This window comes from Dromiciops gliroides, chromosome 4 (genome assembly GCF_019393635.1).
Source record: "Dromiciops gliroides isolate mDroGli1 chromosome 4, mDroGli1.pri, whole genome shotgun sequence".
Lineage (NCBI taxonomy): Eukaryota > Metazoa > Chordata > Mammalia > Microbiotheria > Microbiotheriidae > Dromiciops > Dromiciops gliroides.
In genome coordinates, this window is record NC_057864.1 from 154,649,338 (window position 1) to 154,721,426 (window position 72,089).

General features: G+C 37.3%; 1 protein-coding gene across 1 annotated transcript; it reads right to left on the reverse strand.

Moving 5' to 3' along the window:
* Window positions 1-9,456: 9,456 nt before the first annotated feature.
* Window positions 9,457-45,001, reverse strand: LOC122756312 (olfactory receptor 10J4-like). Its single transcript, XM_044005538.1, has 2 exons — window positions 44,503-45,001; window positions 9,457-10,394 (listed from the first exon to the last, which is right to left on the reverse strand). Exons 1-2 carry the CDS (start codon window positions 44,999-45,001, stop codon window positions 9,457-9,459), a joined length of 1,437 nt encoding a protein of 478 aa, XP_043861473.1.
* Between the last annotated feature and the right edge of the window lie 27,088 nt (window positions 45,002-72,089).

The following is a 72,089-nucleotide window of genomic DNA, read 5'->3' on the forward strand; positions in this document are numbered from 1 at the left end:
GAACTTCTGCTGCAATAAGATTATAAAATTTACAAATATAAATCATCTCTTTTGTCAGCCAACAAGTATTTACTATGCTATTACTGTTTGCTAGGTAATGTGGAAAACACTGGTCATACAAACAAAGACAAAAACATTGTTCTTGCCCTTGAAGATCTTACATTCTAATGAATCAGATACTGTATAAATAACTGGATACATACAAGATATATAGAATGTAATCCCAAATACAAGTCCTCTAGTAGCTAGGGGGACTAGCACAGGCCACCTAAAAAGGTTGCATTAGAGTTGAGTCTTGTAAGAATCCAGGGAAACTAAGAGGTAGAGGTGAAGGGGAAAGAACATTCCAGATATGGGGCACAAGAGGCATCAAGGCATGGAGACAGGAGATGGAATGTTGTGTTTCAGGAGCTGTAAGTAAGCCAGTGTGACTGTAAAGCAGAGTGTGTGGAGGGGAGTAAAGTATAAGAAGACTGGAAAGGTAGGATGGTGTCAAGGTATGAAGGACTTTTAATACTACATAGAAGAATTTATATTTGATCCTGAAGATAATATGAGGGCCACTAGAGTTTACTGATCAAAGGATGACATGGTCAGAACTATATTTGAGCAAAATCATGCTGGCAGCTGACTTGAGGATGGATTAGGATAGGGAGAGATGTGAGTCAATAAGGCCAGATAGATAACTATATCAGTAGTCTCCTCAGATAACAGTACCTTGGAAACACAGAAAACTTGCAAACCCTCAAAACTAGCTCCAAAAATAGCTCAAAAAACTCTGAAGGTTGGGACAGTACATCTCTACCTCCAGGTGATCAAAGTCCAACTTTATCATAAAGTTCAAAATTAAGAAATAGGCTGGAAAATGAATAAATATAAAAAAGAACTTGATCATAAAAAGAAATTACTGTGGTAGGGAAGAACAAGACCCAAACTCAGATGACAATGTGAAAACAGCCTTAAGAAAAGCTTCAAAGGGGAAAAAATGCAAATTGGACCCAAGTCCAACAAGAATTCCTGGAAGAGTTAGAAAAAAAGTAGAGAAATGAGTGATAGATACAAAATTGGGAAAAGAAATGAGAGTGATGTAAGAAAATTATGAAGAGAATTAACAGCTTAATGAAAAGCAGAATAAAAATACTGAAGAAAATAATACCTAAAAAACCATAATTGGGGGCAGCTAGGTGGCTCAGTGGATAAAGCACCTGCCCTCGATTCAGGACAACCTGAGTTCAAATCTGGCCTCAGACACTTGACACTAGCTGTGTGACCCTGGGCAAGTCACTTAACCCTCATTGCTCTGCAAAAAAAGAAAGAAAGAAAGAAAGAAAGGAAGAAAGAAAGAAAGAAAGAAAGAAAGAAAGAAAGAAAGAAAGAAAGAAAGAAAGAAAGAAAGAAAGGAAGGAAGGAAGAAAGGAAGGAAGGAAGGAAGAAAGAAAGAAGGAAACATAATTGACCAAGCAAAAAAGGAGGCACAAAATTCCACTGAATATGGATAACACACCAGCCCTGGATTCAGGAGGACCTGAGTTTAAATCAGGCCTCAGACACTTGATCCTTACTAGCTGTGTGACCCTGGGCAGGTCACTTAACCCTAATTTCCCTGTAAAAAATCCACTGAATAAAATAATTCATTAAAAATAAGAATTGGGAAAAGAAAAGCTAATGACTTCATGAGACATCAAGAAACAATAAACAGAAAAAAGAATAAAAAAACAGAAGAAAATGTGGAATATCTTTTAGAAAAACAATTGACCTAGAAAATAGATTGAAAATGATAACTTAAGAATTATTGGATTACCTGAGAGGCATGATAAAAATTTAGAAATCATATTTCAATGAATTATAAAGAAAAACTTTCCTTATATCCTAGAACCAGAGGGTAAAATAGAAATGGAAAACATCTACTGATCATCTCCTGAAAAAAAAAAAAGAAAACAATTTCTGGAATGGATCCTTTTAATTACCAATTCTGCTGATTAATGAAATGTAGGTTAAAACAACTCTGAGATACCACTTCACACCTATCAGTTTGGCTAACATGATAGAAAATGAAAATGATAAATGCTAGAAGGAATGTGAACAAATACAGTAGTACATTATTGATAAAATTGTGAACCACTCCAACCATTCAGAAGTATTCTAAAAAGGGCTATAAAACTGTGCATACCTTTTGACTCAGCAATAGCACTATTAGGCCTGTTTGCTAAAAGACCAAAGAATAAGGGAAAAGGGCCTGCATGTGCAAAAATCTTTATAGCAGTTCTTTTTGTGGTGGTGAAAAATTGAAAAATGAAAAGATACGCATCAATTAGGGAATCACTGAACACTTTATGGCATATGTTTGTAATGGAATGCTTTTGTGATATAAGAAATGATGTGGAGATGATTTCAGAACAAGTTGGGAGACATATATAAACTGATGCAAAACAGAAGTGAACAGAACCAGGAGATCCTTGTGCACATTAACAGCAATATTGTAATGATGATCAACTATGAAAGACAGCTTACTCTCATCCAGACAACAATCCAAGAAAATTCTGAAGGACTCATGCTGAAAAATGCTATCTACCTCCAGATAGAGAACTCTGAGTATAAATAGGGTATGTGTGTGTGTGTGTGTGTGTGTGTGTAAACTTTCTCTATTTTTTTTGCTTTTTGTAACATGGCTAAATTGTAAATGTTTTGCATGATTTCACATATACAATTGATTTAATATTACTGTCTTCTCAATGAGTGGGAGAGAGACTGAAGGGAAGGAGAGGATTTGTAATTGGAAATTATTTTTTAAAAGAATGTTAAGGGGGCAGCTGGGTGGTGCAGTGGATAGAGCACCGGCCCTGGAGTCAGGAGTACCTGAGTTCAAATCCGGCCTCAGACACTTAACACTTACTAGCTGTGTGACCCTGGGCAAGTCACTTAACCCCAATTGCCTCACTAAAAAAAAAAAAGAAAGAAAAAAAAAGAATGTTAAAATATATATAATGACAAAAAGAGAGTGGAAGAAAGGGGAGAGATGAAAGAACAGAAAAGAATGATCAAAGAGGAAAATTTTAGAGTTAAGAATCATGGAGGTGGCATAGTTATGGCAGATATTGAGATCAAATGAGAGTGTCCCTCTGGGTAGCAATGGTTGACTGAACATATAGGCGATAAAATTGAAGGAGATTGGTAAACTTAAGGAAGTAAATTTAAGGAGGTCACTTGAGGGAACACCTGCATATATACCTATGTCCCCACTTCATGTGTTAGGTTAAAGAGAGACTCTGAGCTCTTCCAGAAAGGAAAGACAGTGCCCATCACTGCAACAAGTATTTAGATTAGATAACACAGATGAATGGGGTGAGCCTCATGGGGGGAAGATTGCTGAGTCATGGTGGCAGAGATAGCTTCTGAAAGTGACAGTGGGGAGCAAGGATCATGGTAATTGGGTAATTCCCAATATGTCAGGAGACATAAGAGTAAGAGAAATCAATACTGGAGAGAGTGGCCAGGAATGTAGTATCTTTTGGAGAAAGTCAGGTTTCTGGGAATGGAAAGATGGAAAAAATATGAAAAGAAAAGAGGATGAAGGCAAATTTGTCAGTATCACAGAAAGAGTTGTAGAGAGCACAATGGGAAGCAAAGGCAGAGTAAGAAATAGACCAGGGAATGTAAAATTGAGTTGGCTAGGGAAAGGGCATATGAAGCGAGGAAGCAGAGGAAGTTAGTTTCTTCCCTAGGAAATACATGAGTGGAAATGTTGGACAGCTAATGGGCAGATGGAAGAGAAGGCAGAGAAAAGAAAGTTTCTGAGGGGAAATGAAGGTTGCAAAACATTACAGAAATTTTTGAAGCAACCACTTCATCTTTTTTTTTTTTTTAGCTCAGAGCCACAGAGTTAAACATGTTTTGAAGTTTTAGAAATACCTGGCATTATATTAACCTGTTCTTTTAATCAGAGGTTCTTCACCTGTGTATGTGTATTTGTGTGTTTGTGAGATGGACTCCTTTGGCAAAGTCTAAGGAGCTTTTCTCAGAATGAATGTTTTTAAAAGGTTACAATAAGAAGCAAAGATTTCAAAGGAAGTGGACTATATTAACTTCTTTTGCTGAACTAAATTGATATGTATTGAGGAATTTGTTCTTTAGGTTTTTTTAAATAATTTGTTCTTTGGGGATTAGTGGGAGGGACAGATTGATGAAAAATACTGGTTATACTTGAAAATAAAAATAATTAACAAAAATACAATCATCAAAATGTTTAAAAACAAAACAAGGTCATAGATCTCAAGTTAAGAACCCAAAATAAATCATGTCTGGAAAGGTGTCATCAATACATCACCATAGGCATACATAGAGGGAGAACTTGCTTCCTTTCCACCCTGTATTGTGGTGGCCATCTCTCCTGAAACTGTGATAAGTATGTTACTCCTAGTGCTCCCGGTCTGAAATATTGCTCCTCAGATCAGGCAATCTTAGGGGTTTTTGGTCAGCTGGGGATAGATACAAAGGAGTGTAGATAGTCACAAGGTGACTGTCATGATGGCAAGGTCATGATAAAGCCTGCTAGTGGGGTAAGGATAGATAAGTATAGATGTTCCTTAGTCTAAGTAATCTACTATGAAATGACAGAAACAGGACTTCTAGAGAATCATAGCAACCATAAAGGGATCTTTTCACTAGTTGCTTTAACAACTGCTTAAGAGCTTTTTATTCTGGAATAGCTGAGGCTTTATTTCATGGTCCTGTCCTGAAAGGTAACCTGTTTTGCATTTAAAGTCTGTACTTCTCTTTGATCTAAATTAAGCTCTGTTGGCTAAACTACTTTACAGGTAGTAAGAAGATATTCTCGGGATGGTTTGAGATTTTCTAAGGTCAATAAACAGATATTTATTAAACACCTATTATATGACAATTATAGTGCTAAGGGTTCCAATGACAAAAATAAAATAGTTCCTGCTTCAAGAAACTTGCATTCAACTGAAGAAGATAGCATATATTACATATAAGTATAAAATATATAAACAATAAATAGGTCATTTTTTATGGGGAGAAGAATCACTAGTCATTGGGATAAGGGAAGTGGATGTGATAGAAATCAGGAAATATCTTGTCAGAAATGAAACTACACATAGAATTAAAATTTGGGGTCTAGGCGTCCTCTTTATTGGTATTATTTCCTTGTAAATGAACACCCTGACAGAGAGGAGTCCACTTCAGAAAGGGAAATATTCTAGGGTGGAGGATGGACAGTTGTTGAATGGACCACAGAAATAGGAATTGGAGAGTAATAGTGGTAGCAATGGTAGTGAGGGTTATAATGGTGGTGGTAGTAGTGGTGGTAGTGGTGGTGGTAGTAGTAGTAGTAGTAACAGCAGCAGCAGTGGCTGAAGTAATTCACCTTTGTATAGTACTTTAAGTTTTTTAAAGTGTTTTCCTCATAGCAACCCAGTGAGGTAGATAGTACAAATATTATCCCCCATTATATAGATGAGGAAACTGATGCTCAGATTAAATGACTTGTCACATGGTCACAAGAGGCAGTTAGATGGCTCAAGGGGTAGAGCTCTGGGCCTTGAGTCAGCAGTTGAGTCATTCAAGCCTGGTTGCAAGCCATGCTTTCTATTGATGCTACAAGTTCCAGACGGTGAGTTACTCTGCTCTTTTGAATAGACTTAGGCTAGAGCTAGGAGGATTATCTGTGTTTCTTCTCCCCTATTTCCTTGTCTTTGATTTTTATGAAATTCACCTTTGCCATTTATTTTATTCCCAATTAATAAAATCTGATCCATTTGTGGAAAAGAGGCTGCAAGGCTCCTTTCTTATTGACCTGGGAGAATTATCTAAAAAGGCAGTTCAGAGGGGAGTGAGCTTTGAACCTAGAGGTCCCTCATTATTTCTGGGACCCCAATATTTTGGCGAGCCACCCAATTAACTCTCCATACATTGAATTTGGCCCTTATAGTTTGGCAAGCCAGAACTCTCACTGTTTAATTTGATCATTGACAATGCTATGCTAAGGATTAGTGAAAATCCAGCAATCCAACAGTTAAAGAAGTGAGTCCAGAGACAACCAGAGTCCAGACCAGAGTCCAGTTTTCCTGATGACTTCTCACCACTCCAAGAAGACAAGATCCCAAAGACTTTAAATGAACAATTTTGTTTTGTTGTTTTTCTTTTTCCCTTCTGTTATTATATATCCCATTTGTAACATGTATTCTCTGCAGAGGCCCTCCCTCTTCTGGGACTGTCAAAGTGCCGGTTCATGAGGGACTGCCCCTCTGGACAAAATTTCCCCTTTTTCCCTTTTCTATATTGTTATTAACATATTGTTTGTTAGCATAGGGTATTATATTCTGTTATTTTTGATGGTTTCATCAAGGAAATACCCCATGTTCCTTGAAGAAACAAAGGGGGGAATGTGGTGAAATTATTAGAATTTGGCTGACTTCTTTGGGAGGGGCCACATCTGGCTTGCCCTGAAGTTTTGTATGCTACTGAGGTCAGAAGGAGAAACCTCTATCCATAGGCAGTTTTTTAAGTACCTTCCCTTTTGGGGAAAGAAAATGAGATGTTTGCTTATGGGAGTCAGTGTCTCTTCCAGAGCTCTCTCTTCTTAACTCTTCTTGCCTTCAGGTGGCTCAAGCAGGAGCAGTTGAATCATTCAAGCCTGGTTGTAAGCTGGGCTTTCCATTGAAGCTACAAGCTCCAGGTGGTAAGTTACTCTGCTCTTTTGAATAGACTTAGGCTAGAGCTAGGAGGATTATCCATGTTTCTTCTCCCCTATTTCCTTGGCTTTGATTTTTATTAATTTCACCTTTGCTGTTTATTTTATTCCCAATTAATAAAATCTTATCCATTTATGGAAAAGAGGCTGCAAGGCTCCTTTCTTATTGACCTGGGAGAATTATATAAAAAGACAGTTCAGAGGGGAGTGAACTTTGAACCTAGAGGTCCCTCATTATTTCCAGGACCCCAATATTTTGGCAAGCCACCCAATTAACTCTCCATATATTAAATGTGGCCCTTACAGTTCAAATCTTGCTTCAGACAGTGTGGCCCTGGACAAGTCATTTAACCCTGTTTGCCTTAATCTACCAGAGAAGGAAATAGTGAACCATTCAAAATCTTTGCCAAGAAAATTCAATGGGCAGTATTAGAGTGCTATGGTCCACCAGGCTATGAAAAGTCTGACACAATCAATAACAACAACAACACATGGTCACAAAGCAAATAAGGATTCAACCCACATTTGAATGAGTCTCCTGACTTCAGATCTAGAATTCTTTTCACTAAATCTTAATCCCACATATTGAGTGATAATCCTTTCAGAGGTATCTCAGGAAATGTGAGTGGTATTCTCATTCATATTTAGGAAAGGTGGGAAGCTGAGTGTTTCCCCACATGTTTTTTTTTTAATAAAAATATTTTATTATTTTCCAGTTACATTTGGAGATAGTTTTCAACATTTGTTTTTATAAGATTTCTAGTTTCAAATTTTTCTCCCTCTCTCTCCTTCCTTCCCCATCCCAAAGACAGTAAGTAACCTGATATAGATTATATATGTACAATCACATTAAACATATTTCTGCATTATTCTTGCTGTGAAAGAAGAATCAGAGCAAAAAGAAAAAAACCTGAAAAAAGAAAAACAGCACCAAAAACAAAAGAAATAGTATGGTTCAATCTGTATTCACAATTCACAGTTCTTTTTTCTGGATTTGGAGAGTATTTTCCATGATGAGTCCTTTGGAACTATCTTGTAACATTGTATTGATGAAAAGAATCAAGTCTGTCACAGTTGATCAACACATAATGTTGATGATACTGTGTACAATGTTCTCCTGGTTCTGCTCATCTCACTCCTCATCAGTTCATACAAGTCCTTCCAGGTTTCTCTGAATTCCTCCTGCTCATAGTTTCTTACAGCACAATAGAATTCCATTACATTCATATACCACAACTTGTTCAGTCATTCCCCAATTGATGGGCAACCCCTCAAGTTCCAATTCCTTGTCACCACAAAAAGAGCAGCTATAAATATTTTTGTACATGTGGGTCCTTTTCCCTTTTTTATGATCTCTTTGGGAAAAAGACCCAAAAGTGGTATTGCTGCCTCAAAGAGTATGCACAGTCTTATAGCCCTTTGGGCATAATTCCAAATTGCTCTCCAGAATGGTTGGATTAGTTCACAGCTCCACCAACAATGCATTAGTGTTCCAACTTTTCCACAGCTTCTCCAACATTTATTATTTTCCTTTTTTTGTCATATTAGCCAATCTGATAGGTGTCAGGTGGTATCTCAGAGTTGTTTTAATTTGCATCTCTCTAATCAATAGTGATTTAGAGCATTTTTTCATATGGCAATAGATAGCTTTGATTTCTTCATCAGAAAATTGCCTGTTCATATCCTTTGACCATTTCTCAATTGGAGAATGACTTGGATTCTTATAAATTTGATTTAGTTCCCAGTATATTTTAGAAATGAGGCCTTTATCAGAAGTACTGGCTATAAAAATTATTTCCCAGCTTTCTGCCTCCCTTCTAATTTTGGCTGTATTGCTTCTGTTTGTACAAAACTTTTTAATTTAACATAATCAAAATCATCCATTTTGCATTTCATAATATTCTCTATCTTTTGTTTCATCATAAACTATTCTCCTTTCCAAAGATATGTGAGCTTAAACTATCCCTCCCTCTCCTAATTTACCCATGGTATCACCTTTTATGTCTAAATCATGTGCCCATTTTGACTTTATTTTAGTATAAGGTGTAAGATGTTGGTCTATGCCTAATTCCTGCCATACTATCTTCCAGTTTTCCCATCAGTTTTTGTCAAGTACTGAGTTCCTATCCCAGAACCTGGAGTCTTTGGGTTTATCAAACAGTACATTACTAAAGTAATTTACTACTTTGTCTCCTCTGCCTAATCTATTCCATTGATCTTCCACTCTATTTCTTAACCAGTACCAAATAATTTTGATGATGGCAGCTTTATAGTAAAGCTTCAGATTTGGTACAACTAGCCCACCTTCCTGTGCATTTTGATATTCTTGACCTTTTGTTTTTCCAGATGAATTTTGTTATTATTTTTCTAGCTCTATAAAATAATTTTAGGTAGCCTGATCGGTTTGCCACTGAATAAATAAATTTAGGTAGAATTATCATTATTATTATATTAGCTTGGCCTATTCATGAGCAATTAATATTTTTCCAATTATTTAGATCTTATTTAATTTGTGTGAAAAGTGTTTTGTAATTGTGTTCATAGAATTCCTGGGTTTGTCTTGGCAAGTAGACTCCCAAGTTTTTTATATTGTCAACTGTTACTTGTGTTTCCCCATTTGTGACTAATCACATCCAACATTCTGGAGTAGCTAGAGAAATGTCTATTTTTAATGCACCACATGGTGAAAAGAAGAACTAGACTCATTCAACTGGACTTATAATCTTACACTCACTTGTAATGAACTCCTAGGAGAGAAGTTTCCAGCCTAGGGCTTTGCGTAAGGCATCTTTGATCTCCTTGTTCCTCAGACTATACACAACAGGGTTTAGCAAGGGTGTGATGACAGTGTAAGTCACTGAGATAAGTCTATCTTCCAAGGAATTCTGGGATTTGGGCTTGAGGTAGACAAAAGAAGTACAGCCATAGTGAACAATGACCACAGTGAGGTGAGAGGCACAGGTAGCAAAAGCCTTCCGTCGCCCCTCAACAGAAGCAATCTTGAGGATAGTGGAAAAAATGAGGACATAGGAGATGAAGACCAGGACCATAGGCAGAACAATAACACCCAAACTGATGAGCAAGGTGACAAGCTCTTTAATAGTTGTGTCTGCACAGGCAAGTTTCAGCAGTGGACGGATATCACAGAAGAAATGGGAAATGGTGCTAACATCACAGAAAGGCAGGCTGAACACAGATGGCACTTGAATGATGGCTGTGCCAAGGCCCATGCTCCATGACCCACATGCTAACTGAGCACATGTTGTCTTTCCCATGATGACTGTGTACCTTAGTGGGTTACAGATGGCCACATAGCGGTCATAGCCCATGGCTGTGAGAAGGAAGCAGTTGTTGACACCAAAGGTAAGGTAGAAGAAGAGCTGTGTGGCACAAGCTGGGATGGTAATAGGATGGTATGGGAATAAGAGTCCAGTCAGCATGCGAGGTATTATAGCCACAGTATAGCAGGTCTCTGAGATAGATAACACACTCAAGAAGAAGTACATAGGTGTATGGAGTTGTCGATTGAGATAGATAAGTGTCAAGATGAGAGCATTGCTGGCCAAGGTCAGTAGGTATAGGGTGAGGAAAATCACAAAGAGGAGGAACCGGTGCTTCCATCCAAAGCTAGAGAAACCATCTAGGGTAAACTCACTTACAGTGGTGAAGTTTGCCCTTGGCATTGATGAAATCTTGCAGCTGAAAAAAAGGATTGGAAGTGGAGAGGAATGAAGGTCTGATCATGAGGTAATCTACTTATAAAGTGACCATCACTGGGCAGGGGGAACTAACTCACCAGGATGAGATTATATTCAGATTTGTTATGTAATAATCATTCTCCTAAGATCTATTATTATTATTTTTACCATTGGCCAAGTGTTTTACTGTGGGAATTGACTATCTTTGATTTCCCCTTTATGACATGCACATAATGATTCCTAGGACCTCCATGATGGATTGGAGAAGACTCACAGGATCACAGACTTAGAGCTGGGAGGGACCTTAGAAGTCATCTAGTCTGAACTCTCACTATACATTTGAGAAAATGGAAAATCAGAGATAAAGTGACTTGCCCAAGGTTACATAGGTAGTGAGTGGCAAAGTCAAGATTCAAACCAAGGTATTCTGAGGCCAAAGCATTCTTCCCACTGCAACACTGAAGAAAAGTAACAAAAAATAGAGATATGGATATTGGTCCAAAAAGTGGAGGGACTGGAAAAATGTGCCTAAATCTCTAATTGCACCCACTCTAAGAGACAAAGATTCACATAGATCCTGGGTTACATGGAACTGATGATATTCTAGAGACCCAGCAAAAACTGACGACCCTGAGATGAGGAAATTTGCAATCCTTATTTCAGGAAACTATAGAAGAAAATTAAATGGAAAGTGGTTTTTTTTTTTTTTTGCTCTTTTTTTTTAACAAGAAAAGTATAAATAGTTAGGGAGGAACCTAAAGCTAACTTACCCAAAAATGTTGTCACCAAATTCCAGAGTTTCAGTTTTATTGAAGGAACCTTGTGAGAATCCAGAAGATATAAGTTTATATATTAAGAAACACCATTTCTTCTGTAGAACTTGTTGATGACAAGAAATGAAACAAAGCACTGAAATATTATATATTAAAAAGAAATATATTTCAGCTTGCAATTTAAAATATTTTACTTCTTCTGCCAAGATGGCAGAAAAAGGAAGTAACCCTCTGAAGCCCTCCCAAATTTCCCTCTAAAAAACTATTAAACTGCCTCAGAATAAATCTAGGGGCAGGAAAGTAGCTTGTCATCCCAGCAGGAAAGGTGGTAGAGGAGTCATTGGAAGCAGCAGACAGCCTTCCAGCAGGGAGCCTGCAATAAGGCTCCAAGCTTGGGACAATCCACCAACAAATCTCTGCCCTCCTGCAAACCAGCAGCCCCATAGTCAAATGAGCAGTCTTTGTAGCTACAGCTAGGTTCCATCCCAGTGACACTCCCTCTAGAACAAACTTCTAGGAAGGCCTTAACCCCACTGCTGACTAGTAGTGAAGCCCCACCCTCTTGCCCTTTGGGCCTACCAGCAAAGAGGCCCTGTTTCCATAGCAACTCAGCAGCAGTGTCCCACCCTTGGCAGAGACAATGCCTAAAGGGTTATAAAAATGTATGTACCTTTCAATCCAGCAATACCACTGCTAGGTCTGTATCCCAAAGACAATCAAAAAAGGGAAAGCAACCTATTTGTCCAAAAATATTTATAGCAGCTCTTTCTGTGGTCACTAAACATTGGAAATCAAAAGGATGCAGATTAATTGGATAATGGCTAAACAAGCTGTGGCATATAATTGTAATGAAATATTGTTGTGCTATAAGAAATGACAAATAGGAATCTTTTTAGAAAAATCTGGAAAGATTTACATTAACTGATGCACAGTGTGGTTATCATAACAAGAAAATCATTGTACACAGTAACAACAATATTGTTTGATAAAGAATTGTAAATGACTCAGATTTTCTCAAAAAGTTTTGTATTACTGAGGCTTTACAATGTTCCAAGATAGCCCCAAAGTACTAATCATGAAGCATATTATCTGCTTCCAGAGAAAGAACTGATATTGATTGAATACAGACTAAAGCATGCTATTTTTCCCTTTCTTTTTTATTTTATTAAAGTATTCATATACAAAATTACTATTATGGAAATATTTTACATAATTGAACATGTATAGCACATCTGATTGCTTACCATCTCAGTGAGGGGAGTGGGGAAGGAGGGAGGGAGGGATAGAATTTGAAACTCAAAACTTTAAATATTTTTTTAAATTGAAAAAATTATTATATAACTTTAAAAATAAAATAGGGTATCTTATGAGATTGAACCTTTTAGTAAAAAGATGGAGCATAACAATATTAACAATTATTATGCAACAATGGCAATCCAAATTCTGGAAATAAATAGGAACTTAGAATAATAAAATCATCAAAGAAACTTAATAAGGGTGAAGTAGTACTTTCTGTTAAGAATCCAAAACCCAAGAAATATATGACATTAATACAAATATATGAAGAACCATTCTCTAAATAGGTGACTTGACAAATGATATTAAGAATTCTCAAACAAAAACTTGCAAACTAGTAACAACTATATGAAAAACTGCAAATGAAAACAATTCTGAGGTTTCACCTTACACCAAAAACTTTACAAAGATGGAAAAAAGTGGAAATAGTAAATATTATAGGGCATATGACAAGCATACTAATATGCTTCTGGTGCAACTATGAATTGGCTCAAACATTCTGGAAAACTTTAATGTCCATATCCTTTAGCAATACTAAACATATTATTCAAGGATGTAAAAAAGAAAATGAAAGATCCTATATAAACTATAATATTTGTAGCAGCATGTTTTGTCGTAGGAAAGGGTTGAAAGCAAAATAGATGCCTGTGAATTGGGAAGTGGTTAAACAAACTATGGTATGTGAATGTAATATAATATTACTGCACAATAAGAAATTACAAATATCAATAATTCAAAGAAGCATGGAAACACTTATTTGAATAAGTGTAAATAATTCAGAATCAGAAAACCAATGTAAAAAGTGACCATGATGATGTAAATTATAAGAACAATAAAAAGAAGCTAAATATTGTGGAATGATAATGACTAAACTTGGTCCCAGAGAACAGTTAAGAAAATGTACCTTACTACCTTCATTGTGGAGATTGGGAAGTATGCATGTAAAATGTTGCAATATTGGCCAAACATACTGTAAAATTATTGGAAACACTGGGATATACATATATTTTTTTTTTTTTAGTGAGGCAATTGGGGTTAAGTGACTTGCCCAGGGTCACACAGCCAGCAAGTGTTAAGTGTCTGAGGCTGGATTCGAACTCAGGTACTCCCGACTCCAAGGCCAGTGCTCTATCCACTGCGCCACCTAGCTGCCCCCTGGGATATACATATTAAATGATTTTGAATGTCTTTTTTGCTGATGAAAATATTTTCCTAGAGCAAGAAAAGGATGGATTAACACTCAAATATTAAAAATTGCATAGAGGTAGGGGCAGCTAGGTGGTGCAGTGGATAGAGCACGAGCCCTGAAGTCAGGACTACCTGAGTTCAAATCCGGCCTCAGATACTTAACACTTACTAGCTGTGTGACCCTGGGCAAGTCACTTAACACCAATTGCCTCACTAAAAAAAATTCCATAGAGGAGGCGAGACTATTGACCCTTAGAAATTCCATCTTGACTAGGGGGTCATTGAAAAAACAAAGAAAGAACACCTATGTGATAATCTCATGGAGAAGGATTGGGCACACAGGAAGGAACTAAAAGAAAATCGGTGAACCAGTATTTTTGAAACTGTGGCCTCATGAGTGATGACTCAAGGAAGGGACAGGATACTGAGCCTCACTCTTGTCTGGATTGGGAAAGGGTATCATGAAAAAAAAAAGTAAAAGTAGAGTTAGCAGATCTGGAATTGTGCTAGACAGAGAAGTAAGATCTGGGATGTGTGAGAGGAGAGACCGGGATCAAATTGTTTCAAAGGAAAAACTATACACATCTACTATTTCTTTTGGTGGGGCAATGGGGGTTAAATGACTTGCCCAGGGTCACACAGCTGGTAAGTGTCAAGTGTCTGAGATTGGATTTGAACTCAGGTCCTCCTGAATCCAGGGCTAGTGCTTTATCCACTGCACTACCTAGCTGCCCCCTACACATCTACTTTTAATTTTTTTTAAAAAGGAAATATTTAGGGATCTGGTTTTGGAGAAGGAGGAATGTGTATGTTTGTGTATAAAGGTCTGAAAAGGAATTAAGCTGTTTCTAGCAAACAAACTGTTGCTGGTCCTAACTTTTTGAAAATTAAAATAACAAATTGATGGAAAGAGAAATAAATAATAATATTAACCCTGAATCTAAACAATGTAACATCATACATAAAATAGAAGAAATTTGCAAATGCATTAGAAAAATGACCTAACAATTCTCTGCATACAAGATTAAAACATGTTTCAAGCAAAAAGACACATAATGTGTTAAAGGAAAGGATTTCAACTGAATAAAAACACTGAGAAGTTGGAATCATGATTTCATATAAGGTAACAGTAAAATTGACACTACCAAGAGAGACAAATATGGAAACCCTATTATATTTAAAGGCATGTTTGTGTGTTTGTATCCATATATATATATATATATATATATATATATATATATGAATACACACACATCTATATCTATATGTCGACATCTACATCTATCTATATCTCTAGCTGTACCTGTATCTGTAATCTGTATCTATATCTATATAACCAGACCTGTGATTTCATAGGTGTAGGGAATGCTTGTGGTGAAATTCTTTTAAAAATGCAGACTAGCATGTTCTTACAACTGATAATCTAACAGGAGTACCTAGAGCACTGGGAAGCTGAATGATTTACTAAGGGGCAAATAGCCAGTAGGTGGCAGAGGCCTTGAATCCAGGTTTTTCTGATTTCAAAGCCAGTTCTATATTCAGTTTACAATGCTACCTCTCTTAAATATACATGCACATATATTTAATATAAATGAAAGCACCTCTAATAACTAAAGGAAAAACTATCTGAAATATAAAAATTCCTAGAGAATATTATAATAATTATAGGTTATTGTAGCATGCTTCAGAACTTGTCATATTTAACATAAAGATAAATAAGAAGGAAATTAAGGTTCTGAGAATATGTTTGGAACACTAAATTTGATCAGTTTTTGATAATTATGGTAAGCTCAGAGAATTCTTATTTGTCAGCATTATATTATACTATTAATAATAGTAATACTAGCTAACATTTATATAGTTCTATAAGGTTTACAATACTCTGATTTATGAATTATTTTGTTTTATGTTGATTTTTTTCTTCTAGGTATATTCCATATTTTATCATGTACAATTTTTAAAAATAGGTCAGTTTGATATCTCAAGAATTAAAATAATTCTTGAGATATCACCTCACATCTATTCAAATGGCAAAGATTCAGTTTTGAAGGGGCTGTGGTAAGTTGTTTTATGTATGTTATACCTTTTAATTTATTATAGTTTTTAACTTATTTAGACCATAGCTCTAAAACATTCTTGCCCTACTTATACACTGCACAAACAATATATTCAAGAATGATATCAATAATATGTTGCTTCCTATTAAAATAATAATAATAATAAAATAATATCTAGAATTTGCTTACTACTTTAAAGTTTTTAAAAAGATTTACAGGGGGTGACTAGGTGGCACAGTGCATAGAGCACTAGCCCTGGAGTCAGGAGGACCTGAATTCAAATCCAGCCTCAGACACTTGACACATACTAGCTGTGTGACCTTGGGCAAGTCACTTAACCCCAATTGCCTCACCAAAAAAAAAATTAAATAAAGAGATTTACAAATACAATCTCATTCAATCCCCACAACAACCTTTGGAGGTAGGTGCCCATCATCCCTATTTTAAATGAGAAGACTGAGACAAATAAAGTTTCAATGACTTGCCCAGAGTCATATAGCTAGTAAATATCTGAGGATGGATTTGAGGTCTTCTTAATTCCAATTTGAACACTCTATCCATTATACCACCTAACTGTTAAAAAAACAAACAAAAAACAGATTACATTTTATTGCCTGAGGAACTCAAATAAATGCTGAAAGTTAAGCTATGAAGAAGAAGAGTACTATAGGATATATAATTAGAAGGCACCTCAGAATCCATTTAGTCCAATCTTTTCACTTTACAAATGAAATAACACACATGTATAAGTTTTTGTATTTGGACCCCTGTCCCTTGACTCTAGAGTAAACATTTTTTCCACTGCATAAACCCAGGAATACAAACTAATTGGTAATAGGTTTTTTTTTTTCCCCAAAAAAACTTCTAGGAAAATTAGAAAGCAGTTTATTCAAAAAAATATTTAGACATAATTTTTTTGGGGGGTGAGGCAATTGGTGTTAAGGGACTTGCCCAGGGTCATACAGCTAGTAAGTGTTTAAGTGTCTGAGGCTGGATTTGAACTCAGGTCCTCCTGAATCCAGGGCCAGTGCTCTATCCACTGCATCACCTAGTTGCCCCCTAGAGATAAATATTTTACTCTATACAATAATAAAATTCAAGTGACTAAACAATCTAAGTACTTAAAAATCACACTATAAAAACAAAAGCAAATGGAAACATGTTTTTAAAAGCTATAGATAGGAAAAAAGTAGTAATCAGGTATAAAATAAATTTTTTTTAGGGAGAGTTTTAAAAAAAATCAATTTTGATTACATAAAATTGAAAAGCATTTGTGGAATTAAAATCAAGGTAATTAAAATAAGAGGTTATGATGGGGGACAAACCTTCACACTTTTATCTTAGATAAAAATATGACATTCAAAATTTATGTAGAATTTATACTACTTTCATATATTAATATATGAAATTAATCTAAGTAAAGTGCTAATATCTTTTTAGGAGTTTTCTTTTTTCATTTTCTTTTCATTCTGAATTTAAAAACACCAATTAAATGAGCAATTTCATATGCAAGAAACAGAGTGTATTATATATGAAACCATAAATTCCTGTTATGTAAAGCTTGCTTTTAAAAAATATTATAATAAATTCAATATATAACTTTCAAAGATTTCTCACTAATTTGTGGTTCTGTTTTCTCTCTTTTTTTATTTTTTAGAGGGGAATCCCAACCCTAGCCTCATTCCGCCTCCTATCTCATCTCCCAAAAGAAAAACAAAGAAAGAAAAACAAAGAAAGAAAAACAAAATTATTTTTAACAAATATGTACAATCAAAGAAAACACATTCCCACATTGGTCATATGTGAGAAAATTTTCAAAAAATACATACAAAGTATAAACAACCATCTCAAATAAATACACATAAGAAATCATTAGAGATCTAAGAAATGCAAATTAAAATAATTCTTGAGATATCACCTCACATCTATCCAAATGTCAAAGATTCAGTTTTGAAGGGGCTGTGGTAAGCCAAGCATACTAATTTACTGCTTCAAGTCAGTAATAATAAAAGTAATATAAAACTACTTTTGAAGTTTCTCTTTATCTCCATTGAATTGACACACATAATAAAAGATGGAAATATTGAATGTTAGAGTAGCTACAGGAAGACAGGTGAAGCTGGGAATTCATGCAACCATTTTGTAAAACCATTTGGAATTAGGCAATCATGTTTCCAAATTGATTCAGGGATATTATTATTATTATTATTATTATGATCCCACAAAGGCCAATCTCAGCAGGAAAGACTCATACAAACAAAAATACTCATAGCAGTATTAATTGTAACAGCAAAAGCTATAAACAAATTGGGTCTTATATATTAAAATTGGTAAACAAATTACATATGAATGTAATTTTATATTATCTTGTTACATAGAATGATGGCTACATAAGATCAAGAGGAATGTGGGAAGATTCCCATGTAGGATACAAATAGAAGAATAAAAAAATATTCAAAATGAGTAAGAAAATGTAAATAAAGAAAATAAGGCAATGGAATTCAGGTCAAATGCAAAAGACAATGCTCAGAGAGGATCATTAAAGCTAAAACATACATCCTTCATTTCTATTAAAAAGTGGGAAAATATGAAGGCATAAATACCAGTTACTATCTGCTGAAATATCTGTGCCAGGCAGTTTTGCTGAACTGTTTTGGGGAGTATAATTTATGGAGTGGTGGTATGAGAAATCTTTTTTGTTTTTTACAGTATCAAAACAAAATATATCCTTTTGCTTTTTAAGGAGTTGCAGAAGGAAAAGACAGTGGGATTTCTCACAGAAAACAACATGAGATATCATATAATTACAGAAACTCCATTTTCTCTCCCCCTTCAATGTCACTTACACCTTGCTGAACAGGAATGACACTCAACCAGAAGGCCAGAGAGAAAGGTTAGGAAGATGCTTAAAAAGGAAGATAGATGCAGTAGCCACTCCCCTTGTTCATCTTTAGATGTAGCCAGAGTGTCAGTATCTAAAGCAAACCTGTGTGAAGGAAAGGAAATTCAGAATTGAGAGAACACACAGCCTGCCAGGACTGGAAGGGTGAATCACAGCAGGCTTTCCATCCACTTATAGCCCCATCCTCTGGAAGAATGTACTTTTAAATTTTGAGAACCAGAAATCCAGCTTTGAAGCTCTCAGGGAGGAGTCTTTCTGTCTAGCCCAGGACCCTGGAGTCACTTTCCCTGAAGGTGTCTGGTCCATCCCTGCGGGATGGATATGAAGAATCAAGATCCAAACAGCAGGGTGCCTTGGGACTTTGTTGCAGATGGGCCTCATTTACTTGATCTCAAAGAGAATGCTTTGGGAACTTGGGGTTGGCTTTGATTCCAGGCTAGAATTCTGAGGGCAATGGGAGTTGCATGATGGGTGAGAGCTATTTTCCCCTTAAAAACAAAGCTATTGACTTCAGGCCATGGTCTGGCAAACAGCTTTGATATGTTGCCTGTCTATCTGCTTTTTTTTGCACTAATAACAGAGATCACCTGAACACAGAGATGGGTTCTTTGCAGAGCAGAAGAGGGAGAACTTCAAATCCCAAACAAATGTTTAGTATGAAGCATATTGGTCTACAGCCAAAGCATTGAACAGACTAGTGATGACCTACTCATGGTACTAGGAACATCAGCACCATTAACTGATGGAAAACTAAATGCTCTGCACTTTTAAGTTTTTGGGTTACTTAGGGGGCTTGATGAAGGAGGATTTCAGTGGAATTTTGAAGTGAATTTGATGGTCTCATCATTATCAATGTGTATCATGTTCTTGGCATACTGGCAATTGCTTGTATCAAAACTGACATAATATACACATAACTCAGCATCAGACCAGTGAGTCCCTGATCACATGTACCTGTTGAGGGTACTTGTGACCTGGATTGGGGTGCTAGCTCACCAAAAGAATGGGAGGCTCATCAAAAATCTTGCAAAATTAAAAAAATATTAGGAAAAAGAAATATATGGCTGGGACACAGAATCACTATGGAGACTGTTTCACTTGAGTAAGAGAAGACCTTGTCTTTTGTATGTTTATAAACAAAAGCTGTATGCAAAGCAACTGGGAGGAGCAAAACAATTGGAAGGGAAACGACTAGGAAGGAGTGCCTGGCTATAAATAGCACCCATCCATATCAATATTTCATCTTTGTTCCTTGTAGACCAGTGTCCTGAAATAGGAGGCAGGAATGCTTTTCCCTTGGGAAAGTTTAAGGATTCCTTGTGGAGTTGGGATCCCTTGTCCCACAACAACCTGTGTATGTGGAAGAACAAATCCAGATAGATGACAGTGAACATTATTGATTGACTTGGGGTAGAACAGGGATTATTAAAAGACTAATTGGCCAAAGGCCTGAAGTCAAATATCAGGTAGAGACAAGCCAATGAAGAGAGTCATGGGGATGAGGGAAATGTAGTGGGAATGCTATGGTTCCAGTTTTCATCAGGAATATCTGACCTCCCTTTGAGATATGAAAAAGGCATGCGAGCCTAGTAAGCATGTCTGGGAACTAGCTGGGCAGATTTTGTAAACTTGTGAGCTATTCTGCTCTTTTACTGAGCAAATTAAATTATTTTAGCTGAGTTTACTCATATATGTATATCAACACAATATATATATATGTATATATATTATATATATTTATAAATATGTCCATATTTATAACTACAAACTGGAAAAAATGACTATGGATGCACACTGAGACATGTACATATATGAATATATGAAACAACTATTTATACAGTGCCTAGGATGTGGAAAGACAAAAATGAAACAGTATCTACCCACTTACATTATACTGAGAAAATGCAACACATATACTTATAAGTAAATGCAAAGTAATCGAGGGAGGAAGAAAATAGCAACAAGTGGGGGTGGGAAGAAGTCAGGAAAGACTGTCCTGGAGTCTGTGCCTAAACTGAACCTTGAAGCAAAGTGGAAGGAAGAAAGGAAGAAAAGAAGGTATTTAAAGTGTAGAGGACATTGCCCATATGATTCTTTACCTCCTGGCTCCCTCAGTGGAGGAAAGGTTTTGTTAAGGGGAAAATAAGTGAGGGTTTGGGATAGGGGTTCTTAGGAATTCCTTTTTAAAGAATTATACCCTCTTGCACACAAATCCAATTAGAATAAAATAATAGTTTGTTTAGGGTGCTAGGGAAGGAAAACAAAAGAGAAATCCTTGGACTTCTCATGGGGAGAAGGCATGGAACAGTGGCTCTGAGATACCTATCTCCTCGAGCAGGAGACAGGCAGATACTTTTATATAGGACTGATGGGGGTGATCATCTGACTGTGGAAAGTTCATTTATTGGGGGAGGACCATCCCCCACTGGTGGTGGCTTGGGGAGTTGGGTGAGGGGTGGCTGCGGATCTCTCAAGCCATTTCTCTCCCTCTCACACCACAAAGGCAGCAGCCACACCTAATCTTATCTCCCTAAGTGGTGGGGGAGACTAGAATGAAGGGTGGTGGTCCTGGAGCTAACTCAGTCCAGATCCAGTGCAACTTATCTCTTTAAGTCTGTCTGTCCTTTGGTTTAGGTTTCAAGGAGAAGGTTCTTTTGATTTGCCCCACGAAACTTGTGGGGTACCCAGGGCCATTCAAATGAGGTACCCCGGCCCATAACAGGGTTCCTTTGAAATCCTTATACTCAGAATTCGTAAAAAGATTACTTTCTCACCAAAACAGGTACAGAATAAGGATCCCCCATTTTGCACTTTTAGGAGACTTATTAGAGTATTCTCAGTCACAAGGAGACAGGAAAAAAGAAATTAGAATGATTAACATAGAAAAGAAAAAGCCCAAATGTCTATTAATTGAATATGATATAGTTAATATTCTAGTAGATTAGACATGCTTAAAGAAGATTAGAAACCTAGCAGAGATATATGATATGCCAGTGACTGATATACCAGTGATAGCAAACTTCAATAATCTGAAAATCTGCTAAAGCTCTTGTCTCTACAAAAATAAGAATCCTTAATAATTCTTGTATTTCCATAATGATAATTTCTTCCTTAAAAAAGAAGGAACAACAAGGAGAAATCATATTATAGATATAGGAGCACACATTTATAACTCATTGTGTGGATAAAGAAACTTGGGCTGAGAAAGATTTCATAGCTAGTAAGCATGATGTAAGATTTGAACTTAGGTCTTTCCAACCCCAAGCTTCATGCACTATCCAATATGACATCTAGCTTTTGGTGGAGTAAAAACAAAGTAGTGACAAATCTAATTTGCTAAGAACTGACTGATCCTCACCCATTTTCCATTCCCAGGCCAATGAATTGCCTGAGGCTGACCAGACTTTGTCAATTCCAGCTTCTGATTATTTGCAGGTCTCCCAAACTCTTCTCTCCAGAAATTCGTAAGTTTTCTTTATGTACTTTTGTTTGTTTTGTAAAACCTTTTGAAACTGTGAGAAACTTATTCTTCTCAAGGGCAGTCTCACACCTCTCTGGGTTCTTTTACCCTACATAAACCCTGTCCCCAGTCCCCATCTTTGGGTATTCCTAGCAATCTTCTTTGTGATACTCTGATACTCTTCTGCCCCTATTAAAGACTTTAATTCTGTTACATTAATTGTTTCATTAATTTTCAGGTTGACAATAGTCACTCCAACAAAGAATTAAAGATAGATGAAAGGAACAAACTAAGAATAGACTGATATTCATTCAAAAAGTGTCATGGTTTTTCTCTCTTGTTCTCTCTGTTATTTGGTTAGCTTTTCCTTTAAGTACTTAGATGTTATGCCATCTGGTGCATATATATTTAATAATGATATTTCATTATTTATGGTGCCTTTAAGCATAATGCAGTTTTTCTTCTTATCTCTCTTAACCAACTATAGTTTTACTGTTGCCTGGCCTGAGATTATAATCACCACCCCTGCATTTTTTTTCTGTTTCTATTTGTTTTTTCTATTTTTATAAACAATCCCTGTGGAAAAGCCCACCTTCCTCATTACTACCACCAACAATTGCTGACCAACTGCTGATGGGTAAAGTCAGCCTAAGAGCTTGGGAATGGCAAGACCACAAATCTTGTTTCCAATTCTGTCCAGCTCCCTAGTCATTATGCCAGGAAGCAACCCCTGGGGAGATGTAGCTTGGCAACTGCTTCTGCAGACTCTGAAGCCCATGACTCCTTAACAACAATAGCTAATGTAGACCCATAAAAGAAAGATCTCAACACCAAAATCCTTGTCATCATTAAATGGTTCAACATCAGGAACAGATAAAAAGTTATTAGTGGAAATGACATTAAGGAAGGACATTTGTCACTATACCTAAAGACCATGGTACTTTTCCAGATTATAGCTGAAGTACCCTCTATATGTCATCTATCCCATTATAATGTGAGCTCCTTGAGAGTAGGGGCTGTTTTCACTTTTGCAACACCAATGCTTTGCATAAATTAAGGGCTGAATACATGTTTTTATTCATTCATATCTTTTGTTTTTGTTTCAAATTCTATTCCTCTTCCATCTTTCTCCAGAAAACCATCCTTTGCCATAATGAATAAAAATTAAAGGAGGAAAAAGCAGTTCAGCAAAATGTACCAACACAACAACTGAATTTGAGGGTGTATTTAATATTCTACATCCATATTTACTTATCTCTGCAAAGAAGAGAAGGAAAACTCCCTTATACCCCTATTGCTTTTTTGAATTAAGCTGAGAGATAATAGATTCTAATCCAACTCTCCAACTCTATGAATCTTTTAGTTATAATTTTTTTTTATAAAACAATGTCTTTTGTATTTTAAGTTGTGATTTATTCTGTGGACCTCCTCCATTTTCAAGGAAAGTTGATCCAAATCAGCCATAAAACTGCTAACTACATACACTTTAAACTGATGTTATCTAATATCAACTAGGTAATCCTTTTTCTCCTCCTTAATTCTATCACATTCATCACAAGCATTGTACCAAAACAGTTTTTTCCTTCCTCAAGACTACTACACCATCTACTCTGCTTACTATCTGTAACGATTGGAATAACGCCACCTGCTGGATACTTACTGTAGAAGAGTTCTGCCCATGAAGCAAAGGTCTTTGAGGGCAAGACCAGGCATCAGGAAGTGACGTGGACGAGTGGGAGGAGGAAGGAAGAGACTGGCGCTCAGTCTCGCTCTTTTTCCTTTGGACGCTGGCGGAGAAGGGAGCTAGAAATGTGCTCTCCCTTTAATAGATAGGAATCTAGGCCTTTCTCTCTCTCTTTACCAAATTCTTATTCTCCTTAATAAATGCTTAAAAACCTAACTCTTGCTAAAGCTTATAATTTATTGGCGACCACTCATTAGATATTTTAGACAGACTAGCTAGAATTTTAGCCCTTAACATATCTATGTTATTGACTTTGCCTCTTACTTTCCAGAGAAAATCAAGCCTATTCACAGAGGCATACATCTTCTTTTCCCCTTGACATCACCTCTTACTATTTTCTTCTTTACTTCTGTCTCTGATAAGTAGATCCAATATGATGGAGAATAGGCAGGGATGGAGTGAAACAATTTTCTAGCTCAAGACAACTTAGAAAGAAAGGAAAAACCTATCTCACTCAGGTAAAAGGGGAATTCAGCCCAGGGCAGGCAGTGTCTGGGCAAACCAGAAGGAGGCATTTAGCTCCAGCACAGGTTAATACCATGGGTGAGCCATGAGGCCTATAACCCCCAGCACAGCAAGCAAGTGGCCAGGCCTGGAAGCCCTGGTATAGCAGTCCAGGCCCAGAGACCCTAACAGCAGGCCAATGGCCAAACCCCTGGACACCTTGTGCAAGAAGCTTGGGAGAATACACTCTATACTTTGGGAGCAGAGCTCAGTTTTAAAAGTTGTAAAATAGGCTGGAAAATGGCAAAAACAAAAACAGAACAAAAAACCCACCTGTCTGTAGAAAACTAATATGGTGACAGGGAGAATCAAAACAAACAGACTAGTACAATAATGTTAAAGTACCTACATTTGAAGCCTCAAAAAGAAATATGAATTGGTCTCAGGCCCAAAAAGAATTCTTCAAATAGCTCAAAGGAGATTATAAAATCAAATAATAGAGGTAGAAGAAAAATTGGGAAAAGAAATGAGAATTATACAAGATAATCATGAAAAAAGAATTAACAGCTTGGTAAAGGAAGCATAAAAATGGGGGAAAAAAAGAAGTACCAAAAGTCACTCAAGAAAACAACTCCTTAAAATGCAGAAATGGAAAAGCAATTATAAAAAAAACACTGAAGAAAACAACACCTTCAAAAGTAGAGTTGGTAAAATGGAAAAGGAGGCACAAAAATCCACTAAAGAAAACACATCCTTAGGAAGTAGAATTTGCCAAATGGCTAAAGAGGTACAAAAGCTCACTGAAGAAAATAATTCTGTAAAAATTAGAATTGGGAAAGTGGAAGCTAATTTCCATGAGACATAAAGAAGCAGTAAAACAAAATCAAAGGAATGAAAAATAGAAGAAAATGTGAAATATCTCATTGGAAAAACAATTGATCTGGAAAATAGATTCAGAAGAGATCATTTAAGAATCATTGTACTACCTGAAAGCCATGATGAAAAAAAGAGCCTAGACATCACTTTTCAAGAAATTATCAAGGAAAACTTCCCTGATATTATAGAACTGTGATATCCTAGAGTGAAAAATAGTAATTGAAAGAATCCACTAATAACCTCCTGAAAGAGACCCCAAGACTGTCCATACCCTTTGACCCAGTAATACCACTACCAGGTCTATATCCCAAAGAAATCATAGAAGAGGGAAAAGGACTCACATGTACAAAACTATTTATAGCAGCTCTCTTTGTGGTGGCAAAGAAATGGAAATTGAGGGGATGCCCATAAATTGGGGAATGGCTAAACAAGTTGTGGCATATGAATGTAATGGAATACTATTGTTCTGTAAGAAATGATGAGCAGGAGGATTTCAGAGAAACCTGGAATGACTTACATGAACTGATGCTGAGTGAGATGAACAGACCAGGAGAACATTGTATACGGTATCAACAACATTGTATGGTGCTCAACTGTGATAGACTTAACTCTTCTCAGCAATACAGTGGTTCAAGATAATTCCAAAGAACTCATGATGGAAAATGCTCTCCACATCCAGAAAAAAAGAGCTGTGGAATATAGATGCAGATTGAACCATACTGTTTCTACTTTTTCATTTTAGTTTTTACTTTTTGGAGGTTTTCCCCTTTTGTTCTGATTCTTCTTTCGCAACATGGCTAATGCCGAAATATGTTTAATGTGATTGTACATATATAACCTATATCATATTGCTTTCTATCTTGGGGAGGGGGGAGGGAAGAGAGGGAGGGAGAAAAATTTGTAACTAGAAATCTTATAAAAACAAATATTGAAAACTCAAAGAGGTAATAACATACACATTCAATTGGGTGTAGAAATCTATCTTACCCCAACTATTTAATTCCATTACTCTACCTTTAAGAGGGAAATAGGAAGGGAGGGGACTACTGTCCAGATCCTTTATGTGTATCCTTGATGAAGGGATATGTAGGAGCCAGTTTTTACTGGCTTGAGAGAGCTGATTGTTAAATTTTCATTGTAAGCATTTGGAAAATTAGAAAACAACTCAGGGCTTGATTTATTGTTTTGTTTGTTGTCTGGACCAAAGAAAGTGATAGAGGAGATTTTAATAATGTAGATTAAACTTTAAAGTGTGTGATGCACACAATCCTCCCCCACCCCAAGGGAATTAGTATTAAACATTTATCATCATACTCTTCCTTTTATCCAATCTGTTTCCATCTTCTCCAGGAGATTGCTCCTCCATCATTGCTTTCAGTTGTTTCAGTTGTGTCTGACTCTTCATTACCCCATTTGGAATTTTCATGTCATAGATACCTGGAGTGGTTTTCTATTTTCTTCTCCAGTTCATTTTGCAGATGAGGAATTGAGGCAAATTGTGTTGAGTGACTTCCCCAGGGCCACTTAGCTAATATTTCAGGCAAAAAATTGAACTCATGAAGTTGAGTTTTCCTTCTAAGCCCAAAGCTCCATCTACCACACTACCTAGCTTCCCCTTTATCTCATTACTGCACTCTAATTTACTTCAGTATACAAATATGTCCAGGACCTATTCTCCACCCTCATCTCCATCTTTTAAAAAACCTTACCTAGGTTATACCAATCCCCAATAACTATTGTCATATATTTCTCTCCACTTTCTCAGCCAAATTTCTTGAAAAAGCTGTCTACAATTAATATCTCTACTTCTCTTCTTGGTTTTCTTCTCAATCTTCTGTATTCTGGCTTCTGACCTCAACATTTAAATGAAACTGTTCTCTTTGAAGTTACCAAGATGTACTTGGTATCTTAATTGAAAAATCTAATCCCTATTTCATAATCTTTACCCTTCTTGACCCTCTGAAGCATTTGATACAGCTGGTGGTCACTTTTGTGACATTGCTTTTTCTTCATTCTCCTTCTTCTCTGAATGCTTCTTCTCCATCTTCTTTGCTTTATCATTATGTATGTCATGCTACTAACTGTGGCTATATCCCAAAGATTTATCCTAGAATCACTTTTCTTTTGTTTCAACACTCTTACACTTGGTGACCTCATTAGCTCCCATGAATTCAATTATCATTTCTATGTAGATTACTCTCTGATGTAGGTATTCAGTCTTGATATCTCTCATAAACTCCATTTCCTCATTATAACTTGCTTATTGGACTTTTCCAACTGGATGTCTGATCAGCATCACAAACACAATCTAGCCAAAACAGAATTCAATACCTTTCTTCCCTAAATCCACCTTTCTTCTGAACTTCTTTATTTCTATTGATGGCATCATCATCCTTCCAGCCATCCAGGTGTGTGACCATGATGACATCTTCTACTCCTCTCTCTGTCACCCCACATATTCAATAAGCTTGCATCTTGCCCCTTTTCTCCATTCATACAACCACCACCCTGTTTCAGACACATCACCATTTTCTTGGACTATTTCAGTAGCCTACTTTTTTGACTCCTTGCCTCAAATCTCTCTCTGCACTCTAATTCAGCCAAAACTACTTTTAAAAGTTATTCTCCTAAAGGATAGTCCTTATCACATCACTCAATGAATTACAGTAGCTCTCTATTATCTCTAGGATAAAATTTAATCTCTTCTGGCATTTAAAAGTGTTCACAATCTGGTCCCTTCCTACCATTTCCGGGCTTACTATACATTGCTTCCCTGCACTTTACAGTTTATACATACTGGTTTGCTTTCCCTTACAAAGGACATTGATCCTCTGAGACCTGTGCTTTAGAATTGGTTGCTCACGTACTCCTTCATTTTTTTTTTTTTTTTTTAGTGAGGCAATTGTGGTTAAGTGACTTGCCCAGGGTCACACAGCTAGTAAGTGTCAAGTGTCTGAGGCTGGATTTGAACTCAGGTACTCCTGACTCCAAGGCCCATGCTCTATCCACTGCGCCACCTAGCTGCCCTAATTTTTAACAGTTTGAATCCCTACGTTTCATCCACTCTTGGAGTACTTAGAATCCCCTTTCAGGAGTTTGGCTTATAATTGTTGTTGATTCATTCTTTTAGAAGTCTCTTAACCATACCATTCCTTTATTATATTAGTTTTTTTCTTATATTTGCTCATTTCTCCATTCTCCCCACTAGAGATTTCTGGGAAAGGCCCTTTTCTCTTGCTATCCTCCTCCCCCAAACAAACCCTGCTCCTTGTTACTTCTTCCAAAGTTCTCTTAGCTTTATAATTGCTGGAATTACCAACCTGCCAATTCCTTAGCACTGACTCCTTTATAGGACTGGAGAATCTCTAGTAGTTCCTGAAGAGCTCTCAGTCCTCAGAGTGGATTAGGATAGGCAGCAAGTGTGGGTAATAGTAGTTTCTAGAATTTTCCCCTTCTTCCCAGGCCAAGATGTGGGATGGGTATTGATTTAGGTCATTAGGGCCACCTGAGGTCATAGTCCTGATGGAGTGGGTGCTGACTCAAGCACTGAGTCAGGTGATTCTGGCTTCTGGGTGTCATGGGGGAAATAGGTGGTGGTGGTCCTTAGATATTCCTCTTTAAATAATTATACCCTCTGCCCCATGATCCAATTAGAATAAAATAGTCATTTATTTGGACGCTAGAGCAAACGACAAAGAGGGAAGTCAAAGAATTTCCTCAAGGGGATACGGTTTGGAGACATGATTCTCTGAGATAACTTTCTCTCCTCAATTGGGTGGGAGATCAAAGCCTTTACAGAGAATGGATGGTGGGGGTGACCACCTGAATATGGTAAGTTCCCTTTGGGGGTGAGGTGGGAGAAAGATTCCTGAGAGTCCAGGAAATAGTCCGGACTTCTGAAGTTCTCTCTGTCTCTTAGCTCAGGTAGTAGTCATGCCTAACTGAATTTCTTGCTATAGAATTTCATCTTCCCTTACTTAGGTATGTTCATTCTGTTAGCTAGTTGGCCCAACCCCCATGTCATGGGTAACATTGAACTGAATCTGTCTGGTGCTAAGCCAGAAGCTAGCAGGTGCCCCCTTTCTTCCTCAGCATTAGTTCAGAATGAAGAGGGAATTATTTGGACCAGTAACGTGTTTTGTTGTTATTGTTTTGTCTTTTGTGGGTGGGAGTGAAAGTTACAATACCATGGGTTATTTTAATTTACCTTGCTTGATTGTTGGTCTTTGGCTTCATGTGACACAATTTCTAATTTTTCTTGAAGTGCTTTTAGGAGGACCTTGGTTTAATGAGAATCTTTCAAGTATCAGAAACCTCCCCTTCCCTGATTTGGCACTGTCTGCATACCCCCTCCATGCCCAGAATACTGAGTTGTTTCTTTTATAGGTAAAGGTTGCACTAAATGACACCTGAGGACTCTTCCAACTATTTAATTCTGTTACTCTACCTTTAAAATTCAATAGTTTCAACAAGAAATCTAATTAAGAAAATAAATGAATCCAAAATATTGTAGGATATAAGAAAAATTGAGAAAAATCACTTCATTCTTGTCAAGACAATGGTATAAAAATGAAATCTCATTTGTAGGAGCAAAAACTACTAAATACTTAAGAATAAACTTGCATAACACAATATAACCTATTATTATTTGTTAATTTAATAATAATAATAATAATAATAGCTAGCATTTACATACCACTTTAAGGTTTGTATAACACTCTATGCAAATGATTTCATTTGATCCTCTTAACAATCCTGGTGATGGAGGAGGCAAAAAAAATGTTAACAGATAACCTACCAATAGTAGCTATCAATAATACCTAAAAGGGTTAACAGAGAAACTAAGGTTAGTGTTCTTACAGTAACCAAGAGGGTTGGTCCCATCAACCTTTACCATCAACAGGGACAGTAACCAGGTTCCATTAACCATTAATAGTCATTAATATTCCTAAATGACAGGACACCTAGAAACCAGATCTTAAGTAAAAAGATATCATAAACACAGAGACCCTCTGGGTCTGACAAGTTTAAACATATTTTTATGAACATGTGCAAAGAAGGACAAATGTGTCTTTAGGTTCACCTTATGACATGTAAACCCCCATAACACACCTCTGATGTAGGAGGTGAAAAAAGGGTTAACAGAAAAACCAAGACCCAAGCTTTAACTCAGATATAAGCTCAAAAAGGGAGTCAGACCCCAGTTAATGGATAACTTATAAGCCAGGATGCTGGGTTCTCAAGCCCACATAAATCAGTAGCCATAACAGGAACAGAGGGACCTAGGCAAAGGAGACCTGACTACAATAAAGGAAATTACAGCCTATAGAAATTCAGACCAGAAATTAAAGAAAAATGATTATGTTTTGAAACTAGCCATGGGAACCAGAAAGAGACGTGCGCAGAAAAGGCCAATTTTGTCCCCAGATTCAACTTATGAAGTGTAAACCCCCAAAACACACCTCCAGAGAAAAAGGTACCCATCCCAGGGGTTGGCTTAGGACCCTACGAACTCCAAATTAGGGTAAGCCCTCCCCTGTAACACCCCAGGGTGGAGAATATTATAATGAGTAGAGCAGGCCCTCCTTTGTACCTCCCCAAGGTGGAGATTATTATAATGAAACTGATAAATCAATTTATCTATACTATAAATATAACTGTCTTTTCTTTCACTGTTCAAGAGATACCTTTCCACTATTCTGGTTCTCTCCCTGTGGTCACCCATAGTATTGCAATAAAACTTGGGAAACTGAGTCACTAAGTCTTGTAATTCTTTTGGGACGACCCATGATCAATTTGACCCCAAATTCCAGCCCACATCACCTACAGGGAAAAGGTACCCACCTCATGGCTTGTCTTAAGACCCCAGGAATTCCGAATTAGGATAAGACTTCTCATGAACCTCCCATAAGGAGGAGACTGAGATAATGAGGAGATAACTAACTTTTTCTCACTATAATTATAATTATTCTTCTCACTATTTGAGACACCTCCCTGGTGGTCTCCCTGTGGTCATTTACAATATTGCAATAAAACTTAGGGAACTGAATCACTAAGTCTTGTAATTCTTTGGGATGTCTCACAATCAATCTGATCAATTAAACCCACTCCCCACTACAGTGGCAGGTAGGTGTATTATTATTTCCATTTTATATATGAGGAAGGTAAAGCTGATAAAGGTTAAGTGACCTGATCAGGTCACACAACTAGCAAAACCTGACAACAACTTCAAAATCAGGTCTTTTTGGCTCCAAGACCAACATTTTATTCATTGTACCATGTAGCTATCTATATTAAAAAGAAAATCTAAAAAAAAAAATCCCAGCAATGGCAGAAATAATTGATAGCTTAAATAAATGGATGGGAAATAGAATGTTCATATATGAATTGGACCAATATAATATAGAAAAAATGACTACATCCTAGAAAGCAAAAATTTAGATTTAATGAAATGTCAATGGGTTTATTTATAAAATTGAACAAAACAACAGTAAAATTTATTTGGGAAAAATGGCCAAGAATATCACTAGTTATTTAGGGGAAAAAATGGAGAAGAGTAGATTAGTCAGTCAGTTTGTCAATATTAATTTACTAAGTATTTACTATATGCCAAGCAAGGTGCTAAGCACTGGGTTACAAAGAAGGAGCTCACAATCAAATTTGGGAGACAACAAGCAAAGAGTTTTGTACAAACAAGATATGTATAAAATAAACTAGAGATAATCAACTGAGAGAAGGCACTAGTTTTGAGGGAGTTTGGGAAAGACTTCATAAAGAGAATGGAATTTTAGTCAGGACTTCAGGAGTCCAGGACATGCAGATGAAGAGGAAGAGAAATACATACATTTGGATGGGGTCAGTGAAAATGCACAGTTGAATGATGAATTTTCTTGTGAAAGGAATAGCAAGGAGACCAGTTACTGGATCACAGAGTAGGCAGTGGTGGTGTTGGGAAGTGGTAAGACTTAAGAAGACTGAAAAGGTAAGAGAAGGCCAGGTTGTAAATGTGTTTGTGTTGGGAGAACATGCAACCTGGATCAGGGGGGCAAAGAATTGGAGGCTCATCTCGAATCTTGTAAAATAAAAAGATTTATTAGGAGAAAGGAATACATGGTGTGGGGACATATCACTATGGAAAGCTGTCCCATTAGTCTTTCATATCTTTACAAAGCAAAGGGGAAGGAAGGGCAAGATAATTGGAAGGGGATCTTTGAATAATGGGGTATGAGTAGGATATGCAGCATCCATCCGTATCCTGAATATCATCTTGCAGACCTTGGTATTGCTTATCAGTGTACCATGGTCATACTCGGCCACACCTTATTCCTCAGATGGGAGTCAGAGCTACTTTCCCCTTGAAAAAGTTTTAAGGATTCCTTGTGAGTTGGGATATTTAGGTTTCTTGGGGTCCCACTTCATTCCCACGAAATCTGGATGCTCAAAAGAAGGCTTTATATTTGATCATGGAGATGATAGTGATATGGATATGAGATAAATCTCCTTGAGAAGCTAAACTAAAGACACCTAAGAAGTAAGTTAGATAAGCCCATTAGGCATGGCTGCTGCCTGAGCAGAGCCAGGGAACAGAGATAACTCCAGAAGTCGGGATACCGTCCCTCATTCAAGCCTTTTCCATCCCACCTCTCATTCAAGCTTTCCCCACCCCCCAAAGGAACTTTCCATTGTCAGGTGGTCACCATATCCATCCTCTATAAAAGCTTTGGCCTCCCTTTGTGGGAATTTATTTTGATTTGGGGACCCTGCCTTTGGGTTGAGATTAAAAAGCCTTAGGATCTCAGGGGTTTTTTTCTGTATAAGGGGCTAGTGCCCCTCCCCCTCCACTTCAGCTGAGCCAAAAAACCCCTGTGGGCTTTTCAGGATGCCAGGTCAGATGGCTGCAGGGAAAAAAAAGAGCCCGAGCTCACTATGCCCTGAGGAGAGCTGCCAGGCCCTAGAATAGCCCGTGGGGAGGACCCAGGTGTGCAGCAGGTGGCACGGGCCCCTCAAGCCCTGCTGGGCACAGCCCTAGTGCAGATGGCGGATTAGCTTGGGGTGTGCGGGGGTGCAGAGAGCCCAAGGTTTGAGGGAAGAGAAGGAACGTATATATAGAGGAGCTAGTGAGAGAGGGAATGGGGGACACTGGAGGACTAGGAGGACCCAATGAGGCTGGAAGATTAAGAAGACAGTAAGAGAGGAGACAGACAGAGGAAGGAGCAGTATGGAGTAAGGGGCTTTTCAGGGGTTCATCTATATGGTAATGAGAGAGCAATAAAAGTGAAGCAGGGGAGCCAGAGTGAAGGAGAAAAAGAGTGAAAAGTGGAGAAAACTGGAGCATACCCTAAGGCAAGAGGCTGCAAAGGCCCTTATTGTATTAAAAGCAGACAGGTTAGGGGCAGCTAGGTGGTGCAGTGGATAGAGCACCGGCCCTGGATTCAGGAGTACCTGAGTTCAAATCCAGCCTCAGACACTCAATACTTACTAGCTGTATGACCTTAGGCAAGTCACTTAACCCCAATTGCCTCACTAAAAAACAAAAAACAAAAAACACAGCAGACAGGTTGTATAATTTGCATTTCTTATCCCTTATCTCTTACATTTATTTTTATAAATAAATTCTGCTTTGATTATTTAATTAAGAGGCTTCTTAATCTTTTGCTTATCAATTTGGGAGCAGAACAGTGGGGGAAATTTTATAAATGGCCCATAGGAAATTGCAATTTCAGATAGCCAGTGAGTCAGAAATCCCCAGATTAGTCCTCCAGTCAAATTAGGCCTGCAGTCAGATTAGGCCCCCCAGTCAGGTTAGACCTCAGTAAATTAAAATATTTCCACATTTGAATGGTGATCACAGCAGGACTTATGGCCCAATTATAATTTTTCATATACTTATAATTTTTCATATCAGTCCAGTTATATTTTTTCAAATTAGATATAGTTAATAATTTTTTTGAACACCTTCCTGTTGGGAAGGAAAGAAAGATGTCCATCTTTCATGTACCATCTCTTCCCCGAGAGGGAAGCCTTCTCTCTTGGTCACTTTCTCCAGTGCCCAAATAAAAGACCACCTTTATTCTAATTGTATTGTGTGCAAGAGTTATGATTCTTTACAGAGGAATACCTAAGGACCTACACAATGTATTTCCCCTCATGACAATAGGGAACCCCTGGAGTTTATTTAATAGAAAGGTGATAGGGAGCAACCTCTGCTTTAGGGAAATCAGTTTGATAGCTGAGGAGGATGAACTGGAGTGAGGAGAGACTTGAAGCAGAGAGACCAATCAGAAGGCTATTGCAATAGTTCAGGTGTGAGATGATGAACATCTCTATCGGGGTGATGGCAGTGTTGGAGGAAAGGAATGCATATATAAGAGATGTTATGAACGTAAAATTGACAGAACTGAGTAAGAGAATTCATAAGAGGGTTATGAGTGAAGGGCCAAGGGTGATATCTAGGTTATAAGCCTAGGTGATTGGGAGGATGGTGGTGCCTTCTAAAGTAGTAAAGAATTTAAGAAGAAAGAATTGGGGGTGGGGGAGATAATAAATTCAATTTCAGTTCAAACGACCTTCTAAACTTTAAAACATAAATCAACTATCATTAAAATTATCTGGTAATAGGAAAAAAGTAGAATAACAAAAAAATCAAGAAATAAAACCCAACACATAAAAAACCACTAGTTTTTGATAATCCTATAGGCAAAAACAAAACAACAACTGGAGGAAGGGTTTGGTATTTGACAAATGTTGGGAAAATTGGCTGCCAGCAATATGGTGAAAAATGAATTTAGATTCTTTATGAAATTGAATTCCACCTCTCTCATAGAATTAAATGTAAATGTGAACTATAAAATATTTAGAAAAGGGGAACAGCATATTTGTCTCAATTATGGAGAGCAGATAAATATTAACTGTTTTATCAATAGAAGATATCATGGAGGATAAAGTAAATATATTTAGTGATATAAAAATGAAAGTTTTTCCTGAAAAAAAATGAATACAAGATTAAAAAAATGAAAGTGAGGTTGCACACGTTATGACAAATTACTAGAAAAATGTTAACCAACTCATAAGGAAATGCAAGTTAAAACTAATTTAAGTGGGGCAGCTAGGTGGCGCAGTGGATAAAGCACCGGCCCTGGAGTCAGGAGTACCTGAGTTCAAATCCGGCCTCAGACACTTAACACTTACTAGCTGTGTGACCGTGGGCAAGTCACTTAACCCCAATTGCCTCACTAAAAAAAAAAAACCAAAAAAACAAAAACTAATTTAAGCTACCACCTCATAAACAAAAGAAAATGGGCAAAATCCCCCTCAAAACTATGGGGTAAAATCTCAATGTCAGGGTTGTAGAAAAATAAGTATAAATGCACTTTGCTGGTAGAATTGCAAATGAGTAGAATATCTGGGAGGGGGGACAATATGGCAGCACATAAATTTCACAGGAATCATCATATTTCAATCCAGTAATCTTATGATTAGGAATATATCCTGGATGTTCATGAAGAATAAAAGATACCTATCATATATAGCCACCATATATAGGTCTCTTTATCTAGATCTCATGTATATGCCCTTTTCTCTCCTCTGATACTTCCACCACCTGATGCAAGCCCTTATTACCTCATACCTGGACTACTGTAATAGTCCTTTGATAGGACTCCCTGCCTCAAGTCTCTCCCTACTCCAGTCTATCTGCCAATCAACTGTCAAATTGATTTTCCTAAAAAAATTACATGTAGGGTCAGCTAGATGGTGCAGTGGATAGAGTACCGGCCCTGGAGTCAGGAGTACCTGAGTTCAAATCTGGCCTCAGACACTTAACACTTACTAGCTGTGTGACCCTGGGCAAGTCACTTAACCCAATTGCCTCACTTAAAAAAAAATTACATGTATCATGAATTTGGCACCCTTTACCATCTTCTTTACTCTCTTATTCTTACTCTCTTTTGTCACTTGATTGGCTGACTCACCTCAGCCTTCACTCTCAGGCTAGCAGATGAGGGGATGTCCCAAAGAGGATGGTCACACTGCTACCACTTAGTCTCTTGGCTCAGCTCAATTCATATCTATTTTAACAAGTTCAAAGCTAGGTGTCTTCATTTTTTGTACAGTGCTAAGTGTTAGACAATCCCTCCCAACTGCTCCAACCATTCTGGAGAGCAGGTTGGAGACATGCCCAAAGAGCTATAAAGCTGTGCACACCCTTTGACCCAGCAATACCACTATTAGGGCTTTTTCCCAAAGAGATTATAAAAAAGGGAAAAGGACCCACATATACAAAAATATTTACAACTGCTCTTTTTGTGGCGACAAGGAATTAGAAATTGAGGGGTTGCCCATCAATTGGGGAATGGCTGAACAAATTGTAGTAAATGAATGTAATGGAATTCTATTGTGCTGTAAGAAACAATGAACAGGCAGACTTCAGAGAAACCTGGAAGGACTTGCATGAACTGATGATGAGTGAGATGAGCAGAACCAGGAGAACATTGTACGCAGTATCAACAACATTGTGTGTTGATCAACTGTGATAGACTTGATTCTTCTTAGCAATACAGTGGTCCAAGATAGTTCCAAAGGACTCATGATGGAAAATGCTCTCCAAATCCAGAAAAAAAAGAACTGTTGAATCTGGATACAGATTGAACCATACTATTTCTATTGTTTTTGTTTTTTGAGGTTTTTTTTCTTTTTGCTCTGATTCTTCTTTCACAGCAAGAGTAATGCAGAAATATGGTTAATGTGTTTGTACATATATAATCTATATCATATTACTCTCTATCTTGGGTAAGGGGAGGGAGGGAGAAAATTTTGAAACTAGAAATCTTATAAAAATAAACGGTGAACACTATCTCCAAATGTAACTGGAAAATAATAAAATAAAATGTTTATATGGTAAAAAAAAATCCCTCCCAGCTCCCCCTTGCTCCCAACATCCTGCAAAGTTTCCCTCTCTGCAAGCTCTGTCCATTACTCCCAGCTCCTCCCTCTGTGGCCAATTTGAACAAGTCTGATCACTCTTGCTCTTTTAAGATCCCATATAGAGGTCTTACAGTGGTGAACGGTTGAATAAACTATAATATATTAATGCAATGAAAAATAACAATGACATTAAAATGATAAATATGGGGATTTTGAAAAAAATAAAAAATTACTTAAATGAAGTAATGTGTGAGAATCAGGGTGCCACCCCCCTGCTGAGAAAGACATTGTGAGAACCAGGGCAATGCCCCTCTGAGGGGAGAGCATGTGACTAGAGTACAGAAGTTAGAACTATTCATAGAACCATTACATCTATTCAAAGAACTGCCTGTAAGTCATGTCAATCTATGCTACCAGCCAATTAGCTTGGAGCTGTATGTGGGGACCAACCCTCTTGTGGTCCTGCAGGGACCTGCTTCCACTCTAGGAGAATGGGGGATCTTTTTTCCCGTGGGAGATCTCGAGGGTGGCAGCTGCAGGGGCAGGGTAGCTAGGCTTTTTCTTTCTGAACTCCATGTGTTCTTCCTTTCTCTTTTGCTAACTTTTCATATACTTTAATAAATGCTTAATGTCCAAAGACTGGTGTTATAAGCTTCTAATTTAAGGTGACCACACATTAGATTTTTAGTCATAACAGTTAAATTTTAAGCATAACAAATGTGAAGCAAACAATGTAGACCCAGGAGAACAGTATGATCACTGCCCATGATGATTTGAAAGGAAAAAAAAAATGTGTGTGTGTGTGTGTGTGTATGCCTATACACATACATACATACACACACAAATGTACAGATGGAAAAATAAACATGCTGGAAGGGAGCACAGGAGGAGTTAGTTGATTTTGCTGTATAAGGTAAGTATACAATAAATTATTCAAAAATAAAATATAATGGGAAACCACAAAACCCAGCTCTTTCATCTTCAAGAGGATTCTGTACTCTTTCCCCAAATTTACTATGGCTCTCTCCCCAGATAATTTACATTGAATTGCTTGAGATTATTCTTCAACATTCTTGTAGGCTTTTAAAGAGACTATTCAGATGGGAAAGATGAAACACACATATAAAGTCATATGCAGATTTATGTGTGAATATATATTGTCATTTTGTTCCCTTGTGAATCATCCTTTACACACTGGACTCAGGAGTGCGTATAACAGGTAAATGCTAGAGTCAAGACATGCAGAACTGGTGGAGGCACTGTATGTTTGTAGGGCCAGTGACTACTGCAGTCATCACACAGTTGAGGAATCCTTAAGATTCTGGAAAGATAGCAAGGTTGGTTATGTAGTGGCAAGAGAAAAGGCAGCTTGTGCCTCTCCCACCTCCCCCAGTCTCCATGCTCACTCTGAGGGGATTAATCAAGAATTCCTGCCTCCTCCTGCATTGCATTGCCCTTGGGTTCTCAGAAGGCATTTAAGGAAGCCAGAAAAAAAGTGAGAGAAATGTAAAATAACCTTAGAGTATGTCTGTATCATGTAATCATAGAGTCATGAACTTAGGTTTGGAAGGGACTATAGAGGTTTAAATAATATTTAAAATAATGCTCTTATTTTATAGGAAGAGTTCTTTGAAGAGACCAATGAAGGTACATGGAGACTGCAAAACTAACTCAGAACTTTAAATGAGATGTACAGAAGATGGAAACAAGGGTAGGTAAATGAAGTTGAATATAAAAGCATGTCAGGATTGTTAAATCTCAGAAGTAGTTGAGATTGGCCAGCAAATCTAAGATCTAGTTGGTAGGAAGTCCAAACTTCCTAGCAATTAGAGATGTCTAAAAAAGTTGTTGTTGTTTTTCTGAACTGTATTAGGGAAAGAAAAAGATAAAAGACTATATGAGGGATAGCTAGGTGGCACAGTGGATAAAGCACCAGTCCTGGATTCAGGAGAACCTGAGTTCAAATCCAACCTCAGTCACTTGACACTTACTAGGTGTGTGACTCTGGGCAAGTCACTTAACCCTTATTGCCCTGGGGGTCGGGGGAGACTACATGAGAACAGTATTACTGGGAGGATGAGAAATGGGACTGACAACAGTGAGAAAACAGAAAGGGTGACTTTCCATTTAGTCTCTTTTATTTGCCAAGGAAAATGACCTTTGGCCTAAAATGACAAAAAATAAATAGGTAATAGTGAGTTGACATCTGAAAGAAGTAAGAAAATATTAAGGAAGCACGACTTTTTTGTCTCAAATATGTCCTTGGTTAAATAGATCACCTTTTGGGATACTGAAAGAGTTCATAAATGTGAAGGCTTCACCACATCATTGAGAAACATCATGAAAAACAGAGAAGACATCCTGAGATCAGAGAGGAGCAAATATCATGATTTGCTAAAAGGGGAATAGAGTGAACCCTGTAAGGCATAAAATAGTGAGCTTTATTTTATTTCCTTACAAACTTCTAAAATAGATTTTGAAGAGATGCTAAATGATTACCTAGAAAAGAGATGATCCATCATGGATTCATCAAACAGGTTATTCCAGATCAATCTTATTTCCTTTTTTAAAAAACAGAATTGGATATGGTAGATCAGAGAAATGTTTTAGGCAGAGTTTACTTGGATTTTTTGTTTTGTTTTGTTTTTTTGCAGGGCAATGAGGGTCAAGTGACTTGCCCAGGCTCACACAGCTAGTAAGTGTCAAGTGTCTGAGGCTGGATTTGAACTCAGGTGCTCCTGAATCCAGGGCCATGCTCTATCCACTGCACCACCTAGCTGCCCTCAGAGTTTACTTGGATATAAACAAAGCCTTTGATAAATTGTTTCATACCAGTCTTGTGTAAAGGATGAAGTTATGTGTTCTTGATGATGGTACAATTGCACGATTTGAGAAGTAGTTGAGAATACCTTCTAAACGTAGACTCTATGAATGGACTGACTCAAAGATTCACAATTAATGGTTTAGTGGCAACTTAGAAGGAGATCTTCTGTGGAGTACCCCGGGGATCTGTGATTAGCTTTGTTCTATTTAATATTTTTATTAATGACTTGAATAAAGACACAGATGATATGCTCTTCAGATTTGCAGATGGCTGTCAATGAGTCAATTAACATTTATTAAGCACATGTGCTAAACACTGTGCTAAACATTAGGGATACAAAGAAAGGCAAAAGGCAGTCCCTGCTTTCAAGGAGCTCACACTCTAATGGGAGAGAGAATGTGCAAACAACTCTGTCCAGGCAAACAATACATGGGATAAACCAACAGAAGGAAAACACTGGAACTGAGGGATATCAGGAAAGACTTTTGCAGAAGATTTAAGATTTTATCTGGGATTGAGGGAAACCAATGAAATCAGGAAGTATAGTGAGCAAAATGGATGACAGAGTAATGATCTAAAGTAATCTTAACAGACTAGATTTTTTTGTTTTATCATATTTTCATTAAATATTTCCCAATTACCTTTAAAAATTTTTACATTCCTTTAAAAAATTGAGTTTCAGGTTCTCTCCCTCCCATCCTCCCACCTATTGACAAGGTGAGCAATATGATATCAATTCTACATATAAAATCATGCCAAACATATTTCCATTTTAGCCGTGTTGCAAAAAAATTAAACAAACAACGCCCCCCCCCCAAATAAAGTGAATCAATATGTTTCAATTATTACATAGAGTTCATCAGTTTTCTTTCTGGAGATGGATAGCATTTTTCATCATGGGTCCTTTGGAATTGTCTTGGATCATTGTCTTGATCAGAGTAACTGTCTTTTATAAGTTATCATTGTTACAATACTGTTGTTACTGTATGCAATGTCCTGGTTCTGGTTATCTACTCAACAACAGTTCATATAAATGAGTCTTTCCAGGTTTTTCTGAAACCATCCTGCTTGTCATTTCTTATATGGGCTAGTGCTTTGAACTGAATCTAAGAAATTGGATTGCGATAGTGATAAATGTAAAATCTTCTACTTGAGTCAAAAGATTAATTTCCTAAGTACAAGATAGGAATGGAATGATTAGGTAGCCATTGGTCTGAAAATGATCTGGGTGGTTTAGTGGGCCAATGTGGGTCAGTAGTATAATGTTTCAATCCAAAATCTAATCTTCTACCACATTGAGAGAGGTATTGTATTTCTGGGATTTCAGGAGCAGCTAGGTAGCTCAGTGGAGAGAATGCTAGGCATGGAGTTAGGAAGAACTGAATTCAAATCTGTCCTCAAGACACTTCCTAGCTATGTGACTCTGGGCAAGTCACTTAGTTTCTTTCTGCCTGTTTCCTAGTCTTTAAAATCAAGATAATAATAGCACCTACCTCCCAGTGTTGTTAGGAGGATCAAATAAGGTAAAAACTGCAAAGCTCTTATGATAGGTTACATAAGTGTGTATTCCCTTCCCTTCCCTTGTTGAATATGGAAGTGTTCGAGCCCTATACTCTGTACATTTTGAATCAAATCTGGAATATTTTGTTCAATTCCGGGCAGTACAATTCCAGAAGAATATTGAGAAACTTGAGAGTATCCAGAGGAGGGCAAAAAGGATGAAGAAGATCTTTGCCATGTCATATATGAAGATTCTTTAAAGGAACTAGGAATGTTTAATTTTGAGAAAAGAATACTCAAGCACAGGGGTGTGTGTGTGAGTGAGAATGATAGCTTTGTTCAAGTATTTTAAGAGCTGGTATATGGAAGAAAAATAAGATTTATTCCATATTGTCTCAGAGGACGAATTGAGGTGCAATAGGTGGAAGTGGCAAAAAAGACAAAATTTAGGTTTTATTTCTGAAAAAAATTCACTTCCTAATCATTAGTCGTCCAAAAGTGCAATTGGTGACTTTGGGTGGTAATGGATTCCTCCTCATTGGAGGTTTCCAAGCCTAGATTGGATGATTGCTACTTAGTCTATTAGGAATCATATATTTTAAGTAAGCCAATATGGTTTCAGTTTCAGTTTTTAGGGAAACCGACACCAGAAAACCTTATGAGTGACTACCAGGATTTCAGCAGGCTAAACTACCTCCTTAAGAGATAACTATTTCAAAAGAAAGATGGTGTTTAATGATCTCTTTAGCACTGTGGAGAGCTCTCCTCCCATACAAAGCCATACCATTGACTGATGGCATAGTTTCTTACCAATTTTTCAGATTTTATATCTCCAGCAACAGATGTCAACCACATTTCCATCATCTTTCCATGACTAATCAATCAAGCATGGTTTTTTGTTGTTGTTGTTTTTTTTTTTTGGTGGGGCAATGAGGTTTAAGTGATTTGCTCAGGGTCACACAGTTAGTAAGTGTCAGGTGTCTGAGGTTGGATTTGAACTCAGGTCTTCCTGAATCCAGGGACAGTGCTTTATCCACTGCACCACCTAGCTGCCCCTTAATCAAGCAATTATTAAATGTCCACTATGCACCAAGTAATATGCTAGACCCTCCTGATACAAAGATAAAAATGAAAAATCCTCCTTCCCTTAAAGAGTTTACATTCTGAGAAAATACTTTCTTCTCCATGTATCTTTTGTTTCATATGACTTTATTTGTGTCCAGAAGAATAGAGAGAAGTTACCATATGATATGCTGTGGCTACATGACCCCTACCCTCTTCTAACTACTTTTCCATTCAGTGAATTTATATTCATTTCATTGCTCACTGTCTTAGCTCCCTTTTCCTTTAAAGCTGATATAAATGTTCATTCAAACTGCATTGCTTAAGATGATCTTTTAATAACTCTGTTAGGCATTGCAAATCTGTTTTTTTAATGGCTATAAAATTTTTCAACACAATGAAGTTAGTACTCATCTAGCTTTTAAAAATAAATTTATAAAATGCTTCCTTCCCACCTTCCCCCAATATCCTCGCTTGCTATGAGCACTCTTCAAAATGAGCAATTGTAAATACTAGTGACAAAGGAATTCATTATAGTTCATTTAAATTGGTCATTTAAAAATTAATCTGAAAGCAACATCACTCCTAGATCTATAGCCCAAAGAGATCAGACAGAGAGGAAAAGGGTCCATGTAAAGCTTTTTGTAGTGGCAAAAAACTGTAAACTAAGGGGGTGCCCTTCAATTGAAGAATGGCTAAACAAATTGTAGTATATTAATATAATGGAATCATATTGTGTTGTAAGAAATGATGGAAAATTATTTCAGAGAAAATTTGGAAAATTTATAGAAGCTGATTAATGCAGAGCCAAGTAGGCAGAACCAAGAAAATAATTTCTATAATGCTAATAGCATTGTAAAGACAAAGAACTTTAAAAGGTTTAAGAATGCTGAGCAATGCAGTAACTAATAATAATTCCAAAAGACTAATGATGAAATATCACCCACCTGCTGACAGAATTAATGGATTCAAGATATAAAATAAGACATACATTTTTTTTTGCGATGGCCAACATGTGAATTTGTTTTGCTTGACTATGTATTTTTATTAGAAGAGTTTTTATTGGGGCACAGCTAGGTGGTGCAGTGGTTAAAGCACTGGCCTTGGATTCAAGAGGACCTGAGTTCAAATCTGGTCTCAGACACTTGACACTTAGAAGCTGTGTACCTCAGACACTTGACACTTAGCAGTTGTGTGACCCTGAGCAAATCACTTAACCCTCATTTCCCCACCAAAAACAAACAAACAAAAACAACCACAACCACAACAAAAGAACTGCAGAACTCTAATGGAAGGGTAAACAAAAGGGAAAATAAATAACTGAAAATAAAATTTTAAAAATTAATTGAAAAGCCCATATAAAAACATCTCGTGACATCGTGGGAATCTTGTAACCAACAACAGAGGACAATTACACAACGGCCTATGGGATAATTCTGTGCTTTTGGCATATTTTCAGAGTTTGAGGGTGTGGGGTGAATTTGGCAGCTTTTGGCCCAAGTGATATTAAATTGGATTTCCCCAAGTTTCTAGCTACCTGGATCCTGCAAGCTCTAGCATCATGGGAAGTTGTCAAACTCTTGAGTTAAGATCATCGAGTCCTTTTAATGACACTACAAAAGTGATTTCTTCCCCAGAGCTCGGCTCAGGGCATCCTTGACCTCCTTATTCCTCAGGCTGTACACAACAGGATTTAGCAAGGGGGTGATGACAGTGTATGTCACAGAAATCAGCTGGTCTTGGTCTTTAGTATTTTCAGATTTGGGTTTGAAGTAGGCAATGGAGGCACAGCCATAGTGGATAATGACCACTGTGAGATGGGAGGCACATGTGGCAAAGGCCTTCTGTCGTCCCTCAGCTGAAGCAATGCGCAGGATAGTGGAGATAATGAGAATGTAGGAGACAAGGAGGAAAGTGGCAGGTGCACTAATGGCTAGAAGGCTGATGATCAAGGTCAGAATATCATTGATGAACGTGTTGGCACAGGCCAGATCTAATACAGGCCGGACATCACAGAAAAAATGCTCTATAAGTGCATCACAGAAGGGCAACCGGAAGATGGCCACAGCCTGGACAAGTGACAGGGAGAAGCCTGTAATACCAACTGAGGATGCCAACAGGGTACAGACCCTCCAGTTCATGATAACAGAGTAACGGAGGGGGTTACAGATGGCTACATATCGATCATATCCCATCACTGCCAGCAAGAGGCAGTTAGTAATGGCAAAGCCAAGGAAAAAGAACATCTGGGTAGCACATCCTGTGAAGGAGATGGACTGGCTCAGGCCCACCAGACTAGACAGCATCCGAGGGATAATAACCAGAGAGTAGAAGGTCTCTGAAGTTGACAAGATGCTCAAGAAAAGGTACATAGGAGTGTGGAGGTGACGGTCAATGCGGATGATAGTCACAATAATTACATTGCCAGCCAGAGTCAAGATGTACAGGGCCAGAAACACTACAAAGAGAGTGATCTGGTGCTCCTGAAAGTTTGAGAATCCCTGGAAAACAAATTCACTCACCTCTGAGTGGTTCTTTGTCTTCATTAATTGATCTTCACGACTGAAAGATATCAAAAGTCAGTTAACACCATGGAGGTAACAAACATCCCCTTTTCCCTCCCCCCACATAGGTATCTTTAGTGGAACCATGCTCTGAACCCTGAGTGGAGATAGGAGGAATGCTGCATGGAAGGAAGAGACCTAATCCTTGCCCTTGAGGCTCTTCCTAGGCTAATGGAGGAAGAGAACAAATGCACACATACACCCATGTTAAAAAGATGCAGGGACAGGAACAAAAGGAAATGAGCAAATGATAAATGACTCATGGGAACATAGTGACATTAGTTATGGGAAAAAGGTTAATTCAGGGGAAGAAGACAAAGTCCTTATTTATAGGGAACTTTTTCATCTGGTGGCACAGATGGGACATACTGTTAAGACATATAACCAGAAATAGAGAAGCAGGGGCAAATAACCCAAGGACATAACATTTGAAACATGGTGTGGAGGGGATGCTGGAATAATGAATAAAAGGTGAAGTTAAGGAAAACTACTGAGGTGAAGGGACATTTGAGCTAAATTGGTAAAGTGAACAACCAAAAATGTAACCTATGAGAAAGTGATAATAACTTTGAGATAAGGAGGCTATGGGACAATGGACAAAATTCACATCTTCAAGCTTATGATAGAAGATATATTGAGAGATTATAAGCCACTTTTTTCTTTGAAGATAAAACTGGATGCTTTTTAATTGAAGAATACATTTGTATATTTGAACTTTTTGAAATACATCCATGTATCAATCCACTTAATCTTTATGAAAACTCTGTGAAGCTTGGAAAGGTAAAATATATTATATCCATTTGGAGGTTGTAAAGAATGAGGCACAGAAAAGCTTACTTAAGCTCACACAGATAATTTGTGGCAGGGCCAAGTGTGGAACCTAATTTACCTGACTCTAAGCCCTTTTTTAGTTGTACTAAACAGATTTTTTTTTAACATTAGGAATTATTTCTACACATTGCAAGACACCTGCCTTTATACTATAAAACTTCAGTATATATGTTGAGGTCCATTAAACACTCTGTCCTCCCAGGTCACCAATCTCCTTAAATCCCATGACATGCTCTTTCACTCCATCCATACAAGGAAGATCACACCTTTGATCTTGCCATCATTTACATCCCTGACCAAGAATTCTGAAATAATATATCTTCAATCCCTTCCTTTCGTTTTCCCCCTTGACTTATTCATTATTGCCATTACCTCCAATTTTTCCACCTTTAGTTCTTTTTTCAAGCTTTTGCTTTGACTTCACAAGACTGCCTTCCTAAACTTGATGACATAGATCATCAGTTCAATGTCATCTTACTTTCTACTTTGAATCTTTTGACTTCTTTTCTATTCTCTTTCATCCCTGACCAAACTCCAACACTGGGAAAAATTGAATATAAGAGGGATGTTGTTTGTTGGGGCAATCTAACAGAAGAGACCTGAAAGAACGTGGTCTAATGGTACAAGAAACAGGATTGGTCTTTTTGAGAAGTACCATGTCTTTGTGAGAGATTGGAGTAAAGGAGAAAATAAGGACTGATAATTGAGGATTTTGAAAATGTAGAGAAGAGGGGCAGCTAGGTGGCACAGTGAATAGAGTACTGGCCCTGGAGTCAGGAAGACCTGAGTTCAAATCCAGCCTCAGACACTTAACACTTACAAATCCAGCCTCAGACACTCAGACACTTAACATTTACTAGCTGTGTGACCCTGGGCAAGTCACTTAAACCCAATTGCCTCACCAAAAAAAAAAAAAAAAGAAAAGAAAGAAAAAATAAAATGTAGAGAAGGGGAGCAAAGGGAGTTTATGGTGAAAGCCCTTTATTTTCTCAGTAAAGTATGAGATGAGGTCCTCTTTCAAGAATAAGGGAAGAGTCCTGTAGGAAGCTTGAGGAGAGAAGAAAAAGTTTGGAATAGCTTCTGTTGGGAGTGTGATGGATATTCAATCAGAGAAGAGCAAAAGGATAGCCTTCTGTCTCCCTTATTCTAACCCCCACCCTCAATGACCACCTCTCTTTAGTTAATATTAGTGAACAACAAGAATTTATTAAATAGTAATTATTTTCCATTTACTATGTTTAGCCTTGGGGACTCAAAGAAAGGCAAAAGAAGGTTCCTGCCCTTAAAAGCCTCACTTTTAAATGGGAAAAACAATGTGGAAAAGTGGTACATATAAGATATAAAGAGTACAAATGGTAGTAGCCTTAGGGGGAAGGCACTGGTATTGGGGAGGGGATTATGAGGGGGGGGAGTAGGAGGATGGGGGAAGATCAGGAAGGGCCTCTACATGAAAGTGAGATTTGAACAGAGTCTTGTTTTGTTTGTTTTGTTTGTTTTGTTTTTTGTTTTTTAGTGAGGCAATTGGGGTTAAGTGACTTTTCCTAGGGTCACACAGCTAGTAAGTGTTAAGTGTCTGAGGCCAGATTTGAACTCAGGTCCTCCTGACTCCAGGGCTGGTGCTCTATCCACTGTGCCACCTAGCTGCCCCAAAGTCCAATATGAACAGAGTCTTGAATGAAGTCAAGGGCAGAGATGAGGAGGGAGAGCATTCCAGGAATGGGGAATATCCAATGAAAAGGAACAAAGTTGGAAGATGGCATGTCATGTACAAGGAACACCAAGAATACCTTGTTTGTTGATGTTACTATGATATTGATATGTTGATGAATCATAGACTATGTTGAAGGGAATAAATTGTAAGAAGGCTGGAAAGGAAAGAAGAGGGCAGGTTTTATGATTGATCTTGGAGATAATAGTCATTGGAGTCTATTGAGAATTGGGGGTAGGTGGGCAGGGAATGATATGATTGGATATGGACTTTAGGAAAATCCCTTTGGCAGCTAAGTGAAGGATAGATTGGATTGGGGAGAATGTTGAGGCAGGGACACCAACCAGAAAGCTTTTACAATAGCTTAAGGGTAAGGTGATAAAACTTTGCACCAGGGGCAGCTTTGTGAGTAGAAAGAAGAGGACATATAAAAGAGATATAAAGGTAGAAGGTTGTACAGGTAGAAACAAGACTTGGAAAGAGGGATACTAGGAAGGAAACAAGTATTTATTAAGTGCCTAGTAACTCATTTGATCCTCACAATAATCATGGAAGGTAGGTGCTAATTTGGAAATAAATTAGATATGTGTGGTGAGTGAGAGTGAGAGTCAACAATGACACCAAGGTTTGGGAATCTAGGGGACTGAGAGGATGCTAGAATCCTGAGCAGTAAAAGGAAAGTTTGGAAGTGGTGGGAAAGGTTTGAAGGAAAAGATGATCATCAAAATAACCTTTACGCAAAATAGCAAAAAAAAAAAAAAAAAAGATCTTCAGTTCTATTTTGGATTTGTTCATTTTGAGATGTCTACTGTACATCCTGTTCAAGATGTTCAAAAAGAAGTTGATAATACCAGACTGAAGCTCAGGAGAGACCAGGGCTGGATACATGCATACATAATACATACAAGGACACACACATATGCATACAAACATACAAAATACATGTGTACGTGTGTGTACACATACATATGTACACATAGAAATATATACATCTACATAGATGTATTCATTCATCTTCAGACTGTCTACATAGAGATGATAATTGTTTTCTTATCTCTCCTCTCCTTCATAGACAAAATCCTAGGAAAAGTTCTCTAAATTCATTGTCTCTTATTTCATTTCCTCACACTCATTTCTCAGTGCTTTGAAATCTGGCTTTCAATTTCATTATTCAACTTCTCTCCAAATTTAGGAGACCAGAACTATATATATAGATCTGGGAGTCATTTGCATAGAGATAATTAAAACGATGATAGGAGAAAGACAGAGACAAAAACAGAGGGAGATAGAGACAAAGAGCAATGGATACAGGGAGACAGAGAGAAACAGAGACAGGCACACAGATAGACAGAGACAGAGACAAGAGAGAAAGATAGAGGAACAGGGACACAAACACAGGGACAAAAGAGAGACAGAAACAAAAGAAGGGAAAGAGAAATACAGGTCTCACAATACTCACAAATAAAAGCATGAAATACGCATGGTCATGAAAATTGTAATGTATTCAAACTCTGTAATCCACAATTCAGGAAAACTTTGGAATTTTGGAAAAAATTCAATTCTTATCCATTTCCATCAATAATCACTTACTTTTTACTAACCTTAAGGAATGAATGTGAGAAGGGAAATCCCCTTTGCAAGGCTTTAGGTTGAACGTATTCAAAGTAAATGAGCAAGAAAAGAGTCTTGAGATTACAAGAGAAGGAATTGAAACAGTCAAGCCAAGGACGTGTCAGTTCTCTCTGGGTGACAGAAGAGACCTGTGGCCATCCGTACCTGAGAAATTGATTAGGTGCGTTTGGAGGCGATCATGTCTCTTTAAGCACCCCTTCCCAATAGTTTTGGCAGTTTGGTTCCCAGAAGGGTAATGATCTATCTGACTCATGCCTCCAGGGATTTTTACTCTGAGGTAGATTCAGGGGCATATAGGTACAGTTGAAAACTGAGACAGTTCTTATCTCTGGAGGCCTCATTAGGAATGAATGCCTTTGGGAAAGCATAACTATTTACACTTCATTACTGACCTGCAGGGATAACTTATGCTTAAGAATTGAAGCTACTATGGAAAATTTCTTAATATACACACAAATAGGAAATAAGTATACCAGGTGAATATCAATGACACCAACTTTTAGCCCCTCAGGGATTTGAATTTAGCTCCCTTATTGAATTTATCCAGCCTGTGTCTCTGCAGATAAAATGCTTAATCTGGTCCTTCTCTCTCCCAGTTCTAGCCAGTGACCAATTCCCATGTGTCTTCCCAAACATATCCTTAGTTTGATACTTCTATATATGAAAACTCATGTTACTTGCTCATGAAGTAGAACATGTTCCTAGCCCCCTGCCATATTTTTTGTCTTGGTTCAGGTGTCAAGCAACACTAAAGAGATATGAAACTGCAGGAATCACACCCCTGATGCCATATCAGGGAATGGCCATTCATCCCAGCTTATTGTCAAACGAATATCAAAATTGCTCAAGGAAAAATGAGATCAAAAACATTTCAGGGGGCAGCTAGATGGTGTAGTGGATAGAGCACTGGCCCTGGATTCAGGAGGACCTGAGTTCAAATCTGGCCTTAGACACTTAACACTTACCAGCTGTGTGACCCTGGGCAAGTCACCTAACCCCAATTGGCTCACCAAAAAAAAAAAAAGTATTTCAGAGGAAATCCTCTGGTTACTATACCTAAACTTTTAACACTGGATAATCTAATGGATTCAAGATATTTAATTATCCTAAAATCGATGAAAGCTAGACATCACACAACCATCAAGACCCTGGTAGGACTATCATTTCTGTCTTTTAGCCTATGGAGTATATTTCCTGGATCGATGAGAGTCTCAAAACATGAGAAATTTCCAAGAAAGGTGGTCTCATAATTTTCAGTTGAAATATCTTTAGCCCTCCCTCTAGGACTGATTTTCTCACTCACATTCAAATTGTAAAGCCAGGTCTTCAGAGGTTGGCTGGTATTTACTACTCTTAGTGTTCTATGCAGTAACCATTAGGAGATTTTTAAAAAATATATTTTCCCTCATAAACCCCCATCAAAGTGTTCCCATTGATTATATTCACAGATTATATTTCTCTTAGAAATAGTGTTTACAAAGCAGATACAGTAAGAACAATTGTTACAACACCATTTTCTTAATCCAGGGGCATACTCTTCCTCCCCTGTACACACAAAGCAATTTCAGAGTAGGCTCGAATTAAGAAAACACATCATGGCCAAAGGGTAAACTCACAGATCCTGGTTCTTGAAGTTTTTTTTTTTTAATCCCTTTCTGAAATCCTTATGAAGTCATTTTTTGGATTGGCTCTATGCTGAGTTCAAAGGGTTGTGTCCTTGTAAACATCTTGAACCTCCCTTTCTCTGGTATGTCTACTTTACCTAATGTATGTCTCTCAGCTCCCAATGCAAATGCTACTATCAACTACAGCTATCCTGTGGACTCTGCTTAGATGTGATCTATTGGTTTAGATTCTCTCTCTCTCTCTCTCTCTCTCTCTCTCTCTCTCTCTTCTTGTTTTGTCTCATTGTTTATACTTTGACCTACCAACTCTTTAGGATTGAACTAGTTAGGCTCCAATTAGTTTTTTAGTTTCCTCTTTAAATAATAATGATAGATAATAAATGTAATATTAATTGTATTATAATTGATTAAAGAATGTTTTTTGTATTTTTGCTCCTCTGAAATTTTGTGAGATTTTTATGCCCCAATATATAGTCATTTTTATACATGTACCATGCACAACTGAGAGTGTGTAGACTTCTTTCTGTTCTAATTCAGTAATTGTCAAAGATTAAACAATGCTAATGTCTAAAATTCTATTTAGGTCTTTAATATCCTTCTTGCTTATCTTTTTTATTATATTTGTCTAGGTCAGCATTGATGTCTCTCATTATTATAATTTTATTGTCTATTTCTTCCTATAATTCCATTAGCTTTACCTTAAATTATTTACACTCGGTTTGGTGCATATACACTAAACATTAATATTGATTCATTAACTTTAATGTCTTTAAGCATAATGTGGTTTCCCTATTTATCTCCTTTCTTATATCTCTTTTTCTATGGCCTAATCTGACATTGTGATAATGACTTTTTGAGTTCAGGGAATCGGAATAAATTTTGCTCTACTCCTTTCTAACACTGTGTGAACATTTCAACTGTGTGTTTTGTAAACAAAATGCTATTTTTATTGTCATTTATTTTATGGGTGAGTTTGTTCCATTCACATTCATGGTTGCAGTTCTTAATTTCCTGCCTCTTTCTCCTTTTATATTTTCCTCTTTTTGTTTCTCACTCTACTCTTTACAAAGATAAAGAAGATGATGGTAACAAAAGTTTGCTTAATACTACTGATCTATCATTGAAGAATTTTTTTTTTTACTTCACTATAATCCCTCATCTCTTTCTTGTGCCCCACATCCTCCAAAGTTGTAGTTTGTTTTGCTTGTGACTATTTCCTCCTCTAAACTGCTTTTCCTTTTGTTCTCTATCTCCCTTCTCCCGATCCCTGCAGACTTCCCTATTAAATTTAAATACCAGGGCACCTTGGTGGCATAGGGGATAGAACACTGTCCCTGGGGTCAGGAGGACCTGAGTTCAAGTCTGACCTCAGACGCTTGACACTTACTAGCTGTGTGACCCTGGGCAAGTCACTTAACCCTCATTGCCCTGCAAAAAGAAAAATTAAATACCAATCTCTCTCCCTCTCTCATTCTTCTCTCTCTCTCTCTCCCTTCTCTCTTCCTCTCTCCTCTCCTTTTGTCTGACTATACTTTTCATCCCACATAAAAAACAGAAAAAATCCCCACTTAGCTTCTCTCCATGTTTTATTTAGTTCTCTCTATGACCTTTGAAGATATTAGGGCTCTAAAAGGACATTTATTTAATTTTTCCCTCAGAATATAAATGATTCATCATTATATAGTCCCTCCCAAATGATAAAATATATTTATATTTTAAATAATTTTATTGATATTTTGTTTTTGGTTCACCAAGATTTTCCTCTATGTAATTTCTCCTAAGTCATTTCCAGAAAAACATCCCTTATAACAAATTTGAGAAAAATAAAAGAGGGAGAGAAGAAAAAACTGCAATAAAAATCAATCCATAAAAATTGAAGGCATTCCATGTAATCTTCTATACTTGTGGGTCTCCCACCTCTACAAAGGAATGGATTGAGATGTCTTTTCATGTCTTTTCTTTAGGGACAAGTTTGTTCTTTGTGTTTTTGAAAGATTAATTTTTTTATGGTTTTGTCATTATTGTTCTTTCCATTTGTATTATTGTAGTCATTGTGGATCCATTTTTCCTGACTCAGATTATTTCACTTTACATCAGTTCATGTAAGAATGATATTTTTCCAATTTTATTTGTAATGATGATGATGTTGATACTTAGCATTTTTTTTAGTGTTTTGAGATTTGCAAAGCTCTATACAAACATTATTTAATTTTATCCCTATAATAACCTTGGAGATCTAGTGCTTTATCTTGGGGCACTTAGGTGCTGTAGTGGATAAAGTGGTAGGCTTGGAGTCAGGAAAACCTGAGTGTAAATCTGACCTCACTTATTTGCTATTACTTTAAGCAAGTCATTTAGATTGAACATCTGTTTGCTTCAGTTTCCTTATCTGTAAATTTGAGATAATAATGAAATCTGCTTCAGGGGGTTGTTTTGTGGACCAAATGACATAATAATTAGAAAGCACTTAGCATAGTGCCTAGAACATAGTAAGTACTATATAAATACACAGAGACACCTAGAACAGTAATTATGTTAATTACATTCATGTAGCACAGTTTTTCATAACTATTCTCCAACTGAGAAGCATCTCCTTTGTTATGAGTTTTTTTCTACCACAAAAATGACAAAAACAAAGTGCAATGATAAATCTCTTCCCATAGTTGGATCCTTTCTTTTTCTCAGTAATCTTCTTGGGAAATATGCCTATTATTCAAACTTCTTAAATACTATGGACTTTTTAGCAACTTTGTTTTCCTAATTCCAAATTTCTTTCCAAACAATCATACTAATTCATCTTGGAATAACAATGAATTATTGAACATGTCTTTCTACAACCTCTCTAACATAGAAAATTCCTATCTTTTGTCACCTTTGTCTATTCTGTGGATGTTAGGTAAAACTTTAGGTTTGATATTTCTCTTATTATTAATAACCTAGAATGTTTTTTGCTTCAGTTCAAATTCTACCATAGACATTTCAAGCTGTATGACCACAGGCAAGTCACTTAACTGCTTTCTGCCTCAGTTTCCTCATTTATAAAATGGGGATAATAATAGTTTCAAATCTTTTTAAGGGTGTTGTGAGGATAAAATGAGATAATATTTGTAAAGTACTTTGCAAACCTTAAAGTGCCAAGTATTGTTGCAATTAATTATTAATAGTTTACAATTCTTCTTTTGATAACTGCTCATAATTTTTGATAATGTAAAATAGGAAATACATTTCAACCTTACTTATTTATTAGTTGTCTGTATATTTGGGATGCCAAAACTTTATCTGAGAAATTTGATATAGTTTTTTATTTGATTTCCCCTCTCTTTATCCTTGATGCATTAATTTTGTTTGTGCAAATGCTTTTCATTTTCATATAATCAAAAACACCTCATTTATTTGTTTTGCCCCCCATAGGTTATATCTTTTTATTTTCCAAAATATATGTAAAAACAAATTTTGATATCAGTCTTTTAAATCTTTGTGTTCCAACATCTCTACCTCCCTCTCTTCCCACCCCCAATCACAAGAACTCAAGCAATTCAAAATAAGTTGTACATGAGTAGTAATGGAAAACATTCCCACATTAGCTTCATTGTGAGAGAAAACAGTTAAAAAACAAAACTTCAAATTAAGGTTTTTCTGATAGTATCCTGTTCATCATAACCTATATATAGTACCTTAAATTTGACAAATAATTTTCTTCATAATAGTCCAGCAAAGTAGGTACCATACATTTTGCCATTATAATCAATTATCATAACTATTTCCCTCCATCCTATTCCCTTCCTATGATATCTATTCTATTTTCTATCTTCTTTTACCCTATTCTTCCTCAAAAGTGTTTTACTTCTGACTGTCCCCTCCTCTGCTCTGCATTCCCTTTTTTTCACCCTTTATCCTTATCCTCTTCCCCTTCTACTTTCCTGTAGGGTTAAATAGATTACTCCTCCCAATTGGGTATGAATGTTATTCCCTCCTTGAGGCCACTCTGATAAGATTAAGGTTTTTGAGCTAATTCTGTGTTCTAATTTTTCTTCCTCCCCCCCTCCAACCCTCCCTATGAAATCAAGCAATTTAATGTCATACTTGTCATATGCAGAACATCTTCACCTTCCTCAAAAGTGTTTTGTGTTTTACTGCTCTCTCCCCCAATCTGCCCTTCCCTCCTTCCCCTCTTCTCCCCCTTCGCCCCCCTGCCCTTATCTCCCTCCCCTCCATTTTCCCTCAGGGCAAAAATATATTACTACATGCACTTGAGTATGTATGTTATTCTCTTTGAGCCAAATCTGATGATAGTAAGGTTCACTCACTCCCCCGATCCTCCCCCCTTTCCCTCCATAAGCTTGATTCTTGTTTCCTTCATGTGAAATACCTCTCCCCAGACCATCTCTCCCCTTCTCCCTGTGATGTTTAAAATCTAAATTGTGGTTGCCTTAAATCAGAAGCTTCAGCACCAGTCTAGCCTAGAGTTCCAGCCTGGTTGGGTTCTTCCTAAAGTCCTCCTCCAGGAGCCTGCTTTAATCAGGAACAATCTCGTAAGTTGTTTTTGGAAGCTTTTTATAGGTCTGGAACAGAGGCAGTCCTTACACACTGCTTCAAGCTGATTGGTTGGCATCATCCAAATCCATTGGTTTTGAATGTGTTCTCAAGTTGAGTTAGGGTTAGGGTTAGGTCCTTTCCCCTTTTTTGGATTTCTTTGGAATATAGACATAATAGTGGTATTGCTTGTTAAAGGGTAAGTACACTTTTATAGCCCTTTGGAAATGGTTGCAATTTGCTCTTCAGAATATTTGGATCAGTTTACAACTCCACCAACAGTGCATTATTGTCTTAATTTTCCCATACTCCCTCCAACATTTATACTTTTCATTTTCTATCTTATTAGTTAATCTGATAAGTATGACGTGGTAGCTCAGAGTTGTTTAATTTGCATTTCTCTAATCAATAGTGATTTGGAGCATTTTTTCATATGACTATACATAGTCTTGTTTTCTTCATCTGAAAACTGCCTTTTCAAATCCTTTGATTATTTATCAATTGGGGAATGACTTATATTCTTATAAATTTCACTCACTTCTCTATACAGTTGAGAAATTAGTCCTTTACCAAAGACACTTTCTGTAAATATTTTCCCCAGTTTTCTGCTTTCTTTCTAATTTTGGTTGCATTGGTTTTGTGTGAAACCTTTTAAATTTAAGATGATAAAATTGTCCACTTTGCCTCTAGTAATGCTCTCTATCTCTTGTTTCATACTAAATTCTTCCCTCTCCATAGATCTGTCAGGTAAGCTATTCAATGCTCCTGTAATTTGCTTATGGTGTCATCCTTTATGTCTAAATCACATGTCCATTTTGACCTTATCTTGGCATATACAGTGTGAGATGTTGGTATATGCCTAATTTCTGTCAATCTGCTTTCCAGTTTTCCCATTATTTTTTTGTTAAGTAGTAGATATTTGTCCCTAAAGCTTAGATCTTTGGTTCATCAAATACAAAATTACTATGGTCATTTACTGCAATGCATTTTGTTCCTAATCTGATCCACCATGCTATTTCTTAGCCAGTACCACAATGTTCTCAAGATTACTCCTTTGTAATACAGTTTGTGATCTGATATAGCTTTTCTTCATATTTTTTTTTCCATTGCTTCCCTTGATATTCTTGACCTTTTACTTTTTCAGAAGAACTTTGTTATTATTTTTAGCTCTATAAAATATTTTTGGTAATTTGATTGGTATGGCACTGAATAAATAGATTAATTTGGGTAAAATTGTTATTTTTATTGTATTGACTTGGCCTACTCATGAGCAATTAATATTTTTTTCTAATTGTTTAGATATGAATTTATTTGTGTGAAAAGTGTTTTGTAATTGTGTTCAATAAATTCCTGGGTTTGTCTTGGCAGGTATATTTCCAAGTATTTTATATTGTACAAAGTTATTTTAAATGGGATTTCTCTTTGTATCTCTTCCTGTTGTACTTTGTTCGTAATATATAGATTTCTAATGATGTGGGTTTTTATTAGACCCTGCAACTTTGCTAAAGTTAATTTTTTTCTAATTTCCTTTATCCCTTATTTGCTTAAATATTAATCTCCTACTCATAGATCTAAAAGATATATGATCTGATTATCTTTTATGTTAATGGAATACTATTTAATAGTCAAATTGCATACTGATTTTGAACTTGTGGAATATGGTGTAAGTAGTTGACCTAAGCTGATATCTTCTACCCTGCTTTCCAATTTTCCCAGCAATTATCAAATAGATAGTTCTTTCCTAAGTAATTTATATTTCAGGATTTATACAACATTGGATTATTGAGTTCTATCATTTATTTTACCCTTTTCTTATGAAATGAGAAAAATCAATAATCAATGCCTTGAATGCTTTTGCTCTGTATTGCCTTGCTAATCTTTTATCAGTTATAATCATATTAATAGGATAAGAAGTAATTGTGTGATTTACAGTAAGAGTATAGTTCCAGATGAAAAGCCATGTAACTGAAGCTAAGACATAGACCCAGTAGTATCCCTGTGTTAGTTAACCTTAGAAGTGTGACTATAATCATTAGAAAGTGTGTATTTTAAGTATGTAACCATAATAATTATCTCTACATGGATATATACTGGGATATCCTAGGTAGCCCTGAAGCTGTCCTGACCCATGATGTAAAAGATAGACCTGCCTACAAATGTAATAGACTATTCTGTTGCTAGAGCCATAGGTCAACCCACTTGAGCCATAGGTTGACCTGGCTGAGCCATGAGCTGACCTGCTTACCATTTTATTTCTTCTCAAGGCATTGAAAATGAGAAACAGATAGCTCTATTCCACCAAATAGAACTCTTGGGAAATTGGTAGAAACACGGGGGAAGGGCAAGCATTCTTTTCAGCCTGCCATGCCAAAACAGAGATGCTAAACTTAGTGAGGTGTCATCTAAAATGGCCCACAATTCTTCAAGTGAATTCTTTTGGCCTGTATTAGGAAGCCTAAAAATGAGGTTTGGGAGACCTAAGATTGCTCCTAAAAAATAAGCATACAGGGAAAATGAAGTATGGTGCTGGGTTAACTTAGAAAAATTGTCACACCCTGAAACCACAGACTTGAAACAGGAAACAGCAAGAAAGGAAAAGCAGCCACGCTTGAAGGAACAGAAAGCATCCCCTGCACTTCATTGCCCACCACCTCCTGCTGAATACAATCAGGCCAAAGCACACAAAAGCAAACCATCAGGTTGTTTACACTGTGGAAAAAGGGTCACTTCACTAGAGATTGTAGAAAGAAACAGGCAGATCATAGAGAATCTAAGACCAGGGCAAGTCAGGGTGAATTCTTTTCAGACAATCCTGTGCCAATGAGAGGAAATTTTTGCAACTGTTGAGTTTATGCTAGCCACTATTAAGCAGATTCCATCTATTATCTCTGAATTGCTTTGAACTAATTTCTCTAATGATGTGAGGCTTCTAAAATCAGGCATACCTGGTACTTTGAGGTAGAAGGTGGCCCTACTCCATCCAAACCCCAGTATCTTTCAAACTATAATTTGGATATTTTCTTTTCTTTTCTTTTCTCTTCATTTATTTTCAGGGCAATGAGGGTTAAGTGACTTGCCCAGGGTCACACAGCTAGTAAGTGTCAAGTGTCTGAGGCTGGATTTGAACTCAAGTCCTCCTGAATCCAGGGACAGTGCTTTATCCACTGTGCCACCTAGTTGCCCCATAGATACTTTCAAAAGTATTGTTTAAATTTTTAGCAGTTAATGATCCTTTTATTAAATTATTACCATTAGTAATTATTGTAATTTTTCATCTAAGTAAATCCCAGTTAAATTAGTAAAGTAAGGATTCCTGTTCATTTGGACCATTAGAAAATTAAACTGTAATAATTCTTGCTCTGACTGATTAAAGGATTATAGATCTCCATGTATATCACTTTGTATAAGATCTCCAAGCTGTTCATTAACTGTTATTCCTAGACATCTAATCAGGCTATCATTGTCTCCACTATTCCTTGTACTTCCATATGCTTTATCGTTATTAATTTATATGTAGCCTTTTTAAGGATTCCAATCAGTGAATCTGTCCGGTACATATTCACATTCACCTGGAAGAAGACTCAACACATTGAATACTTAGGCTTTCTTCTATCAGAGAACTATAGACAAGGTTACTGTAGACAATGGATTCCATTCTTTGGTGAAATAAACCATTAACTGCTCTAACTAAAGATTCTGTTCTAGATCCTCTAGCTCTACAGTCTGAACATTGTAATGATTGGAATGATGCCACCTGCTGGAGAGCTACTGTAGGAAAGCTCCACCATGAGGAGAAGGTGTCTGAGGGTAAGCCATGTGGTCAGTTTCTTGGTGTCAGGAAGTAACTTTTGCCCATGGGTAGTCCATCAAAGCTACCAGCCAATCAACTTGTGGAGCCTCCCATTTCTGGGAGGAGGACACAAAGTAGGAAGCAGACGCTGGTGGAGGGCTTCTTCCTCTTTTGGTTCCTGACCTTGCCATGGCGGGTTGGATGATGGGGTCTGTTAGAAATGGATTTTTATGGGGGCAGCTAGGTGGAGCAGTGGATAAAGCACCGGCTCTGGATTCAGGAGGACCTGAGTTCAAATCTGGCCTCAAACACTTGACACTTACTTGCTGTGTGACCCTGGGCAAGTCACTTAATCCCAATTGCCCCGCAAAAAAAAAAATGGATTTTTACCTTTCTCTCTGATCCTAATGCTCTTTAATAAATACTTAAACACTTAAATACTCTTGCTAAAGCTTATAATTTATAAAGCTCATAATTATAACCACTCATTAGATTTTAGATAGTATAGCTAGAATTTTATCCCCTTACAACATCTGACAGCCTCAGACACTTTTAAAAGATTTTTCTTCTTGGCACCAGCTCTGGGCCTTCCAGACTATAATGAGTCTTTTTTCCCTCTTTCTCCATGAGCAGAAGGGTATCACATCTGAGGTACTTGTCCAGAACCTTGGACCATCCCTTTGGCCCATCGCCTATTACACCTGCCTGCTAGATGTGGTTACCTTGGGATCACCTCCATACCTTCAAACCAAAGCATCTGCTGATTTCCTAGTGGACAAGGCTTGTGATCTGGTTCTTTCTTCCCAACTCACTGTGTTGAGTCCTCATGATGTAGAAGATCTATTCTCTGATCAGAGACTTGCTAGACATCAGGTGACTTTATTAGGAAAAGGAAACGTTTTCATTAGCAGATGCTATATTCCACCTCACTCCTCTCTGAACTTCCTTTGTCAGCTGCTTTTCACTGCTCAGCTCACACTGGGGACACTGATCCAGTGTGAGAAAGCAGATGCAGTAGCTAAAGAGGATGAATCAATGAACTTGCTTTTTCTCTCTAACACTCCATCTGTGATGTGAAAGAATTTGAAGGAAATGGGTATCTTGGGTATGGATCACTGAAACTGATATGGATCTCTGAAACAGGTAAACCATTAAAATATTTTTCCCATTAGACTTGCTTTTTAATTCACAAAGGATGGCATTTGGGGAATGGTGGACACAAACAAGTGTAGGTTGCCCCAAGTATCTCCTCTGTACCTCTTTTCATGTGTGTCAGTCTTATGACCAACATGCTTTTTGTTGCTTTTGGTGGGTGTTCTTTGGCTTATACTCCATTTAAACATCTCCAAATTGAATATGTTCTACTACACCCCACATCAACCCCAAAGCCCAGGTCAGGTTGAAAGGTGAAATAGAGAGCTTATAACTAAGATAGGGAAATTTTTTTAAGAGGCTCCCCTGGGCCCAGGGGGGGAATTATATGAATCATCTTTTGATAAATTTAACCTTTTAATAAATATGAAATTAAATTAAATATAAATAATGCCCAAGGTATGTACTTACTGATGTTTTGTCTCTTGTTCTTTAATTGAAATGCTAAATTTTTTACACCTTTTACAATTCACCTTTTGAAATTTGAAATCCACCTTTTGAAATATGGGATTTGAAATGTTGAAATTCGTGACCCACCCTCTTTTGCAAAAACACCTCTCTCCAGTTTACACACCACTTCTGGGTGGAGAGCTTTCTATTACTGCTTATACCTGAGGTATGCAAAGTGATTAAAAGAGTGCCAAGACAATGCATTTGCCACTCAGCCTGGAACATTGGACTTTTCATTGCATAATTTTCTAGTCAGAAGATAGCATCTACATCAAAAACTTTCAAATGACTTGAGGTACTCAGCTGTCTTAGGTGGGACCATTACAGATACTGTTTAACAACCCTAACTGCTGACTAGGTAGAAGGGAAATACTTGGACTTGTTACTCTCAAATAGGGCATAAGGAACTTATGAGGCATCTTGACAAGATGAAGGAGATGCTTCATGAGTTCCTTGTGTTTTGTCTTCTTTGTCTCATAGCATTAGATCAGGCTATGTCCTCACCTGTAGTACACTTTGCCAGTACAAAGATAGAACAGGAGACTGAAATTTTAAAAGATTCAGTAAGGAAGAGCTAAGTCCTCTAATGAGATCCCACCTGATGAAGGGAGCTCAACCTGGAAAGGCTTGGTCATCAAAGGGACTCCACTTTATCAAACTACTTCATACTTCACAAATATCATGCACATTAGACCAACTACACACCCACCAGCTACTAATGCACCAAACCCAAACAGATTCTTACTCTTATGAAACATCCTGCTTGTGATGATTTTACTCCTCTATACTCAATTGACTCTAATCATATATTTTTCTCTGCCCATGTATCCTTAATTGCTGTTACTTGCTTCTCAAAATTGCTGTTTCAGATGTAATAAATCAACACCAAATTCTACCTCTGAAATAGCAATTGATCGAATTATATGTATGAAATTGAAATGAATTGAAATTCCATGTATCACTTTTTAAAATTTGAAAGTTACACTTTTCAAACATTCCAACCCAATACCCTGGTAATGATCCCTTTACTGACTACTTAGCTCTTTTTCCATCTTCCTATTCATCTGGTTAGCTTTCATCCTCTTTTTCCATTACTGTCAAGGCGTTTTCTCCACCTCACTCTTCACCTCGAAGAAACGTTTGCTTCCTATTCAGACACTCCCTCAATTGGCCACAGATCTCCCTTCTATTTTCAGCTGTGGTCATTTTCATAGCTAATGCCAAGTCTCTATTGTTTGGCACTCTTTCCTGTGTGTGTATGTGTGTGTGGGGGGACTGTTCTGCATGGACAATACCTCTTTCCTCAGCTTTCTCACAGGAGTGGCCCTCCCATCTCCTGCTAGTGCCTCTCCACCACGGGCCTTCAAAGTGTCCCCAACAACACCATTTCCTCTTTAGCTCTCACCTCCAGAATTTCCTACCCTTTCATTCTTCAATTCACCAGAGCTACCCTGGTCACAATGTACATCACCGATCTTTCCAACTCTCAATCCATCAGAACCATCTGAGCAGCAAGTCACCTGCCCATTCTTCCCATGTGCCATGTGTGGCAAGACCCCCAGTGATCACCATTAAGGTGTTCTTACCTGCCCAACCTGTGAAGTTTTTTAAAAAGAACTATTATAAGGTCTGTTTTATTCTATGTACTAGAAGTAGTGCTTGTGTTATAACCCCCTATGCTAAAAAGGATTGTTCTGCTTGCCACCTTAGGAAATGTTTTGAGTTTGGCATGACCTGGTCTAATCAGGTTGATGGGAATCCTTCCCCTCCTACTAATAATGCCCCCCAAATGGAGTTTATTCTTTTTAATTTAAAAATCAAGAAAAAAATGTTTTAGTGATTTCTAAAGAACTAAAATTTATTACTCAAATAATCAGCTAAAACCTGTATGTCCTTGAACATAAAGAAAACTATAATTTTGCCATCAAGAGCAGATAGGTTATAGTTGATTTTGTGCCTCATTAGGAAAACTCTGTAATTTTTCTTCTTGGTAGGGGACTGCCCCTGCAGTTTTGCACTGCCTAGACAGTACTGCACTCTACAGAATCATATGTTTGCTTAGTCTGTAATAGATCCACTCCCCAATGATTTGAGGAAAGATCAAGGAGGGGGGGATTGGAAAGAAAAAATCAATAATCAATGCCTTGAATGCTTTTGCTCTGTGTTGTCTTTTTTGTTTTGGTTTGTTTTTTGTTCTTTTGGGGGGTATTTTGCAGGGCAATGAGGGTTAAGTGACTTGCCCAGGATCACATAGCTAGTGTCAAGTGTCTGAGGCCAGATTTGAACTCAGGTCCTCCTGAATACAGGGTTGGTGCTTTATTTGTGCCACCTAGCTGCCCCCCTTCTCTGTGTTGTCTTGCTAATCTTTTATCAGTTATAATCATTTTAATAGGATAAGAAATGTAGGGGCCAAATTTTAATTGGGGAGTGTTAGCTAGGCAGCTCGCCCCAATATTGGGGCAAGGAAGGAGACTAACAGCCTCCCTTAAAAACAGAACAGGGTTTATTAACAAGAACAAACTTAAAAACACAAGCAAGATCAGTAGAATTAAGGGAATGGAAAAAAATGGGGGAAGGGAAATGATATGACCTGAATAACACCACTGCTCAGGAATCAGGTGAGAACACACAGCTGCATCCTGTCACTTTCCAGCTTCAAGTTAGAATGGTGAAACTCCTCCCTTCTCCTTCCCAGCAGACCCCAGCCTAACCACACGCAGCCCCAAGCCAATTGGCTGGCAGGCCTGACTGACAGTCACATGACTGCCCTCACTGGGCTTCCAATCATTATAATTTTGCCAGGCCCATGTAGGCGTCATGGAGTGATAATGATGTGAGGTGTTAGTTCCATGGAGATGGCTACAATCAGTGAGTGGAGCACTGTGCCATTGTGGAGGCCTGGCGCCTGAGCCCCAGGCCAGTGTGTGCCAAGAGTTTTTGTTTTTTTTAATTCTAGCCAAAAGATGGGGTCATAAAACCCTCAAATAACAATTAATTCTTTACAGAAGTAATTGTGTGATTTATAGTAAGAGTATACTCTTGGGTGAAAACCTGTGTAACTGAAACTAAGATGTAATCCCGGGAGGATCCCTGTGTTAGTTAACCTTAGGAGTGTGACTATAATCATGAGGAAGTGTGTATTTTAAGTATGTAACCATAATAATCATATTTACATTGATATATACTGGGTTGTCCTAGGTAGCCCTGAGGCTGCCCTGACCTATGATGTAAAAGATAGACCTGCCTACAAATATAATAGACTCTTCTGATTCTAGAGTCATAGGTTGACCTGCTTGAGCCATGAGCTGACCAGCTTTTGCCATACATGAATCAAGAGAATTATAAATAACTATTAATTCTATAACTTGGGGTCTCAGACCATACTGGACAGACTCTAGCTGCCGCCTTTCTTTCTCTCAATAAAGGTTGGTTTCTTTACCCAGAAAGGCATTCTAGTTTCTTTTTTTTTAAACTTATAGGTTCCATTAAATCTATCTTTGCATTTAAAAAAAAAACCAAGGGGTTCCTTTGACTGCATAAATATAAATATATGTGATAGCTGTAGGTTAAGAATTACTTTCTCCCTTCATTTCTCACTTTTTCATTATTTCCTTTGAAATTCTAGGTATTTTATTCTCTCAAATAAATTTTATAATTGTTTCTTTTCACTCAGTTTTCTTTTGAAAGTTTGATTGGTATAAAATTAAAACTATAAATTATATGAGTTTGTATTATCATTTTTGTTATACTGGCACAGCCCAGCAATGGGCATTAAATATTCATACAACTATATGTTCTTTTATTTCTTTAATGAGCATTTTGTACAGATTCAAATTTATTGAGTGGGCTTTGGTATTTTGTATTCATTTTTGTTTTGTTTTGTTTTGTTTTTGGTGGGACAATGAGGGTTAAGTGACTTGTCCAGGGTCACACAGCTAGTATGTGTCAAGTGTCTGAGGCCGGATTTGAACTCATGTACTCCTGTCTCCAGGGTCAGTGCTTTATCCACTGTGCCACCTAGCTGCCCCCTTGTATTCATTTTTAATGGAATTTCCTTTTCTCATTATGCCTCTTGGATTTTGTTCATATTACATAAAATGCTGTTGATGTTTGTCAATTTGTTTTGTAGCTTGAAACTTGGCTAAAGTAATAATTGCCTTGAATAGTTTCTTTGTGGATTCATTGGGGTTTCCTAAGTGAACTATCAATAGTTTAGGATAGTTTTGTCTCTGTCTTTTTTATATCTTTGCTTTCTTTATCTTGTCTTAATGCTTCCTCTTGTCTGAATGATATTACAAACATTTCTTTTTTTTTTCTTTCTTTCTTTCTTTTTTTTTTTTTTTTTTAGTGAGGCAATTGGGGTTAAATGACTTGCCCAGGGTCACACAGCTAGTAAGTGTTAAGTGTCTGAGGCCGGATTTGAACTCAGGTACTCCTGACTTCAGGGCTGGTGCTCTATCCACTGTGCCACCTAGCTATCCCCAAACATTTCTAGAATAATATAAAATAATACCAGGAAGAATATATTTCCTTCTCTATTGAAAAATTCTAGTATTTTCCACTCTAAATGATGTTTGCTTTTGATTTTAGATAGATATTTCTCATGTTATTGAAAAAACCCTTTTATGATTATAGTTTGTAAGGTTTTGCAAAAATAATTGTTGTGCTTTGTCAAAGGCTATTTTTCAATATCAATTAATATGAACATTTAGTTTTTTTATGATCTAGTTTTAAATGTTATTATCTTAGCTACTTGTCTAATATTGAATCCTCTTTGCATTCCTGGTATGAATTCAACTTGAATAATTTATTGGATAAATTGCTGTAGATATTTTTATCATTATTTTCTTTTGAAATTTTGAATCAATATCCATTATTGTTATTAGCATATAGTTTTCCTTCTACACTTTTATCGTTTCCTATTTTAGACATTAGGGGTCAAGAAAGGGGCTTGATAGAATACTTTGCTATATTTTGAGAATAATATCTGTACTGTTAATATTCATTGTTCTTTCAAAGTTTAATAGAATTTTTGTATAAAGGTAGCTAGATGATACAGTGGTTAAGGCTCTGGACTTGGAGTCAGGAATACCTGTGTTCAAATCTAGACTCAGACACTTACTAGTTATATGTCCCTAAGTAAGTCATTTAAGGGTAGCTAGGTGGTGCAAAGGATAGAATGCTGGGTCTGTAGTGAGAAAGACTTATCTTCCTGCATTCAAATCTGACCTGACAGTTACTAGCTGTGTGAGTCTGGATAAGTAACCCTGTTTGCTTTAGTTTTCTCATATGTAAAATGATGTGGAGAAGGAATTGCCAAACCACTCCAGCATCTTTGTCAATAAAACCCTAAATGGTTCACAAAGATAATGGATGAACAAAAGGGAGAGAGAGAAAGGGGGAGGAAGGGAGAAAGAGAGAGAGAGAGAGACAGAGACAGACAGAGACAGAAAGACCGAGAGACAGAGACAGAGAGATGGAGAGACAGAGACAGAGACAGACAGACAGACAGAGACAGAAAGACAGAGAGACAGAGACAGAGAGAGAGATGAAAAGAGACAGAGACAGACACAGACACAGAGAGACAGACTGATATAGAGATACAGAGACACACAGAGAGATCACAAAGCTAAAGAACACTGTGAAATCTTGGAATGTGATTAATTTGGAAGAGATGAAAGAATTAAGTGATCTTCCTACTACACAATGTTCATGGAACTGTTTGAGGCACAAGAACAGGAGAGATGTGATGTGCAGAAGACTTTGTTTTACTAAAGCACTAATTTCACATATACTTAAACTGCTCTTATCCACACATATGGTATCCAGTTTGAGGGAGAGGCTAATCTTGTTATTTTAAGTCCTAGTCTGACCAGATAGTACTTTATATTAATGAAGGAATATGAACAAATTGGAACAAGTCCAGGGGATAGTGAATAAGATGGTGATGAGACCAGAGACAGCTTAATGAATCACAGAATCTAAAAGTTGGGAAAGACTTTGGAGAACATTCCAGCCAAAAAATCCTACCTCTAATATCTTTAACAAGTGAGCATCTGGATTTTTTTAAGAACTCATATGAAGGAGAACTTAATTTCCCAATCTACTTTTGTATAACTTTTGATTTTGGAGAAGATTTTCCTTCTGACTTTCTAGTTGGTCTCCCTGTCTCCAGTCTCTCCCCAGAGATCTCCATTTAACTTCCAAAGTTTCCTAAAAACACAAGCTCGTTTATGAAATACCATGACTCCCTTTCCAGTCAGGTTTTCTGATATTATTGTAATCAATATAGTGATATTCTTTTCACTATATCAGGATCCTAGTGAAGTTAAACATTTTCTGGTTTATTAGTCTCTTTTTTCCCTAGTGTGTACACTGTCTATTATTTTCCTTTGACTACTTCCTTAGGAGAATTCAGATATTGACCTTAAAAATTTGCATCAGTTCTTCATGTATTTGGACTAGGAATCCCAAATAGGAATTATGCTGAGAATGATGCTAAGAAGAGTCATGGAAGATGAAAACTTATAAATGGTTGAAGGAAAGGTATGCTGATTCTGCCTACATGTGATAATACTGAGAGATAATTAATTACTGATCTTAAAGCCTTTGAGTTTGGCACATAGTAGTCACTTAAATTCTTGTTGATTTATTGATTGAGAATTCTACTTCTGGATACCAGGTAGTAGTCAGAAGACTTCTATATTTAATCTCACTTTTAGATCTGGATCTCTCTCCCCACTCCATCTTTAAGACCCACATAGTAGACAGTCAGCAGATCATTTGACTTTTGTTTTTGTTTTTTTCATTTGACTTTTGGTAAGATGAAAGGAAAACGAGTTTAATACCCCAAGGTTTGAGCTTGATATCAGAGCTAACTCCAGGTTCCTAGAGTATTAGTAAATTTGAGAATTTGGTAAGTGGGAGCAAGCTGTAATGAGTCCCTAGGTGTCATACTTTTTGCATATTGTTGCAAGTTCCTTGGAGAAAGATGAGTCTTCAGGGAGAGGGACTCTAGAGTACTGGATCAGATGAGATTAATCTACTTTCCAGTCTCAAAGCTTAAAGAGGTGTCTTCTCCTTAGGACAGGGGACTATAAGGGGTTAACATAGCCTTATGTGACTTCCTTCTTAATCTTGGTCAGTTACAGATTGGGTTCCTTGTGGATTCTGAGGTTATTTCCTTACCAGTGCCACATTCTTGAGTTGTGTCTGCAAAGTGATAGCAGAAGGAAAAGAAATTCAATATTCTCCACCCTTGCCAGGAAACCTTTCTAGTCTTCCTTCTCTGCTTCCTGGATAAGCTGCATACCTGTCCAAAGAAGTAAGTGATATTGAGAAAAAAAAATTGTCACACAGTACACTATGAGAGCTGTGGTAGTATAGTGGAAAGAATATAAGATTTGCATGGGGCAGGGCTAGCTTTGAGTCTTACCTTTGCTGCCTGATAGCTACATAGTTAGGGCAAATCCACTTACCCTTCCTAAGCTTTAGTTTACTCATCTGTAAAATGAAGATAATGATATTTTTATTATCTACTTCAGACCCATTCAGGAGATCAATGAAATAGCATATTTTAAATTCAGTTCATTTCAGTAAATACTTATTAAGAATCTACTATACCTAAGGCACTAGGAATACGAAAGCAAAGAATAAATGATCCAATGATCCATGTTCTTTTTTTTTTTTTTTATCCATGTTCTTGAGGAACACTTCCAGGAGAGAGTGGTGACAACCATGTACACAAATAAGCTTACAGCAAGGAATGTTGATGAGATGGAGAGAAAGAGATAGAGAGAGAGAGGGAGAGGGAGAAGAAGAAAGAGAGAGACAGAGAGAGACAGAGAAAGAGACAGAGACAGAGAAAAACAGAGAGACAAAGAGAGAGAATGAGAAAGTGAGAACAGTAACAACTAGGGATAGGATCAGAGATAGTTTCATAGAGGAAATGATATCTGAGATGAGCCTGAAATGAATACAAAGATTCTAAATGACAGAGGTAGAGAGAGTGCAGTCCAGGCATAGGGAAGAGCTTGTGTATGTGAATGCATGGAGGTGGAAAATGGGGTACTGATTTAAGGAACAGATTCAGTTTATCTGGAACATAGACTGTGGAGTACCTTGAGTACAGGGTTAAAGAGTTTATATTTTGGGGGCGGCTAGGTGGCACAGTGGATAAAGCACCGGCCCTGGATTCAGGAGTACATGAGTTCAAATCCGGCCTCAGACACTTGATACTTACTAGCTGTGTGACCCTGGGCAAGTCACTTAACCCCCATTGCCCCGCAAAAAAAAAAAAAAGAGTTTATATTTTATCCTATAGGGAATGGTAAGCCACAGAAAACTTTTGAATAAAGGAAGGTCATGTCTAAACTGTTAAGTACTAAGTATTAGTCATTATGACAATGATGATGGTGGTTTTTACACCTAATAGCAAGGATGCAAATAGATCTAGGACAAATAAATGGTTGCTGTCCTTCATACCTGAAGAAGAACAAAATGACATCACTATGTTGGCATCAAGGTACAGAGCATCTGACTGTGGCTGATCAGACCAGTACAAGATTGGAAGGCTCTACCATAGGTCAGGCATAAGTAGTCCATATGAACCTTTGAAGTGTAAACGTCTCCAAATTGGCACAACTCACACTTCTTTTGAGGTACTGCAATTCTTATTTGCTCACAGAGAGCAATACTTTCTTTGGGGCATGCCATGCTCGGTGGTCCTTTACCAGTGACTCCTGTGTCCCACAATTGATTTCAAAGTTCTTCAAAGAGATCTTGAGAGTATCTTTGTGTTGCTTCTTCTGACCTGAATGTGAACACTTGTCTTGTGTTAATTCACCTTAAAATAGTCTTTTAGGCAAACACGTATTTGGCATTCAAACAACATGGCCATCTCATTGGAGTTGCACTCTCTGTAGTAGAGTTTGAATACTCATCAGTTCAGCTTGAGAAAGGACCTCAGTATCCATGACTTTATCTTGTCAGGTGATTTTCAGAATCTTCCAACCAGCTCAGTATTTGGGAGGCTCCAAAGGAAAGGGTGAGAGAGAAGAGATATTAGATTGCCTACCAAACTTAAGATCTACAGAACTGTTGTACTGACCTCATTGCTTTATGCCTGTGAAACCTGACCAGTCTACCAGTGCCATGCCAAGACACTGAATCATCTCCTTTTGAATATGTCTTAGGAAGATTCTGAAGATCACCTGACAAGATAAAGTCATGGACACTGAAGTCCTTTCTCAAGCTGAATTGCCAAGCATTCTAACTCTACTGCAAGTGCAACTCCAATGAGTTGACCATGTTGTTTGAATGCCAAATGTATGCTTTCCTAAAAGACTATTTAAAGGTGAATTCACACAAGACAAGTGTTCACATTCAGGTCAGAAGAAGCAACACAAGGGTACTCTCAGGATCTCTTTGAAGAACTTTGGAATCAATTGTGAGACACGGAAGACACTGGGAAAGGACCACCCAGCGTGGCATGTGCCAAAGAAAGTATTATACTCTGTGAGCAAATAAGAACTGCAGTACCTTAAAAGAAATGTGAGCTGTGCCAATTTGGAGACATTTATATATAATAAATAGGCACAGTATGTATTGTAGGCAGATCACCCATTATTTATCTGTATGAAAAAGGGCAACTCTAAGGAAATGCAGATAGATGAGAGAGTTTCCATTCCCTGCCTGGTAAACTATGAAATGTATAAATGGTAGAATAATTGAATTATTTGAAGCAAGGGTAATGGAAGGATATGAGCATTGAAGGCTTCATGGAGGAAATGGCATACAAAAAATAGCTAATGTTTATATTTTTGTGTGTGTGTGTGGGGGCAATGAGGGTTAAGTGAATTGCCCAGCATCACACAGCTATTAAGTGTCAAGTGTCTAAGGCTGGATTTGAACTCAGGTCCTCCTGAATCCAGGGCCAGTGTTTTATCTGCTGAGGCAGCTAGCTGTCCCCCTAATGTTTATATTCTGCTTTACATAATTTATCTCATTAGATAATCTTGTGAGGAAGGTGATAAAAGTATCACCATCCCTATTTTATAGATGAATAACCTTCACCAATATAGATCATGAACCATCAATGACTTTGTCCCTCAGTCTTAGGGAATATCCTAAGGCACATACATATTTTATTTATTTATAATATTATTTGAAAAGAATCTTGAGTTCTAAATTCTCATTCCCCATTCTTTCTCTCTTCACCTATTTGAGAAGGGAAGCAATGTAACATCAATTATATATGAGGCACATAGATAGTAAGCAACTTCTCCAAAATACCTCAGCTAGTAAGTACCAGAGGCAGAATTTAAACATAGTCTTCCTGATCCTAAGCCTAGAATAGTATCCCTTATGGCCAGTATATACAATATGTCTGGTAGCTACAACTACATAGTGCTGATAGATGAATATTACTAGGAGGGGCACCACTGTGAGTAATATTTTGAGTCAAACATCTTAGTGAGAAAATTATAAGTTTCTTTTTATAGAGGGACTTTTTAAGGAAGGAAGAAAGGACAATGAAAGAGAATAGTTGGGCATTAGGATATAGGAGTTGGGGTTGCTATAGTCCAGGAGTGTGAAGAATAACTGATAAAGGAGAATCTAAGAATAACAGTAAAAAAATGGCTAATTTGATATTTTTTCTGAGGTCTTGCCTCATATGGATTACATGAAACATGAGTTTAGCTTAAAATTATAGTTCTTACATTTTCTACAAAATCAAATTAGGATGCCAATCCCTATATTAATAACAACTTGCATTTCCTTAAACAGGAGGTATATAATAAGAGAATTACCAGCCCTACAAAATTATCTCTGTAAATTATTACCATGTAATAAAAGACAGCTCAATAGCTCTGTGGGTAGAGCACTTGGCCTGGATTCAGGAAGACTTGAGTTCAAATCCAACCTCAGGCACTTACTAGCTGGGCGATCCATGGCAAGTCACTTAACTCCTGTTTGCCTTAATCCACTGGAGAAGGAAATGACAAAGCACTCCAGTATCTTTGCCAAGAAAACTGCATGGACACTATGGTCCATGGGGTCATGAAGAGTTGGATATGACTAAACAACCTTTTCAGTTAGTATTGTTACTAGAAAATCTGGTAGCACCATAGCTAGAGTTTACAACTGATCTAGCCATTCCGAATGTTGGGTAAATCAGTGGAAGCCAGGCAATTGGACTGCTTTGGTAGCATACATTGACATTATCTTGTCTGACTGACTTGTGCCTTCATGGGTTGTTCTGAACAACTCAAGACCTAGTGAGACTTTGAGGCTTTGGAATGAGCACTACTACATATCTGTCTTTCTCAAGGAGGAGTTTCCCTGGCA

Excerpts from the sequence above, each read along its gene's own strand:
- LOC122756312 (XM_044005538.1), bottom strand. The coding sequence starts at position 45,001 with ATGAAGACAAAGAACCACTCAGAGGTGAGTGAATTTGTTTTCCAGGGA. Across the intron at positions 10,395-44,502 it reads TGTGGCCATCTTCCGGTTGC|CAATGCCAAGGGCAAACTTC; the intron begins CCTTCTGTGATG and ends GCAAGATTTCAT.